We start from the raw sequence: 71095 nt of genomic DNA, 5'->3' as shown, positions 1-71095 counted from the left end.
GATTCTGATTCTGATTCTGATTCCTGATTCTGATTCCTGATTCTGATTCTGATTCTGATTCTGATTCTGATTCTGATTCTGATTCTGATTCCTGATTCTGATTCCTGATTCCTGATTCTGATTCTGATTCTGATTCCTGAATCGGATTCCTGATTCTGATTCTGATTCCTGATTGGAAGGCTTCACCTGTCCAGCGTTGACAGCTGAGTGCTGGGCAGAGCAGGTGAAGATCACCATGGTGACAAACTTGACCGTCTCAGCCACAGTGGTGAATTTCTGTGGGATTCCTGATGATCAGAAAGAATAAACTGAATTATGTCAACACAGAGAATAAATTTAAGTTGCTTTATGGTAATATACAATGTGCACATTATCATCACCTGTGCTTTCTATTGAATTGAATCCATGTTCAAAGATCTCTTTAATCCAGTTCTGGAGTTCAGTGTCGTGCTGGACATCAGCATCATCCTTGTAGTAGAAAGTGAGTATTGAACTAACAAACCTGACAAATGGACACACAATCAAACACATTCCTGATCAGTGATGGCATAGTTACCTTGACAAAGTAACCTGTTTACTCCTTTAAAAAATAACTTAGTTACTTTACTGATTACTTAAATTTAGAAGTAACTAAGTTAGATGCACTCAGTTCTTGGCAAAGTGACTTTTCATTGACATTAAAAATGTCTTTTTAAACAGAAATCTGGCTCAGAAGGCTGCAGAAATCACAGCAAATATAACATCACAGATCTATAAAGATATTTGAAGTGGCCAAAAAGCACTGGAGTGATTATAATATGGGTACAATAACACAGACTCCTAAAGATTGTTGAAAAACAGGTGATTTCTTCATTTTATATATAAGCCCTTCATAAATCATGCTGACTGCACGCTATTTACCAACATAAGCAAAGACATTACACATAAATACACAGAAATTCCAGCTAGAAAACGCGCATCTCTCTCCTCCCTCCATTGTTTACTTTTGTGTCGCTGTGCTGTTATTGTCCTCATGCTGAAAACGGGACTTAATTGTCGCATCTGCCAGACGTCACTCCCCAAGACACAAGAAGAAAGCAAAAATATATCTTTGTACTGAGGAAAATGACAAAAATAGTAATGCGGTGACTTGGACAAGTTACTGTAATTTGATTAATGGACTGCAAATAGTAACACGTTAGATTACTCCTTACCGAAAAAAGAAGTCAGATTAGAGTAACGTGTTACTGACATCACTCGTCCTGATTACATTATAAGTTTATATGTTGAGCCTATCCCAGCAGTCATGGAGTGAAGGGCAGGCTACACCCTATAAGGGTTGCCAGCCTGTTGGAGGGCTAACTCAGAGAGACAGACATCCTTCATACTGACATCCACACCTAAGAACAATCTAGAATCAACCAAACACAGGGAGAACATGTAAACTGGGCCAAGGTGGATTTAAACCCAGCTCTTCTAGCTGTGAGGTAACAGTGCTAACCACCACGCCACCGTGCTGCCCACAAACTATAATGTGTATAATGTGTGCAGGCCCATTATTAAGCATTTCACCGGTTTATTGAAACTGAGAAAAGCACTGGCACAAGCACCGGGACCTCGGCAGTGAAAACGTGGTATCAGTGAACAGCTTGGGTTCTGGAACCACTCTCCTGGGGAGGGGCTGGACTGTGTTTCATTCTTGTCCCTTCTTTAAGAAGGGACACCAGAGACTGCATTCAATGCCTTGGTGATGGATGGATGGATGGATGTTGGATGGATGGATGGATGGATGATGGATGGATGGATGGATGTTGGATGGATGGATGGATGGATTCTCTAATTATACAAATGTGTGGTCAGACAAAGTGGTGAGAGAACCTGTGGATGATCTCCCAGAGCCGGAGTCCATCATCCCTGTAGTAGAAGTTTGGAACATGGGTCAGCCCACGCTCTGCGATATCATCTGGGATACAAAGGGAGCTGTAGGTCACTGAGGGCAGGGATCTCTTCAGGATTGTGAGGGCACCTTCTGCACCAGAAGATGTGAACTAGAAAACAGTCAAAACCCAGTAAAAGACAGATACATGAAACTCAGAACTAAAAGTTGTTGGCTTTGCTGGTCTTTACCTTATCAAAGGATCCTCCCTTAGATATTAAACGTTTCCGAGCTAAGAAGTTGATGTTCAGAGTGAAACGGGTGTGAGGTATGAGGAGCTGATGGAAACAGAGAAATTCATTAGTAAGAAAATGAACTTTTCCTTTCTAGTCTGATGTTTTATGGTCACATGTTTAACCCTAATATCAAAGTCACAAGTCTGTGTGTCGTATCTAAGAAGCATAGCGGTTCCTCAGCCTTTGGTACCTTGTACAGGGGATGCACCATGGGGATGTTGCGCAGCAGTGACACAGCAAAGATCTCAGCCAGCAGGTGAGTGCGCAGCAGGTGAGCATCGAGTTCATACAAGTTGAAGTTTGCACTTCTCACAAAAGTCTTGGCCATCAACCAGTCGTACTCAGAATCAGAAGGATAAAAGATCGGATTGTCCTCACCTGGGTTCTGCTTCAGCTGCAGGAGAAGGAAAAATGTGTTTCTGGTCTTTCATTTGCTTTATTATCAACTCTGACCAACAGGCAACACACACACACACACACACACACACACACACACACACACACACACACACACACACACACACACACACACACACACACACACACACACACACACACTCAGTATTGTTGTGCAATCTCAGTTTTTGTTTAAAAACATTAGCAGTGTGGTTACATAATACTTTCAAGTTCAGATACATTAGTCAGCAGTAACCACTGAGTGCAAACCTTCAGTGTGCGCTACTTTATTTTATTTATTTATTTTGCATTTTTGGCCACAGCGGCTTTTATGGGCAGTGGAGAGAGACAGGAAATAGGGGGAAAGATACGCGGGCAAATTGGCGACAGGCCGGGACTCAAACCCGCACCGCCCGCACCGCAACGCAGCAAATGTATATGGTCGCCGGCTTTACCACTGAGCCAACCAGGCACCCACCACTACTTAATTTGCTGCAAACAAATGTCTATATGACTGTTTTACAGAACGGTTCACCTTTATGGCTCTGTTATAATCATGTAAATAACCTGCAATACATTTGAAGTGCTTCAATAAACAGTTAAGAAAGATGGAAATGAATGTGCTTCCACTATCACTGCTCCCCCTGTTGGATACAGGAGACATTATTTCAAGACAGTTTTCCTAAATTCTGAAGGATCTCGTCAAGCCGAGGATTGGTCACAAGTCCCATCCTTGGCTGCATTACAGAGCCAGCCGTTTTCAGTGGTTGTATCTGTAGGTGAAGATCAGGCCCAAGCATCAGGACCCATTTCCTGATACAGAGGTGTAAGAAAACAACCCTTCTCATCTGCTGGTTAAAACTCCGATTGACAGTCACAAAGATGAAGCACACCCACCCCGTTCACTGTCTCTCACCGAGGACAGCTTTAGAATTAAAGGCTGGTTCCAGAGCCCAAGCTCTGCAGAGAGGCTAGCCAAAGCTGAAGGTGTTGTCGGGGACACGGTTTGCTTCTAAAGTCTGTTGGGCTTCTGTCAGCAATTACCATAATAATGTAAGTTGGCTGTGAAGCACAGTTTCTCAGCTTTCAGAAACCATTAGAATGTTTCCAATAGGACAAACGGTCACGTAATGACAGTAATTTGAAGTACGTTTGACCTGACATTTCAGCGCTGAGCACTCAGTGTTAAGCAGCTGAAGGGCAGGTAGCAGGTGAATCAGCGGCGATCGCCCAGTGTTAACCTCACACACTACCTTGGATTCCTCTCTCACCGGGGGGGTGATGTTTCATGTCTCAACAACCAGTTTCAGGGGACTGGATGTCTGAAGAAAGACATTTGCCTTTGACTGCTGCCTGATCCCCATGACACCCATGGCCCTCCCTGACCCCTGAGCAAACAACATGAACACTACAGTTCAGTTAAGTGTAGCTGATATTATTAACAGCAATTCAAAGTTTACCTGAATAGCAACTGGCACCAGCTCATCTTCATCATTTTTCCAGAGCAGGACGAGGGGGGCTGTCAAATACTGCTGCTTCCCACTGATGATGTTTGGCTCCACTCCATCCAAAAGCTTGTAGTCACACAGGAAGATGTGACCCTTCTGTTGGAAATTTCAGACACAATGATAAATGGTTTGACCCCAACTACGTAGTCTGGACAATACACGTGTAAAGTAAACGTGTCAATGCAAATACTTCACCAAGTGCAGGCATGAACCAGATGTGATGGATATTACAGTCAACCTTATTTCATGGGAATGAAAAAAATTACCTCTATTTCATCCTCCAAATGATGCTGACCGTTAGAGAACACCATTTTATCAGAGACAGGGAAGTTCTCTGGCAGTGCTTTACAGCGTTCGATCAACATGGGGTTGGTACCATTTAGGAACTGGTAGCCAAAGAAGGTGTCTTTCTTCCAATTTTTATAGACATATTCTGGAAATAAAAGATAATTTTATTGAAAATGCTGGACTAAACCATCCTGGTCAGCTGCTGGTGAGACCAACATTTTTGACTGCAGGAAAACTGAGAAAATAAAACTGATCTCAAAAACATAACTGCCAGTTAGAGCCTGAATTATATGAAGCACACTGCAGTCTTTTGATTGCTGCAAACTACACACAGAAATATTTTCTGCACATTTACAAGTAGCTGTAGAATGAATGTCCTAATATAAAATGGCCTCTGAGTTCTTCATATTTTATAAAGCTCAAATACTTTTTCAGAAAATCTTGGAAAATGTTTAAAAAGAGGATTTTACTCCATACTTGGCTGAGATTCAGATGTCCATGACTGGATCATTATTTCTAAGTAGCATTTTAATACATGCTATCATGTATACATTATAACTCATTACCTGATACTTGAGTCTTGTGGACGTTTAGCAGATTATAAATATCCTCAAGGCAAGTAAACTTGTTACACTGAAGTAATCCCATCAGCCCCAGCTTTCCCAGTCTAGAAAACAAAGACCATTTTAATATGTAGACAGATAGATGGATAGATAGATAGATAGATAGATAGATAGATAGATAGATAGATAGATAGATAGATAGATAGATAGATAGATAGATAGATAGATAGATAGATAGATAGATAGATAGATAGATAGATAGATAGATAGATAGATAGATAGATGAGCTCACCCTGTGGCTCCGGTGTAGATCATCTCTGCAGTCTTGGTCAAAGAGAAGCGGATGTCGTAGGGCAGCAATAAAAGACTGTCTGCTTTAAAGTGGGCGATTCCCTGTTTGTCCCAGCTGGTTAAAAAAACAAGATAAATAAACAAACAAACAAAAACAACAGTAGAATTATATACATTTGAAAGTATAAATGGGTCCTGTTTACTAACTGTATGTTTGTATGTGATTTATCAATATCAACTACTATTACTGCTCTCAGTAATAATGATAACAAAATTATTAATCTTATTGTTTTTTGGTCATTTTGTATCTAAGAGAAGAGATGAAAATAAGAAGTTAAGGAACATGTAAAGGCATATTAATTTTAATATTATATGTATATTAAGGTTTAGGTTTAACTTCAACTTTGTTAAACAAAAAGATGAACAGCACATCATAGATTTTAATAAATCATGGCAGATGTCATGTGGTGTTAACATCTGCTCCTGGAGGATCTCTCTCTGGGTTACCATGCTGCTCTGGTCTCTTACCTATAAACCTTCTGTCGCTGCACGAGCTCCTTCTCCCGACTGTACTGACCAAGAAGTCTGTGCTTGTCTTCAATTAGTGTGCGAGCTAGAAAACACACACACACACAGTCTGGTATAAATTCTTAATAAACACAGAATTGCTCAAATTTGGTCACCAGTCTCCGGTTTTCAGGCTTAACACGTGAACACCAGATTTTTCTAGTGGATGAGAAATTACATGATGAATCATTTCCATGAGGTCCACGATGTTTGCACCACAGCTTCACTTCATTCTCAACGCCAAGTGCACTAAAACTAACATATTAGCACGTTAGCACATTTCCTTTGCTTTCCAGCTGCAGCTGGAAGTTCCAAGTTAGGATTTTCAACTGGAAAACCATGACCTGGTTAATCCGAGATGGGAGCAGTGAATGTAAACATTTTTAATCAGTACTACCAGCGTTATTTATTTGTGACTTGTTAAATATGCCGTGTGCATCCATGAACCCGCTGCTGTGCTGTATTGCTAGTAATGCATGAATGGTTCTACTTGATAATCTTTCGACATGTGTTATTTTAGGCACCTGTCTGTACTAAACTATGACCATCAGCAGCTAACACAGGCACGTTTCCTAAATGATCAGCATTATAACAAAGTGCAGTACTGCTGCCTGTAGGAATATTGACACAGACATATATTTACTCTGAATTGTTTATTTTAATCGTCAGTCTTTAATCGTGTCAGAGTTCAGGCACGCTGGCAGACGCTGCAGTTCCTGTTTTACTCACTGATAAACTCCAAGTGCTCTAAACTTACACGTGAGACAGATCACATCCTGATTCAGTCTGTTTCCTGATAAGCAACACGAACTCCTGTTGAGTCATTTTTATGCAGCTCAGGAGAGTCAGTGAGATCAGCTCAGCTTTTTTTTCCTCTGGATTAGGGACTGTAACTTCTCTGCACGTGTACACATAAATTAGTCTACAGTGTTTCCATAAAGCAGCAGCCAGAATCTCTCTAAAACCAAACAAAGACTTAATTAAATTAAATTAACAAATTAATTAGAAAAAGAAAATGTTATTGATCACTTTTAAGGGTCACTTGGGGCCAAAGTAAATTTTAGATCCTCTGAATAATATTATAATATTTAGCATTTCTTCTTGATGAATATTTTAATTATTTACTGGTTTTAGTTTATTTCTTTCTAACATTTTCACAAACCTGCCCCCTCTCTGAAGTAGTGAGTGTTGCTGTCAGAGATCCACTGGTAGACAGGAAAAAGGTAGCTTTCTCCTTCAGGGGACGTCACGTGCACCTTGGCAGGAAACCAAGCCTTGTTTGGGGAGAGTGTGTGACGCTCTTTATCCAGCTCTATGAGCACCAGCTGTCCAAGGGATTTTTGGCAGGACACAATGAAGTGTGATACCTGGAGGAAACACAGAATGAGACGGGCATCATGTGCATTTAACTGAGCTGTAACCTTTGAGTAATCACAATACAGTCATGGAGAAGGTACAATTCAAACTCAGATTAAATACTTGTTAAAGTTCAAAGTATTTAGATGTTAGATTCAACTCATTGTCATTGTGCACACAATGAAAAGATCAGTCCAGCTCACTCATCCAGAGATGAGCATCTGTGATCATGCAGCCAGAGACCAGCGCTACCGTTAGGCAATGTGGTTTAAGTGTCTTGCCCAAGGATACAACGCGGAGCAGGGACAGGGGCTCGAACGGGCAACCCTCCGGCTGCAAGGCGAACACCTACCCACTGCACCACTGCCACTGTTTAATGTGAGGAATCTGTATTTAATCTCACATGACCGGTTCCACCGAGCCTGAACCATCCCTGCTGCAGCCTCGGGCTGCTGGGGGAACCTCCTAAGCATCAGACACTTCTCCACTCACCTTTTTTCACCACTCGTGTTTATACACCACTAATCCACGTCAGGTCTTAACTCCCATAGTTTGCATCTTGTTGTCTCCCTGCACTCTCCAACCAGTTGGGGCAGGTGGCTGCTTTCTCTTTAAAGGGACTTTTGATTTCGCTCTCTCGCTCACAGGGGATTACCTGCTGTTGAGGTTTTCTCTAATGTTGTAGGGTATTTACCTTATAATAAGAAACACTTTGAGATGACTGTTATTGTGAAATGCTGCTGTATAAATAAAAATGGAATTGAATATCATATTTACTGCTCCTCTGTAGAAAGATGGCACACAGCTCCACAGGTGTGTGCGCTCGCTCGCTCCGTCAGTGCCGACCAGCTTAATGTAGACCTTATTAAAAGTGGAGGCAGAGTAACAGTCGCCAGTGAAAACGATCACTTCATAATCGCCCATTTTCACTCTTGAGAGAAGAAAAAATCCTGGCAGGGAGAGAATCACAGTGACCCAAATATAAATGTTTCCATTATGTATGAACAGTCGCAGTCAGACACTGATGAAGCTTTCAGTTTTACCTCTGCTGATGATGATGATCTGAAGAACGACCTTGTTGATTTAATTCAACAGTGATATCTCCTTATATGCACACCTTGTGGGCGTGTCCTGTAAGGTGCAGCAGTCAGCTGCACCTTACTGTCAAATGTTCAGTTTTATGTTGCAAAATGTCTGCATTCTTGTGCCAGAGCACAGGATAAGGGCCAATCCAGTGAAGTTTTGTAGGGGAGATCAATTATCAGATATCAGATTGATTGTGCTGGTTTTTGAAGTGTTTTATGGTGTTTGCTGATACAGATTTGTGGGTGAAGCTTCATCTTCCAGTACAGCTGTGACTGAGCATCACCAATGGCGAATTTGAGCTCAGCAAATGATCAATAAAGGTTCATTTTGATTTCTTAGCAGAAATCAAAATTTCTTAGCAGAAATCAAAATCAGTGCAGCTGCATGTTAATGTTTATTTAAAAGAAATAGCAAGCTCTTCGGCAGCTGTTAACAGTGTAGTTCCTCCTTTCAAAACATGAGACCTGTTTCCTGCTCAACTAGTTGATATCAACAAAATACCTTTCAAGGTTTGTGGTCTTGGAGTCCTCCCAGACTTTTTAACTGTTACTCATGATTCACTTCCTTAAACTGGCTGAACTCAAGTCAATGAACCCACATGTTAGGCCCAAACAAGTGACTACGATCACACAAAAAAAACTTCTCTGCTTTGACATATAACTGGATTTCTAAAAGTCTCTGAAGCACCTGACGAACGTGAACTTAATGGTCTCTTAGGTGGTTTGAAAAGATAAAGACATCATTTAAATATCCGAACGCAAAGAGATTCAGGAAGTCCCGCAGTAGGTCGTTTACCAGAGCTTGAAATACCGTGGGGGCGTTAGTGAGCCTAAAAGGCATAACAAGGTATTTGAAATACCCCAGAGGCATTTTAAATGCCATCTTCCACTCATCCCCCTCACAGATTCTTCATGAACACTTTGGCTCTTTGGAGGAGTTCGAAAACTGAGCTGAGAAGAGTGGAAACCAGCTTAACCCTCCTGGCCCAGAGTGACAGTGAGACCGGCTAGTTGCAGACCATGACATAAGCAGCTTGCCTACCTACACTCGACTGGAATCACCAGACTAATGTGACCTCCAAATTTATTGATGATGGATTTTTTTTTCTGAATTGATTGATCAAATGACATTTTAATTTTTTTAATCTTATAGTATAAATTGTGTGAAAATTGGCTGGTGTTCAAGGTCAGGTTTTTTGTAGAAATACAGATAATCTCAAAGCATTAACAAACTCTTCCTGCAATTCTGCAACTACCATTCAGAGCAACAGTCTGAGAAACAAGGAAGAGGAAGCTGATGAAACAACGGAAATCATACAGGAGGAACAAGGAAGAGATACGTTAGAGGATAACAAGGAGAGATGTGAAAGTTAGTTATGAAAAAACTATCCTTCATCTAATGTTTGTAAAATTCTCCCTCAGTAAGCTCAATGTTCAAGCTACAAATAAAACAAGGTGGTTCACATTCATTTCATTGTTTGTTGTTTCTTTTTTCAGCGAGCTGCTCATTCTGTTACTTCCTACAACCACACTGCAGTCCCCCAATCACTACCTGAGCCCACTGAATTATGAGTCTAGATGCTGGTGGTGGTTAAGATAAAGATGGAAGCTTGGTTGGAGCATTGGGTGAGTTGGGTGACATGGAAATGGGGAGGAGGTGGGTTGCATAAATGGGTCTGCAAGGTAGAATGACAGGTAAGGGGTGAGTATGCAGAGTGGAGACTGATTGGCTTGAAGAAGGTGTACCCACACAGGTGTACTAGTATCCAGACTGGTGAGTAATTATAGAGCATAATTATTGAAGTTACTCTTATGGAATACGTAGCACAGTACTTTGGACTCATATCAGTATATCCAGCACCTTTACGATGACATGACTTCACACAGTCAACCACTTAAGAATTAAAATGCCAACAGCTTTGAAAATAAGCACTTTTTTAGACCAAAGTTGTACATAATAACATGCGCATGTTCACCTTGACACTTAAAGCCCATTCCTCTAAAAAGAACAACTTCAGGTCTTCTTGTTTCAGCTGTAACAACGTTTCTACTGACAGCTCATTACGTTGACTTGGTGGTTCCTCAGCACCGTCCTTCTTCTTTGTTGTTCTTTGGTAGAATTTACTTGTTTGCTGAGGGTTGTTGTCTTTATGTGATTCTGTTTATATACAATATAAATTAGATTAGGATGTCTTTCAAAATGGCCACTGTCAGTCCAACAACCCGTGATTGCCAATTTATTAATTAACTGTTTATTGTTTTTGTTTTAGGCTGGAGAAAATGTCCGTCTGAGCGATGCAATCCACAGTTGTGCTGATGATTGCTGTCTTGTTGTGTGTTCTATTTTATCTTTAGAATACATTCTTCTAATATAGAGATAATGCAGTGGGTTATATTTTCGCAGAAATACAAATAATTTCAAGGGTTACTAAACTTTTCCTGCAATAATAATCAGCACACCTCATCACACTGGTATGAAGTCATGATAACCATGGACACTTAAACAGGTGAAACCCCATAAAATGACAAAGGAGAAATGAGGAAAAGATAAACAGTAAAACAAAAAGAAACGAGGAAACATTATGTACCAAACTAGGAACTGATAAGTAATCAGTCATTTGAAAAATTGGTTTAAACCAGAGGAGTTATGAGGAAACTGTCATTTATCTAGTGCTATTGTTATGATCCTGGGCTGTTTGCCCAGCAGTTTTATTTTTTGTTTCGTTTTTGTTTTTTTCAATGTTTTTTCTTATGATTTGCTGCATTATTTTTTCGCTTCTTTTTGGCTCCTAGTTTTGATTCCTGGTTTATTCTTTGGTTGTGGATTTTTGTGTGTCTCAGGTTGAGAAGGTGTGATGTGTTTGTTTATCCCATGCAACAGATCGTTTTAGTCCTATAAGTTGTGAGGTGGAGTCTCCATGGATTGGATTTGTTTGTCCAGCACATCCCACAGATTCTCCACGGGATCGAGATCTGAAGAATTTAGAGGCACCTCAACACCTCAAATCATTCCTGAGCAATTTTTGCTTTGTGGCACGGTGCTGAAAGAGGCCCCAGCCATCAGGGAATGCCATACAGCGCTCCGTCGTCTTTTTGTGGGTTTATTGGTGGCTTGCAAACCAACATAGAACTGCATTACCGCCACCTACTGGACTGGAGTGTGAATCACTCACGTACACACATGCACACGTTCTAAAAAGCTCTCCGTCGCTGTGATGGATTTCCTTTAACACAGAGTGGATCATCTAGAGTTGCCACCTGTCTCGTAAAATACAGAACCCCGTATGTTACGGGACTCCGTGGAATACGGCTCCGTAACATGCCGTGTTCCGTACTTTACGGGATGGGTGGCCACTATCGCTGACATGCATTTCCACACCTCCACTGCTCTCTGTGTGTCTGTGTGTGTTGTGCTCGCTGAGAATTTCAGCTGCTATTTTTGTCTTTACTTCAGCTGTAGCTACCAGAACTGGTTTGCTAGCGAGCGCGGGCCATTAGCACTAGTGATGGTTCGGTACCCCCAGGACCGAGGGGCTCCGTCAAAATATTTTTATACATTAATCCCTCATTAGTGACTAAATATAGACCTGCAGTAGAAACGTATTTTCGAGAATGCTTGTGAATACAAAGCATTACACCATTACTCACACATGCGCCATGGCTCCCACAGCCACTAGTTTTTCAAAACACTCATAGCAGGCAGCGGTTTGAACTGCGCAGCACAAAGAGGCGAAGCTGTGACGGTGAGCTCAAGTAGTGAAAAAGGAAACGTTTTTCCAGCATCCAAAAACAGCAGCTTTTTCTTTTAGTAACCACCATTAAATCTGTGAAACAGCTGGAGGTCCTTCATCAAGCACCTGATCAGCAAGTGTTAAGGTGCAGAAAAGAGAACTTTGTAGCTGCTCCATCCACCGCTGTTTGTTCACAGGCGAAAAACTGCAGTACGGAAGTTAAAATATGCAGATGAACTCTTATCCGATTCTTATCCGATTACTCAATTAATTGATGGAATAATCGATAGAATACTTGATTACTAAAATAATCAATTTATGCAGCCCTAATCAAAACAGTCAATAAACACACCAATTAATTGAAATATCAAACCTCTTTTGCTGTTTAATGATTTTTTAACAAATACTATTTATGAACTATGAACTTATTTATTTCAGCATACATTACATGAACAGATTTCAACAGGGTTACATAGATAGATAGATAGATAGACAGATAGATAGATAGACACATAGATAGATAGAATTTTTATATATTAAACTTTTCATAAGAACTGTCCTGTGAAAGCAAAGTAAAACCTGTGTTTCAGTAGCTTGTAGAACTGCCTTTGGCAGCATTAACTCAAAGTAATAGATTTCTATGTGAAGTTATGAGTCTGTCACATCACTGGAGACTAATATTGGTCCACTCCTCTTAACATCATTGCTTCAGTTCATTGAGGGTTACAGACTTTTGTTCATGCACAGCTTACTGAAGGTCCAGCCACAGCATTTCAGGTTTGAGGTTGAGGTCTGGACTTTGACTGGATCATCGTACCTTGATTCTTTTCTTTTTTCAGCTAGTTGCATGACCTAAATTAGGTCATTAAGACAAGCTTTAGCTGGTACACAGACGGTTTCAAATTTGACTGCAGAATATTTTCTAATACAGATGAATTCATGGTCAGTTCACTAAGTCCTACTGTAGGTGCCCAGATACTGCAAAATAAGCTACAATCAGCAAGTACAGAAGATTGATCTTGGAGTTTGTGGAGTGGTGTTCCGTAGGTGGAGACATCCCCCTCAATCAGTGAACATCCAGGTAACTCATATTGTACTCTTATAAATACATGGGTTTCACATAAATGATAAACTGGACTGATAATCTGTTCAGGAGACTGAGGTCATTTGGAGTACGAGGGAAACTCCTAAGGACTTTTTATGACTCTGTGGTGGCATCCACCTTTTTTTATCAAGTGGTCTGCTGGGGTACCCGCATTACGACAGGAGACAGGAAGAGGTGAAACAAAAGCAGAAAAAGGGCTGCAGGTAATCAGAAGCTCTAATCTTACCTGAATAGCAACTGGCTTCAGCTTATCATCGGTTTTCCAGAGCAGAACAAGAGTACTGCTTCTTTCCATTGGTGGTGTTTCCACTCCATCCAAAATATGGTAGTCACACAGGAAGATGTTGCCCTTCTGTTTGAAATGTCAGAAAGAATGAGGAATTATTTTGCCTTTTGCATGTAGTCAAAGTGAATGTATCACTTGACTATGATGACCTGCTCTACCTCCTGTGCCACAGCCACCCGAGATGGAAGTGAGCTCAGAGATACAGAGGAACAGCTGAGCTCGGTTATCTACCTTAGAACAGAACAAGAGATTAGTAGAGGGTGGATGTTGATGCCTGTCAGGTCCAGCCAACTGATTGGACCCACTCGGGTAAGAGTGGGATTACTTGTGGCCAAAACAATGAACAATTCCACCAAACCCAATAGTTCCTGCAAAAACCCACACAAAAAACAAATCTCATCTGGTTCAAGTGCTAATAGATTCAAGAGCAGAACAAAGTTTCATTGACTATTTTCTGGCCTGCATGGATATTTTCCTGTACACATTGTCTGAACCACTTCAAGTCACAGCTATAAATGGCAGCCAGCTTCCTGATATACAACCCACAAGACTCATCCTGTTTCACTCTCTCCAGAAACCATTCTGAACAAATCACATTTTTACTGTTTGAATCACCCAATAGTTCTTGGACATCCATGGCTAAATGTACATAACCCAAATATATAGATTGGATTCACAACCACATTTCTGGTTGGAGCCTCATGTGCCACCAAAGCTTTTTGAAGTCAGCCATCCCGCAACTAAAGTCACCCACACAGCTGCCACCACATGAAGCTCCTGATCTTTCATCTTTCACAACTGGTTATCATGACCTAGCCACAGTGTTTAGTAAAGATCTGCATCTCTTTCTGCCTCCTCATTGCCCATACCACTTTTCCGCACCACATTGAGTAACTAGTCATTCTCTTTGGATTAACCAAGGCTGTTTTTCAAGCCCTTGTTAATGATGTCCTTTGTGACTTCCTCAATCATGTTGTCTTTGTTTCCCTCAATGACATTCTTATCTTCTCCAAATCTCTACAGGAACATGAGATCAATGTTCAACCGCTCCTGCAACGTCTTCTAGAGAACCAGCTGTATTGTAAAGGCTGAAAGTGTGGGTTTCATGTGGAGTCAGTCTCATTCTTAGGCTTCATCCTGAAAAAGGGTCAGATAAAAGCTGATCTGGCAAAGTTCAGGCAGTGGTTTCTGAGGTTTGCAAACCTTTACTGTTGCTTCATCAGAGACTTGAGTAGGATTGCCTTGCCAGCCATCACCACATTTAGTTGTTTTATGGTCTATCTCCAGGCCGCCAAGCGCTTCAATGCTTGTCAGGCCAGGTGGGCTTTGTTTTTTGTTTGTTTTAATTTCACAACCTTCTACAGGCCCGGGTCTGGTAACATCAAGCCAGGTGTGCTCTCCCGACAGTACTCTACTTCTGAAAGAACCACCACCATGATACCATCTTGCTAGCCTCCTTTGTAATTGTATCATTAACCTGGGAGATCGAGTTCATAATTCATGCTGGCCAGTGCGATGAACTGGACACTCGAAATGGACCACCCAACCAGCTCTATGTACCCTCAAGGGTGAGAGCTAAAGGGCACAAACTGCCAAGTTTACCTGTCATTCCAGAATTGAATGCACAGTCACCTTCCTTCAATGCCTGTTTTGGTGTTCGTCTCATACTAAAGATGCCCAAGAATACTTGTAGTGTTTGTGCCCAGAACAAGTCTTCAAGATCACCTTCTTCAGGTCATCTGAGGCTCCTACTAACTCCAGGTCATCTCTGGTCCTATATTGCCCCGGACTTTGTGACAGGTCTTCCTCCATCCAATGGAAATATGGTAATCATCACCATAATTTATTTTTCAAGGCTGTTCATTTTGTTGCTTGACCCAAATTACCATTTGCTCTAGAAACTGCTCAGCTATTGGCCAACCATGTTTTCTGGTTACATGGAATCCCAGAGGACATAGTATTTGACCAAGGATCTCAGTTCATGGCTTGTATGTAGAGAGAGTTTTGTTCAGGAGTTGGCACCCAGCTTAGTCTCTAATCTAGCTCCCATCCACTGCGATATCCAACCAGGAACTGGAACCCACCATCCACTGCATGGAATCATCCAAACAATCCACCTGAAGTGCCCACCTGCCCTGAGTTGAATATGCACACAATTCCATGACCTCTACTGGTCATGGAATTGGCTACTGGACTTTCTCCCCTCCAAGATTTATTGGAATTTCAATCACCTTTATTCCCAGCAGTCGAAGGTGAGCTCTTATTTTACCATCTCTCTAGCATCAACTGCGGTGGTGGCAGCCGGTGTAGATAGCAACCTGGGTAGTGATGCTGAGCACCAAGGACCAGAATAAGTGCCTGGTATTGCCCTCTGCTCTCGTGTTTCTCTGTGACTCCTGTCTGGTGGTTTACAGGTGTGGGGGTGGTGGGGGGGGCTCTGATTCTACACTCACCTGGAAGACATCCCTGTACCTGATGCTGTCATCAAGGCCACGATTTAAGCTGGTGTGCTATATATGCACCTGTGCTATGTTTTGGTCATAGTTTTCCTTGTTTCACCCCTGGAGTTGGAGAGGAGATCTGAAGGAGACGCATTACGGATTCCTTTGCCTGGACCAGAGGAAGGATTCCAGTGCCACTGGAAGACACCTGCATATTCTGTTAAAGCTGAACTTAACATTGCCAATTTTACCCAGAGTCCTGCCTTTTGAATCCACCTGCCCACTGGCCATTACAATGATAGCCATAATTCTGGGATAACAGGGATTTCAGCTGGGTCACATATGATATTATCTAAATCCATCTTTTATATATTGTCTATAGCTATATGATAAAAGCTCAATAATCAACTGTTAAAGAAAGTCTTGAATTCATTCAAAAAACAGTGGTTTAAGCTTTGAGTTTAATGTTTAAACATGATCACAATGTGGTGATTACACAGTATTATACTTACTTACTTATACTTTATTGATCCCACAATGGGGAAATTACAGTTAACAGAACACCCATCCAAGAAAAGACAAACAGCCAGACAAACATGGAGATAAGTGTCTGCGGCCGTGCTGCCATCAGCGAGAGGCGCTGCTGTTACAAAAGAGGCAAAACAAAGCAAAAACAATAGAATTGTGTCATTTTCAAGATAATTGGCATGACTAAATGAAGCAACATCTTACTCATAGACTGCGATTTCAGTGTCTGTGTCTGTATCTTTGTTAAAACAGTAGTGAATGATTCATTTTCTCATTTGAAAGAATGAAATTATCAGGTTTTAGACTAGAAAAAATATCAGAATTTGCAGATTTACATTAACTACCCCCCCCCCCCCACCAACAAAAGTTACTAACACTAAACATGCAAAATACTGCAAAAAGAAAAAAAAAACTATAGTTCAATTAATTTATACTGAGACAAAAAAAAAATCCAAGGGAAGTGGAAAACAACAACATGAACATGAAACCTCACAGTGGCAGTTTCCCATCTATTATTATATTTCACAATGCCATCAGTATTGAGAGACTAGCTACATTTTGTGCTGACAGGAGCTGTGTACCCAGTGTTAAATCCTGAGGAGGTGGTTTGTTTATTTACATCAAGAACAGCTGGTCTAATAATGCTGAGTTTGTCTCAACCACTGCTCAGCAGACATTGAGCTCTTCCTCACTGTTGTCTTCATCTTGGCCTGGTTAAAACCAAGATGAAGACAGTTCCCCCACATTTCCACCAGCAGGTCGAGTGTGCAACCAGAGAAGTGAAAAGATTAGACTAGTCGACACCAACCTGAAGGGTTGGTGTAGAGAAGACCCCCACCTGCCCCTGCCCATCCTCCCTGTATTTTACAGCAGCACCACAGAGGGCATTTTGACTCACCATATGTGTGCTGTGGAGGCTGCAGTGCCTCCTACTGAAAGATCACTTTTATCACTGCCCTTTATAATTGCATTTTTGGCACAACTTTTTTTTCTAATCCTGTGTTGAGCCAGTTGCAGTGAAATTCTGTTCCTTGTACACTTTTTGTATACTAAATGATAATAAACACAAAACACACTGCTATAATAATCGAGAAAAAAATATTATTTCATGTCTCGAGGTGAAAAAAACCTGACCACTTCTTCTGGCAGCTTCATGGCTGTTTTTGCAGTTCTCCTGTCCTTGTGTTCATAAACTAAAGATTAACAATTATAAGAAAGTTAGAAAGTAAAAAATCAGTTATAAATCAGAGCACACACTTTCCTTCAGTTTTTTTTTTTTTTTTTAAAGGGACACACTGTTTTCAACCACATCTGGATCCATGTATGTGTATGGCAGTGGAACCTTCTCATTTCTGGCCTTGATCTCTGCACTCAGCTTTTGGAGCTCTTCTTGAAATGCTCTTATCTTCTGAAGAGGCTCCTCCTCACTGAAATGCTCCTCTGGGTATTGGCCAATAAGAACCTAATGAGTTTAACATGAGATTAATGACACATAGTTTTTTTTTTTTTCACAATCTTTTAGTGAAATTTTACTGTGCAACACAAAAGTTATTTTTCATGAAGTCTTTGCAGAGTACTTACATGGTCAGAGGACTGCTTGCTGAGTAACCACATGACGGCCATGCCATTAACTGTTATGTCAACACTGGGGAATGATTCCAACATGGTTTTCTCGTTTGCCGTCCCCTTCTTGGTTGGTGGAGGAAGCTGCATGGTGGTTGGACTGTTGGGCATCCAGGCACCAAAGTCATACTGCATTGAAGAAAGATGGATAAGTCATTAACAGTTTTTGTAGTCTGATACCATTCACCATTTCCAGGTCAGATGTCACGGTCCTGGGCTAGCTGTCCAGTGTTCTGAGTTATTTGGACTTGGAGTTGTGTTTTGTATGTGTGTTATGGGTTCTTGGTTTGATCTAGGGCAAAGGTGGACCTCGGTCCGGACCCAGACCGAAATAATGTCTCATGCAGACCCGAAACTAATACCGAAACAGAAATGCCCATTTAATATCATGAGCGCTTTCTGGTTCAGCTTTTACAGTCCTTACGGTAGGGGTGAAGTGTCCAAGGAAACCCACTGACCAATTGCATGCAAGTTTGGCCATACCATGTGATACCACCGAGCTCTTTCCTGCCGTGTCTGTTGGTAAACTTTGTAACAAACAGGGTTATTACAGTTAAAAACGAACCAAATAATGCAAACTGAAATTGAAAAAAACTAAAATAAATGAAAACTTTAATTAAAAGGAAAAAACAATAACTAACAAAACTGTATTGTAATTTTACAAAATTAAGTAAAACTTACTGAAATTATAGATTAAATTACTTTTGTTTTCATCGTTTTATTTAAAACTGTTGTGGATTGATATGAACCCTTTTTTTCCGCTCGGGCAGTTGAAGCTGGGAGCGCCATCAGGCAGCTGTGTGCATGCTCACCGTGCTGGTCCGCAAAGTAATGGCAGAGTTCATGTCTTTCTTTATGCTTCTCCCTGCTGATGTTCATGTGTGGCCTTTATATTACACACATTTAGCACGTAATGCTGCTATTTTGTGAACAGTTGGTTGTTGAATGCAATTTTTTTAAACAATATCTTTTGTCAAGTTTTTATTACACAATAGTCACTCTTTCACCTGACAAAGTATGAAAAACGAAAACTAAGCATGAAACCAAAAATGATAAGTAATAAAAACAAGCTAAACCACTCTGAAAACTAAAACTAAACTGAAATGTGAAATCCCAAACTATTATTACTAATATATATTTATATAAAAGAGCATTTTCATGATATTCTGCATATCTATCAGCTTGACTTAGCCGGACCTTAGCCTCATGAAATTTTCTCTGACTGGACCTCTTTGAATTTTATTGAATACACCTGGGATAGGGCGACAAAGCGGATGATCCTCTTTGGGAACCCCTAAAGTGAGCAGCTGTATGAAGAAGATGCATGACAGAGGAAAAACTACAAAATCTGATAATCTGTAAATTCAAAGGCTTCACCTGTCCAGAGTTGACAGCTGAGTGTTGAGCAGAGGAAATAAAGATCACCACAGTGACAAACTTGACCATCTCATCCACAGTGCTGAATTTCTGAGGAATTCCTGATGATCGATAAGAATAAATGGACTCAAATCTACAACGAGTAACTTTAAGATGCGTTATGGTAATATTCAACATACAGATTATAATCATAAAATCAGAAACTTTATTCAGAGCTCACCTGTACTTTCTTTTGAAAGGAATCCATATTTAAAGATGTCCTGAATCCAGCTCTGCAGTTCAGAGTCTCGCTGGACCTCAGCATCAGTCTTGTAGTAGAAGCTGAGTATTCCCCTCACAAATCTTTGACAAACAGAGACACATTCAGTAAAACACATTAGAGACTCTATACCTACAATTTATAATTGATTTATATGAAAAATAATAGAATATGCAAATACTGGATCACTTTCTTTGTTTTTAAAAAAAAATCTGCACGTTCTTCATTTCAAAATCATAGTGAGGAGATAATAGAAAATGAGGCAGATTCGGCAGAGAAACATTGAGGGTTTTGTCTAAGTCACCAAAAACTGGGACTAAACACAGAAGCTTACAACAGGTGTGTCAGGAATCAAGATTTTTTTCAGCTTTTTTCTTTCATTCCAGCACTTTTGGACATTTATAAATATATTTAATTTTCTGCATACGTTACCTCCCACCCCTGACGTTGGAAGAGTGCCCCATGGAGAACAAAAGTAATCACAGGAAGCCATGGGGGAAAATGATCAGGCTATGGTGTATTTCCAGCAACTGCAGTCAGCACAGAGTCATTTGCAGAATAAGCACTCAAAATCTGCAACAGCAATACAGCTGGCAGTAACTTTGAAAGTTTCCTCAAGTACAGTCGCAAAGACCATCAAATGTTATGATAAAACGGACTCTCATCAGGACCGCCACATCTCAACATCAGCTGTTCAAAGATGACCATATAACTGTTCAATCTGGACCATATAGTCAAACTCCTGCCAAGAAGTCACTTCTGAGGAAGAACAACAAGATGCAGGGAATGGCTTGGGCCAAGGAACAGAAGGAATGGACATCAGACCAGGGGAAATCTGTCCTTTGAGTCCAAATTTGACATGTCTTTGTCTCGCCATGTCTTTGTGAGACGCAGGGAAGATGAGTTGACAGTTCCTGAATGTGTAGCTCGCATTGTGAGTTATGGAGGAGGACGTGTATGTATGAAGGTGCTTTGCTGGTGACACTGTTTACTCAAATCCAAGGCACACTTAACCAGCATGGCTACCACAGTATTCTGCAACAACATGCCATCCCATCTGCTTTGAGCTTAGTGGGACCATCATTTGTTTTCAACAGGACAATGACCCTAAACACACCTCCAGGCTGTATCAGAATATGTGGATATTTGTTCTTTGGTCTTGGTTTTAAATTCATAACCCCCTATGAGAATAAATCTTCAGTCTACATAAAAAGTCTAACTGGAAACAAAAGTTCAAGGCCTCATTTTTTAGGCTGTGGAACATAATCTTGGATGAAATTTTAATAAGTGTATAAAGGTCATGCTCTAATTCTACATATGTGTTTTTGGAAAAAGTGGTAATAGAACCTGTGGATGATCTCCCAGAGCTTCAGTCCATCATCTCTGTAATAGAAGTTTGGTACATCTTTCAGCCCACGCTCTGTGATGTCCTCTGGGATACAGAGGGAGCTGTAGGTCAGTGAGGACAGGGACTTCTTCAGGATTGTGAAAACACCCTCTCCACCAGAAGCTGTGAACTAAAACAGGCAAATCTCAGTGACAGACAAATACTTTAGATTATAGTGAAAAGGTTTTTTTTAGGTTTGTGGGTCTTTTCATACCTTAGTGAAAACTCCAGTCCTTGATATTAGACGTGTCCGAGCTAAGAAGTTGATGTTCAGAGTGTAGTGAGTGTGAGGTATGAGAAGCTGATGGAACAAAGCACACTGATCAGTAAAGCCATGACTTTTTGCTTTCTTATTTGATGCTTTATAATCATATGATCTTTAATCCAGTCTTTCATTGTTGTACTGATAATAAACTTAGAAACTTTTGTTTTCTATAACAATTGTGTGTGTAATACCTAATATATGCCTCAGTTACCTTGTACAGAGGATGCACCATGGGCAGGTTACGCAGCACTGACATTGCAAAAACCTCAGCCAGCAGGTGAGTGCGCAGCAGGTGAGTATTGAGTTCAAACAGGTTGAAATCTGCACTTCTCACATAGATCTTGGCCATCAACCAGTCGTACTCAGAATCAGTAGGAAGAAAAACCGGGTTGTCTTTTGCTGGTTTCTGCTTCAGCTGAAGGAAAAACAACAAACATATTTTTGATTCACCAAATTTGATCTTTTATCAATACTGACCAATAACCATCAAGGACTCCAAGTAAATGCTGTCTGTTTACAGTTTGTTCATGCCCTGATTCCCTGTGTGATTGTACTTTGATGTTTTGGGAGTGACAGTGAACATCTGAGTATATGTTCTCCATAGACACAAAAGTCCTCCACTCATACCCCTCTACATTTTATTGTTGTTGCCCACTTGAACCTTGAGGTCCACCAGGAGGATAATGAAGCCCCCAGATGGGCGGTCCTTGAATGCCCCATCAAGGGACTTCAAGAAGTCCAGGCAGACACAAGCTCCCTTTCCTTTTCTGGAGATGAAAACAACTTTCACAGTTCACAGCTATCTACTCAAAGAGACAATCAGCAAGGTGGAAACTTTTATAAAGTTCAAATAAAAGTACTCAACAGTCAAATTTATTCTTGGTGTTATCTGTCTGAGCTCTAATCTTACCTGAATAGCAACTGGCTTCATCTTATCACCAGTTTTCCAGAGCAGAACAAGAGGAGCCGTCAGGTACTGCTTCTTCCCATTGATGGTGTTTGCCTGCACTCCATCCAAAAGCTTGTAGTCACAGAGGAAGATGTTTCCCTTCTATTTGAAATGTCAGAAAGAATGAGGAATTATTTGACCCCTTGCATGTAGTCAAAGTCAATGTGTCAGTGCAGTCATATCGCTAAACATGCAGGTAAGATCAGCCAGGTACAAGGAATGTACCTTCATTTGATGAAAATTAAACAATTACCTTCATTTCATCTGCCAGTCTGTGTTTGCCATCAGGGAAAACCATTTTATTGGTGACAGGAAACTTGTCCGGCAGTGCTTCACAGCGTCGGATCAGGATGGGGTTGGTACCATTTAGATACTGGTAGCCAAAGAAATCATCTTCCTTCCAGTGTTGTCTGACGTACTCTGGAAAAAGAATTATCTTTCAGCTTCAAACTTCAAAATCTACAAATTTAGATTTTTTTTTCAATTAGTTGAAATAGCTGAACTTCCAAGGAGGTGTCCCCCAAAGGGGACTCCCATCTTGCCTGGGAACCAAGTGTCTCTGCCACATTAACCTGTTCTCAGGTAGTAGGTTAAGGTGTCCCAGTATGCGTACACTGTAAAGTGTGGCACTCATTACCTGATGTTTTAGACTGATGGACGCATAGCAGGCGATCAATATTCTCCACACACGTAAAATTTTCCGTACATTCAGAAATTCCTATCAGTTCCAGTTCTATCAATCTGGAAAAGGAAGGCACAGTTACTTTTTAATATCCATTAAAGATTTTTATTAGGTATGGATAAGTGTATATGACTGGAAATAAAGACTTCACCCTGTGGCTGCAGTGTAGGCCAACTCTGCAGTTTTACTCAGAGAGAAGCGGATGTCATCGGGCAGAGACTGCAAACTGTCTGCCTTGATGCAGTGAGGAATTCCCTCTTCATACACACCCCAGCTGAAAAAGAAAAGAGAGAGAAAGACGTGGATAAATTTCCCAAAATTTCCCCTCTGTGGGACAATAAAGGCTGTTTCTTCTTCTTCTTAAATGGAGGGGTGAGGGGTTATCAAAACAGTTTGTCTGCAAAAGTCTGTGATTCATCAGTAAGTTTGTTTATTCTCTGAGAAAAATTAGAACTGCCTGAGAGCATGCATACAAATAAATGACGCAGACTTCAATACACATGACAATAGTCTGTCTGAAGAAACAGTATTCAGCATACTTCACACCAAAGCTTTTTTCCACACAGCCACAGGAAGAACATGCAAACTCCACCCAGAAAGGCTTGGAGGAAGGTGCAATCGAACCCAGACCGTCTAGCTGTGAGGCAACAGTGCTTACACCACACTACCACAGTGTATCAGCATTTTGAGTGAAAACGGCATTCAACAGCTGTTAGATTTAGAGTAAAACATCATGTTTGCATCACATGGAAAGTCGATTATTTTTAGAGTCTAACACAAACTCTGATCACTTACCAGTAAACTTCCTGTTGCTGCTTAATCTCCTGCTCCCGACTGTAACCATCAACAGAGCATTTGTCTTCAAAGACCAGGAGAGCTTCAAATAGAATAAATTTGAGATTCATCAGTCCAATTGTCAACTTTTTTGGCATTGTTTGAGATCTTCTGTTGTCAGTGAAATGCACACATGACGTGCGACAAGCACATTTCCACACACCTGCCCCCTCTCTGAAGTAGTGCAGCTCGCTGTCAGTGATCCAGTGGTAGATGGGGAAGTGGTAGGTGTCTCCTTCAGGGGATTTCACGTCCACCTTAGCAGGATACCAAGAGTCATTAAAGAACGTCGTCTCTTTCTGTAACTCAATCAGCACCAGCTTTCCAAGGGATTTTGGGCAGGATATGGTACACTTTGACACCTGCAGTAACAACAGAAAAGCTCATCAGAAGAACTCATCAGTAACCTCCTAGTAATCACAGTTACTTAAAAGATGGGAACAAATTTGCTAATTCAAGATGTAATCTCATCTACACAAAGTTGAGGATGCATGTCACAAATGTAAACGTGAAGGATTTCAGACTCACTCCTCCTTTAAACAAAGATGGTATCCAGCTCCGGGGGAGAAGTGTTCGCTGGCTCTCGCCTGAGCCGACCAGCTTAATGTAGATATCATCAAACGTAGAGGCAAAGGCCAGATCGCCAGTGAACAGGGTCACCTCATAATCAACCATCTTCACTCTTCAATGCAGAAAAACTTTAACAACTTTAAAATCACACATACATTAAATATATCTTAAATATAAAGATGAAACCGATTTAAATTGTGTGTTTTTTCTATGATCAGTTCCCCTTTCATAAAGCATCTGTCTTACCTTTGCAATGAGACCAAGAAGTTCCTCTGATGAACTGTGCCGCTGGTATAACGAGTCAGCACTGATGTCTGTTCTTTATGCAAAGTTTCTGGGAGTGTCCTGTGAGGTGGAACCGTCAGCTCGAGTAACAAATGTTCCAATTTTGGGACCTGAAAAACAATGTTGTTGCCAAAAACTAAGAAAAAAATTGAAACAAAGCCAGAGGAGTTATGAGGAAACTGTCATTCATCCATTCTTGCCAAATACTCTCATCTAACAAGAACTAACTGAATATTTGGCTCACAGTAATTAAAATGTCTCTCATGTATTTCTGAGTTGTTTTGTTGTTGTTGGTTTGTTTTTTTCCATTTTGCTTTTCGGTGCACTGCTCGTTTCTCTGCTACAACTTCTGAACTAAAGCTCAGTGAACGACTGTGTTCAGATTGATTTAAAATGCAAAGAGAAAGTGTCATAATACAGTATGTGCTAATGCTTAAAGAATGTGTGCTATAGCAAAATAAAGAACAACAGTAAAATGTCTAACAGCAGGCCTTAAGCTTCTCAACACTCAGTGATGGATTTCCACCAGGACGTACTTGCAAACAGCTCTGCCTCAGCTGTGCATGTGGAATAATGGTGAATAACTAATTTGTCACTTTAAGTCACCATCTAACCCATCTGAGCTTTTATTTCTGCTCCAGGTCAACACACTTGGCTAAATTCTTTGGCAGAGTGACTGTGCAGCAGAGCGTCTCAGTCTCACACACCAAAGCCAGTGCAGTTGGACACAGTTCAGCTTTACTAACAGTACGTTTTAAGTTTTCAAGTCAGGACATGAAAGCTGTTTCCTGCTCAGCCAGTTGGATAAACAAAGGTCCTTCAAAAATATCTCAGCACAGTTTGTGCCGTACATTTGTGACCTAAAATTCCACCTTAACTTTCTTATAAATCCATACAAAAGCATACATTTGCTTTCTTAGTTAAATATGTACTTTTCACCTGCCAGTATGCTTGTCTGTCTGCAAGGGACAACTTCAGCTGTGGGGTGTTGGTTGAGATTCTCTCATGAAGTGCTAGCTTCAACTTCTGACCTGAAAGGTCAGATGTTGTGGAGGTTGGTTTGAATAGAACATTAACTTTCTTCTTCTGCTAACATTCTGGTGTGTGACCCACTTGACCTTCAGATTCAGTCCAAAGATGTGTGGACTGTGTAGCAACATCAGCTGATGAGAGACTCCTTCAGCAGCTTTCAAGTTCTTCTGCATTTCTTAGAGTCCTTCCAAACTAATCTTTTCATTTCACTTGTTTGACTGTCTCAAATAAAGATGCTGTGATGGTCTTGACTGTATTTTTACAGTATTGCAGATAAACGCGTTCACCAAATTTTCCTGCAGCTACAGACAGCACACCTTATTGTGCTGCAGTAAATCTTGATGACAACTTGGAAGGGACCAGAATAAAACACTGAAATAACAAACAAGTAAACAAATAAAAAAAAAAAGAGCAAGGAACTAAAAAGAAATAGGCCTGATAAATACTTTAGAAAAATGTGGTATTATGACAAGCAGATAACCCTTCACACTGACAGCTTTGTTCTTTTTTCTTTTTGTCTTATCTGGCAGGTTTTGCAAAAAGAAGTGTGATCCGAATGCACTTTTTTCCAAACATACTATAGACGAGCTCTATAGATTCTCTATAGGTTCCTCGTCTTAGCATTGTTTGTTTATTTTTATTTATTTGTGTTAGTTTTCACATAAATGTGTGTGTTTTGTAGCAATGCCAGAGTTGATATGTGGGGAAAAAAGTAAAAAAGGGGCAGAAAATAGGAAGAAAAAGGTGAGAGGGCGACTAAAAACCCACAATGATTCACCAACCGCTGCACCAGCAAAAAAAACAAAACAATGACAACTGCATGCCTATGCACTTCATCCGAAAACGGCGTGATGGACCCCCACCAAGCCAAGGGGCAAGAACCACAACACACCCCCCACTAATGCTGAAGGCAGGGCCCAGCTCTTAAGAATCGCCTGACACAATTTTTCATCCATGACATGACTTCAAGAAAAGACTGCTAAACTGATGGATATTCGATAATAATAATAATAATAATGCATTAGACTTGTACAGTGCTTTTTAAGATACTTAAAGATGCTTTACCATTCCATGCACTATTCATTCACACTTCAATTATACCTGGTGGTGGTAAGGTACTAATGTAGCTACAGCTGCCCTGGGGCAGTCTGACAGAACCATGGCTGCCAATTCACGCCTGCAGCCCCTCCGACCACCACCAAACACCAACCACACAACCACATTCACACTTAGGCACACCACTTAAACCACTCCCAACAAACAGAGTTCTCAAACATGAGTATGCTGGGTTTGATGCCAACGGAGGAGAAGTATGGAGGGAAGGGAAAATGGGAGGACCCACCGCCCCGCCTCCTCCATGTCTCTATCCATGCAGACTTTCTGCAACAACCAGCTGGCACTAGAAACAAATTAACGACTCTAAAACAGGTCGATGCAAGTGATTCCATAAACAGGAAACAACTAGGCCTGTTTATCTTATAGCCACTGACTGTCGGTAGGTTTGACTCTTTGTGCTCTAAAATCTTTTAACTCAAGCATCAACAACCGTTATAGAGGCTGCAGCCAGCAGATTATTTCAGATAGCATGACGCTCATGTCCCTCACAGGTACACAATGACTCACATGAAAGGGCTCAAGCTGCACCGAGGCCCTTCAACCGTTATGCAGATTTTCCTTTATTTATCTCCCTGACAAATTAATGTGTCACGTGCATGAGAAGGTTCTTCACTGAGAGCATGTTACACAACCTTTATCAGATCCATCTTTGCACCCTGTGCACAAACCTCGATGACTCATATCGCCACTGTCTGAGCACAAACTCAGGTCTGTTTATGTGAGTCACGGTTATTTCATCACATTTTCCTCTTTAGATGATCATTAATGATAAACAGCACACTGTGTGTGCGTTTTTGCGTAGGTGTTTGTGTGTTTGCAGGAACTGTGCAGGTGAAAACCATGCAGACAATATATGAACATCAGAGGATGGGCAAATGGAAAACAGCTGGGAGGGAAACAAAGGAAGCAAAACTAAACACTAAGCACATAGGACAAGGGACTGTCAAAATAAAACAGGAAGAGACCAAACATGATAATGCAGACTTGACCTGTAGAAGGGCTGGGACACAAAGGGAATCTAAACAAGACTGAACAGAGACCTAAACACACAGGGAACAATAGGAAGTCAAATTAAACACAAGACACAGACCAAGAAAGACACAGGAAGACAACAACAAAGGGAACCAGGAAGCCAATAACAATGATGATAACTAATAACCGAACAAGAAACTATAATGAACAAAAAATCAAAATCAAATATGAACAAGGAACATAACAGGAGGACACAGCCCAGGACGATGATAGGTGACTTCCATCCATCCATCCATTCTTTTCCGCTTATCCGGGGCCAGGTCGCGGAGGCAGGAGCCTAAGCAGAGAAGCCCAGGCTTCCCTCTCCCCAGCCATATCCTCCAGCTCATCCACCCTTTTCCGGCTGAGGACCATGGCCTCAGAATTAGAGATGCTGATTCTCATGCCGGCCGCTTGACACTCGGCTGCGAACCTTTCCACTGTGAGCTGGAGGCCACCCCCTGATGAAGCCAACAAGACCGCATCATCTGCAAAGAGCAGAGATGAGATTCTGAGGCCACCAAGGAAGAAGCCTTCCGCCACCTGGCTACGCCTAGAAATTCTGTCCATAAAAGTTCTGAACAGAATCGGTGACAAAGGGCAGCCCTGACGGAGTCCAACACCCACAGGAAAAGAATCCGACTTATTACCGGCTATATGGACCAAGCTCTCACTGCGGTTGTACAGAGACTGAATGGCCCGCAACAACGGGCCAGACACCCCACACTCCCGCAGGACCTCCCAAAGGATACCCCAAGGGACACGGTCGAATGCCTTCTCCAAGTCCACCAAGCACATGTAGACTGGTTGGGCAAACTCCCACGCAGACTCGAATATCCTTGAGAGGACAAAGAGCTGGTCCAGCGTTCCGCGACCAGGACGAAAACCGCATTGTTCCTCCTGGATCTGAGGTTTGACTAACGGACGTACCCTCCTTTCCAGCACCCTGGCATAGACCTTACCGGGGAGGCTGAGGAGTGTGATCCCCCAAAGGTTGGAGCACACCCTCCGGTCTCCCTTCTTAAAGATGGGGACCACCACCCCGGTCTGCCAATCCAATGGCACTGCCCCATTGGTTAGCCTGTGGAGTCCCACAGGCTAACCAAGCATGATAGGACTCTTTCTTCAGCTTGATTGCTCCCTTCACCTCCGGTGACCACCATCTGGTTCGGGGGTTACCACCACGACAGGCACCAACCACCTTGCAGCCACAGCTCTGAGCAGCAGCCTCAACAATGGAGGTGCGGAACATGGTCCATTCGGACTCAATGTCCTCAACCTCCCTCGGAATGCTGTCGAAGTTCTGCCGGAGATGGGAGTTGAAGATCTCCCAGACTTGGGCTTCTCACAATACGTTTAGGTTAGGGTTTAATATTTTTCCCGAAAATGACATGAATCAAATCCCGGGAAAAGACGAGCCATTTCCTGGGAATCCCGGGAAAAAGTTTTTTTTTTAAATTTTAATTAGGCCTTCTGTATCCTGTGTCGGGCTTAACCTATTTTGATATTGTAGAGGTAGCTTTCCAGCTATGTCCTGTTATGCCCAGTAGGGGGCAACGTTGGCTTGATTAAGAAAACCTACATCTCGGCATTCGAGTGCTCGAGCTATACGGTGTTGTATCGTTCCTCAACACTCCCTTAACAAATATAATTCGAATATTCCTGCATTGTACCTGGAATTATACCAAGCTATTTTACAATTGCTGGTGCAAAACAATACGGTTCATCTCCACACAGCATTGATAAAGGCTCTGCCACTTGCGCTGTCGTGCACACCGTTCCACCAGTGGAACGCTGTAATAGTCATTGAAAAGTTAACTACCGTACTACACTATAATATGACATAACACAGGGCCTTGAGTAATGCACTACGACTTGGTCATTGCCATTCTGGCAACAGCAAATTTATAACGCCGTGTCTAAGGGTTAAAGTAGGTTCGCTGTGAATCGTCTTTGGAAAACTGGCCAATCCTTATAGCCTAAAAAAAATATACATTTTACTCAACTCCATTTTAAAAGCGAAATACTCCAAAAAGGGGGGTACTTTGAACTGTCATTCAGCGCATAAGCGCAAACAACAATCAGGACTCGTTCCCTAGCCCGAAGACGCAGGGAAACAACCCTCTCGTCCACCGGTGAAAACTCCGACATGCAGGCAGCAAGCCGGGGGGATACAAGAATACCCGCCCCAACTTGCCGCCTCTCACCGAGGGCAACTCCAGACTGGAACAGAGTCCAGCCCCTCTCCAGGAGACTGGTTCCAGAGCCCAGGCCATGCGTTGAGGTGAGCCCAACTATATCTAGCCCAACCTCACGCACTAGCTCAGGCTCCTTCCCCACCAGAGAGGTGACATTCCAAGTCCCAATAGCCTGTCTCAATAGCCGGGGATTGGTCCGCCAGGGCCTCCGCCAGGGCCTCCGCCCTCGGCCACCGCTCAACACACACTGCACCCGACCCCTACGACGCCTCCTGTGGGTGGTGGGCCTACAGGCGGCAGGTGACTTTTATTATGAAATTTGATTTCAGAAACAGCTGGGATAGGCTCCAGCTGTCTCTGAAAACTGAAATCATCTGGATGGATGGATGGATGAATTTATTTCAGAGAACCCCATGGGATCTTTAAGACTGGCTAAAAGCTCTGTGCCTCTCTGAAATTAAGAAACTTATTATACAACTATAGGTTTATTATTAAAAAGGGTTATATGTATTCTCTGGGGTGGCACAGTGGTGTTGTATGTAGTGCTCTTGTCTCACAGCAAGAAAGTTGTGGGATTGAACCCAGGCTGGAGCCTTTGTGTCACCACAATCAGCCATACCCTGAACTACAAACACATGAAATATCAACAGTGATTGAAATAACTCTGAAATAGTTATGATAAAATATCATCATGCCTGTAAATTACAGAAATTCTTTCCTCAAGTGTGAAAATTTGAAAAACAGTTTTACACTTGTTAGTGAAAGGTTTTTAACAATTACAGGCTCAGAAATAAACACACTATAAAATAAAATCATGGACAGTTCTGACAGCTACTTTTGTGCAGTGGAAACTGAACATTGTGCTAAATTAATATAATAAAAATAATTTTTTATACAGCGGGAAAAAACTTTATTTCAACTTTAATTATATTTCTAATGAACAGACCAAACTTAAACATCAGTTATTTAGAACAAAGGGAATGTAAATGTTGCTCTATTTGCTGATGCCTATAATAATTAGATTTATATGAATATCCAGCACCCCTGATGAAACCAGAGTCTATGAATACCCAGAGATGGAAGCAACAAAATGCAAAATCTTTGTTACTGTGATTATGTACAAATTTCTCTGTACTTGAGTATTTGTTTTTCTGACAGAGTCATTACTTTAGGTTTAAGGGGGAAGCTTTTATTTTCCATCACTGAAACATCAAACCATTCTGAGACTGAGTGCTGCAGATAAGACTGAGATAATGTTTGTGTTCCCATGTAATAATATTTTATTAAAATAGTACAAAGTTCAGTTAACTTAAATAAGAATGAAATGTCCTCAAAGACCTTTTATTTTCTTGTAGTAGACTATATTTCAGAGCCTTCTTCACTTTTACTTGAGTAAAGAAGTGAATTCAGTACTTTTACTGAAGTGTTTTTTTAAACAAATATATGTACTTCTACTGAAGTACAAAATGTCTGTGCTTTTGCCACCTCTGAACACCACAGCTCCACTGCACAGGTCCAGCATAGTCTGTAATCTCTGTAAATGTCAGCCTTGGAAGACATAAAGTGAAAAATAATTATGTGTTCAAAAGTCTCTAAAATTTACCCAGTGCCAGTGAGCAGTCCTTTCCTTTGGAAATAATCCGTCTTCTTCCCGCCTCTGCTGGTTTCCACAGCAGGTTTGATGTTTTCAGTTTGGTCCTTTGCTAAACTGATCTGACTCAGTTTTATTCACTGTATTAACCTGTCTTCACACTCATGATGATGATGATGATGATCTGTTATGTTCACACAGAGGTTTAAAGATTAACTGAAGCCTGAACTGAAACGTAAGTGTGAAAATGTTGCACTGTCCAGCTGTAGTGAGCAGACTTAGATTAGCATTTGGAAAAGGAGCATGGAAATCTGCTCTGAGTTTCTGCTTCTGTCTTCGGCCACAGACTGATTCTGTAAATCGGTGGAGGTTTAGTGTTTCAGCAGTGCAGACTTCATGGGTGACTTCATGGGTTTCTTCACATATTTGGCCCACAAGTCCAGGCATGTTATTTTTATCCCGCCAGCCCAAGCAATAAATACAACTCAGCATTCAGTTCCTCTTTTTAACTCATGGAGGCAGTGTTGTGTAAAAGATGCCTGGCAACTGCTTCAAAACCTAAAAAAGATGAAGATTGAACAATTAACCAGTCACAGTCCATGTGATGCTGTGTGATCCCGTGTGCCTTTGGAGAGGGTCATAGTTGACACCAGGGGTGTGGTAGCCATTGGAAGGTTCGGGATGTTTCCTAAAACAGCCGAGCATTTCCAGGCAGAACCAGCTGGTGATCAGATTTTTTTTTTTTTAACCCAATTAATTGCATCTGAATCACTCCAACAGCTCACTAATTGCCTCCTTAGGTTTATGACTGAGTCACACCTGGAAGGCTGAGCTCTGTAGTCTTGCCAGCCACTGGGAGAGACTTAAGTTGCCCCATTTGGAGTCATATACAGTTGTGACTGCAGAAGAGAGAGAAAAGGTGGAAGACAAACACCAGCTGCATCTCCTGTTAAAAAAAAAAAAGTTTGTGTTTATCACATATGCTCCAAATACAACCTACTGTCTGATGCCTGTCATGTCACTCGACCAGCCTATAAGTTCCTGCTAACGCTTTGTTTTTGTCAAGTGGCCTGGGAGACGACTTTGTCTACACTCAAGTCTGTGAAAAACAGACTGAGGACCACCCTGACACAGGATCATCTCGAGGCATTTATGCTAATGTTGAGACCCTCATGACTTTAGACAACAATGCAGTCATAGACAGAGTTTCAGGGACCAGTGTACTGCTCAAGGGCTTGTTAATGAAGTAAGTCATGACAGTTTCCATTTGTTGGGGGGGTTTCCTAACACCATAGGTCTGTAACTGTGGAGGTTTTTGGTTCCCAAATATCTGCTTTGTATTTTATAAGCTGCTTGTTTGATAAAGTTTTGTTGACTGATTTTTACTTTTTCCTTGTCATTACATGCACACACACACACACACACACACACACACACACACACACACACACACACACACACACACACACACACACACACACACACACACACACACACACAGTTGTTTTAATGCTGCTGAAAAAACAGTGTTTCTATACTGCAAATAAAGCTCTCCTGTTTTAAATTATGGTTTGTCCGTTGTAAGATCAGATAAAAGGCCTCTCCAAACCAAGCTCCCGGGCTGAACTTCAACCCCAGCCTGCCCTTGGTTGACACACTGTTTCCAACTTAACTTTTTTAACCTAAAGTGACCAGGGAGAAGGGTATTCTTTGTTTATCAGGGTAAAAACTCAGTTTTCTAGACAGATCTGCCCAAGAGAACAGCAGAAGTTGCAACAAATATAACATCACAGCTCTATAGAGATGGTTGATGTGGCCTAAAAACACTGGATTAATTATAATGTTGATACAATAACACAGTCATAAAGATACTTGCAAAACAGGTCATTTTATTTATAAGGCCTTCATAAAGTCACTTTGTTTTTCTGAAATCTCTTTTTTGGCACATCACTGGATAAAAAGTTTCCAGAGATTAACATTTGCAACAAAAATGTTTGACTTGTTTGGTTCTACGTGTTTCTGTGTGCAGTTTCTCTGTTCTGAACTTAAACCAGAACTGCTTGATGAAGACCAAGTGACTCTCACTCACATGACAAAGCTGAAGGCTCTGCCTCCCATTCTACTCTTAAGGAACCACAAGTAAGCCAGCAGTCTGAGAGTGAAGTGCTCTGTTGGGGTGATACGGTACTATGAGGTCTTATTACTATGAGGCACATTTTTGCATGTGTAGAAGAAAACAGGTTTCTGGTATGGTTCAGATAAGGCAGCAAAAGCAGCTCTGTTTATTAGTCTTGTTTTGCTTGTCCTGCTGTATGACACATTGTTTAAGTATTGCAGTGCACTAAATATTAATTCGTTTTTCTCTTTGCAAAGTGTTCTCTTTGAAAGCAATCCTTCTGTGAATCTATCAATAAGTCAGTGGGTGTATGTGGTGACTGGGGACAGCGTTGTGGTAGAAGGAATGAAAAGATTGAGCTCGCTGAAAAAAGAAAAGTCAAACTATGAAATGAATGTGAAGCAGCTCATTTTAATTACTGTGGCTTAAACAACGGGTTCATTGATAACTTTACAAACACTGGATAAGTGACAGTTTCCTCATTACTTCATGTGACATCTTCCCTCGTTATGGTTTGGTATATTTTTTTCTTGGTCCTCCTTTTATGATTTCTGTGGTTTCATCAGCCGGTACTTTCTTGTGTCATAGCCTAATGTTCTGAATGTTACGCCAGCAGTTTGTCAACCCTTTAAGGTTATTTCTATGAAAATATGACCTAAACACCAACCGATTTCACCCAAACTCTACAATAATATATGAAAAACAATGCCTCCAGTAACACTGTGAGAAATCTTGGAGTCATTTTTGACCAGGATATGTCCTTCAATGCACATATTAAACAAATATGTAGGACCACTTTTTTACATTTGTGCAATATTTCTAAAATTAGAAACATCCTTTCTCAGAGTGATGCTGAAAAGCTAATTCATGCATTTATTACTTCTAGGCTGGATTATTGTAATTCATTATTATCAGGCTGTCCTAAAAGCTCCCTGAAAAGCCTTCAGCTGATCCAAAATGCTGCAGCTAGAGTACTGACAGGGACTAGAAAGAGAGAGCAGATTTCTCCCATATTGGCTTCTCTTCATTGGCTCCCTGTTAAATCTAGAATAGAATCTAAAATCCTTCTCCTCACATACAAGGTCTTGAATAATCAGGCACCATCTTATCTCAAAGACCTCATAGTACCATATCACCCCAACAGAGCACTTCGCTCTCAGACTGCTGGCTTACTTGTGGTTCCTCGGATACTTAAGAGTAGAATGGGAGGCAGAGCCTTCAGCTTTCAGGCCCCTCTTCTGTGGAACCAGCTCCCAGCTTGGATTCAGGAGACAGACACCCTCTCTATTTTTAAGATTAGGCTTAAAACGTCCCTTTTTGATCAAGCTTATAGTTAGGGCTGGATCAGGTGACCCTGAACCCTCCCTTAGTTATGCTGCTATAGGCCTAGGCTGCTGGGAAGTTCCCATTTCATTTCATTCTCCTTATTTTCTTTCTTTATACTCCACTCTTCATTTAATCATTAGTTGGAGTTGGAATCATTGTGTTTCAATCCACCCTGGCCCGGGCCTTTCTGTGTGGAGTTTTCATGTTCTCACTCTGTTTGTGTGGGTTTCTTCACACAGTCCAAAGACATGCAGACAGTGGGGTTAGGTTAATGGGTGAATCTAAATTGCCAAAGGTGTGAATGTGAGTGTGAATGGTTGTTTGTCTCTCTGTTTTAGCCCTACAATGGACTGGTGACCTGCCTGGGGTGTGCCCCAAGTCTCACCCTATGGTAGCCACAACCCTGAAATGGATAAGTGAAAGATTGGATGGATGGATGGATGCATGGATGGATGGATTGTCCACAGAATATAAGAACTCTGTAGCTTGTTGAGAATATTTAGGGTGGATCTATATGTGATCCTGTTTGATAAGAACCACCAACATTGAAGGTTTACAGCCTGTCACAGCATCAGAAGGCTGTCAGAGGAGCACAGTAATTCTCTCATATTAAATCTTAGAACTGTCATAAACACTGTGTTTTCTTCAGCATCAGTAGTCACTCCTCCTCAGGCCCCTCCTCTCATAGTTTCTTCAGCAACAGTATGTCTGTGTAGATTCTCAGTTATCCAGGTCATAGTAGTCTCTGGAGCTTGAAAAAGGAGACTGGACTTCTTTTTGTTTCTTGAAGACGTTTCACCTCTCATCCGAAAGGCTTCTTCAGTTCTCAACCAAATGGTGGAGAGACCCAGGTATTTAAACCCCTGTGGGCGTAGTCCCCTGGAGGTGGTTATGACCCTCTATTGATCATGTGCTTGAACACATGTGCCCAGGTGTGAAGGGGGCGTGGGTCATATTTAATCAGTGGTTTCAGTTGAAACCAACTTAGGACTCCGCTCCATTGTTTCTTGTGGCCTATTGAGGTCACTGGAACAAAGGTGTGAATGGGGGTTGAGACGTCTGGGAAGGGAGCTCAGGACAGCACTGTAAGCGGGGGAAAGTTGGTGACGTAATCCACCTCCTCTGTTCAATGATGGTTGTTCACAGTGGACATAGATGGCTTCTTTCACTCCTCTTTCAAACCATCTGTTTTCCCTGTCCAAAATGTGGACATTGGCATCCTCAAAAGAGTGCCCTTTTTCCTTCAGATGCAGATGTACTGCTGAATCTTGTCCTGTCGAGGTGGCTCTTCTATGTTGTGCCATTCGTTTGTGAAGAGGCTGTTTGGTTTCACCAATGTAGAGGTCCGAGCACTCTTCACTGCACTGAACAGCAGACACTACATCGCTGATCTTGTGTTTGGCGGGTTTGTCCTTGGGATGAACCAGTTTTTGTCTTAGGGTGTGACTTGGTTTGAAGTATACTGAGATGTCATGCTTGGAGAAAATTCTTCTGAGTTTCTCTGACAAGCCTGACACATATGGGATGACAATGTTGTTCCTCTTGTCCTTCCTATTCTCTGTAGTTTGTGTTTGGCCTTCATTCCTGTGCATCTTAGCTGATTTGATGAAGGCCCAGTTGGGGTAACCGCATGTTTTGAGGGCTTTCTTAATGTGTGTGTGTTCCTTATGCTTCCCTTCTGCCTTAGAGGGAACACTTTCCGCACGGTGTTGTAGGGTCCTGATCACCCCAAGTTTGTGTTCCAGAGGGTGGTGGGAGTCAAAGAGGAGATACTGGTCTGTGTGTGTGGGCTTCCGGTAAACTTCAATGTTGAGGCTTCCATCTTCCTCGATAAGCACCGCACAGTCCAGGAATGGTAACTTGTTATCTCTGGTGTCCTCCCTGGTAAAACGTATGTATTTATCCACTGAGTTGATGTGACGAGTGAAGGCTTCTACTTCTTGGGTTTTGATTTTGACCCAGGTGTCATCTACATATCTGTACCAGTGGCTAGGTGCCTTCCCTTTGAAAGAACCAAGAGCTTTACTTTCCACTTCCTCCATGTAAAGGTTGGCTACAATGGGAGACACTGGGGAGCCCATGGCACATCCATGCTTCTGTCTGTAGAATCCATCATTGTATTTATAATATGTTGTGGTAAGGCAGAGATCTAAAAGCAACAGGTGAGCCTGTGATTTTTCTGTGTTGTGTTTTTAAAACTTATCTTTATGTGTAGATGAGAATTTTGTATAACAGTGGGATATTTTCCATCCACCCATCTTTTTTCTATGCTGACACAGAAAAAAACCCAAACAAAAGTCCTTTAGGTCTGTTTTTAATAGTTTTCCTGATCACTCATAAAAAGCAGATTTAAGATTATGATGTAAAAAGTAAAGCTGTATGTATAAAATCAGTTATAAATCAGAGACCCTCTCTCCTCTGTTCTCTGAATATGAAACACATTGCAATAGTAGCAAAGAAAAAAGGAATATAGATTCATTTCCATGATGAGACCAAAGAAAAAAGTCCAGATGAAAGAAAACCTCATTCATCAAACTTCTTACAGCTGTAGCTTCACATCTGTTTTCCTGTTCATGGTGTTCACTGATAAGCTCAGAAACAGATTGTGGATTATAATAATAAACAAAGGCTAAATCAATACAATTAGTTATAAATTAGGGCAAACATTTTTCCCTTTGCACTTTTTTTTTTGTTATTATGAGGCTGAAGGATGAATATCAATATTCAAATTGACACACTGTTTTCAATCACCTCAGGATCAAAGTATGTATATGGCAAGTCCAGTTTCTTGTTTCTGTCTTTGATGTCTGCACTCAGCTTTTTGAGGTTTTCTTGAAACTTGAGTATTTCCTGCAGAGGAACCTCCTCAGTGAAATGCATCTCTGGGTACTGGCCAAGAAGGACCTGATGAGATCAATATAACAGTATGAGTTGAGATGGATCATTTTGACTTTCTGATCCACACTGTACAATCTGAACATGTACCTTCCATTAACTCTATGCAGTTCACTTACACGATCAGAGGACTGCGTGCTGAGTAACCACGTGATGGCCATGGCATGAACTGTTGTGTTAACATCAGGGAATGTGTCCAACATTGTTTTCTCATTTGCTGCCCCCTTTTCTGTTGGTGGGGGAAGCTGCAGGGAAGTGGGATTGTTGGGCATCCAGGCACCAAAATCATACTGCATTAAAGACATTAACAGGTAAAAAAAACTGTCATGTTCTGAGTTTGTGACCCTTTGTTTCTTTGTTAAAGGACTTTTGTAGTTATTTGGCCTTCATGATCACTGTGTCATTTTGTTACATCCTCTTATTTATTCTCAGTTAAGTTCCCAGATGCTTTAAACTTTAGGTCTCCCAGTGTTTCCCCCCTCAGTGTCCCTCCCTTTTGTGTGAAGTGCTGTGTGTTTCTTCTCTTATTGTGCCTCCTTTCCGATGTTGTGTCTACTTTGTTGTCTGTGTGGTTTGTTGCATTTGTCTTCTCACATCCTGTTTTATTTTGCCATGTGCCTTTATTTTGATTTACTTCCTTGAGTCTTATTAATGTCATTTTGTTGACCTGTTCTGCCACAGCTGTTTGCACTCTCCCCTCGTTCCCTTTGTGTATTTATTGTCTCAGTCTCTCCCTTGTCAGTTGTCATCCCTGCTGTTGTTGTAGTGTTTTTGCTCCTGTGTTCCTCGTGTTCCTTAGTTTTCCCCCAGGTTAGTTTTTTTAGTTTTGTTACTCTCCTTTTGGCTGATTTTAGTCATCAGCCAAAATAAAGGCTCTTTGTTGTACGTCGACTGCCTGCCTCTGAGTCCTGCATTTGGGTCCTCTCCTTCCACACACACCCCACACGGTCAGCTTCATGCATCATGATAAAAACACTCATTTAGTTCACAAAATCAACCCAAGTTAATAACATTCCAGTTATTTCAGCTCCAGTAACATGATCTGTGTGGCCAGGTGTGACAAAAAAATCAGCATCCAGGCATCCATGTAAAGAGGATACTGAAGGCATCCTCAATTTGAGAGACTCATAAGCAATACCACAGCTAGCTACTAAAGACAGGTTCAATAATTTCATATTCAAGGAGCACTCAGATGAGGACATTTGGAGGCTTGTTACTGAGACCTGATTCCCGCCTGTTAGAACTCCAGACATGGTATTATGTTGGACATCATATTACACAGACTCTCAGAGGGCGTGTAGTCAAATGCAAAGGATGCTCTGCTTCTTGTTAGCCGTCATCTGCTTTAGAGACTGTGCAGGAACTCTGGGAAATGACGGGAAGTGGCTGCACTGCCAAAGTTTAACAGCTCACAGAACAGGTTAGTTCCACGGTGGGAACATACCAATTTGCTGGGATCTTAGTAATTTAAATAAAGGCATATTACACCATTGATACATTTATCTGGATCAAAGTGTGGGCTGGGAACATTTAAGTGGATAATTTATGGGATGCTAGAGAGCCCAGCTGGAGCCACAGCCATTATGGTTGATATTCTGATTGATTAATGCAGAAACATTAACATTCTGCACACGTCATCAAAACCTGAATGTACCACAGATTCTTCAGAATAAGCCTTTTATCATGTTACTGTTGACAAGGTATGTTGACAATATTGTCAAAAATCATATTAAGAGAACATATAACAGCATTGTGTTGGCTGTTAATGGGGTTGTATACACTCCCTGACAAAGCTGAGTAAATTAGAAGGCTTCACCTGTCCAGCGTTGACAGCTGTGTGCTGAGCAGAGCAGGTGAAGATGACCATGGTGACAAATTTGACCATCTCATCCACAGTGCTGAATTTCTGTGGAATTCCTGATGATCATGAAGCAGGAATCAACACAGTCAGAGAGTGAATTAATGCTGCTTTGTGGTAACATACTTCCATACTATCATCATGAAGTTTGAAACTTTATTCAAAGCTCACCTGTGCTTTCTTGTGAAAGGAATCCATGCTCAAAAATTTCCTGAATCCAGTTCTGGAGTTCAGTGTCCTGCTGCACCTCATCATCAGTCTTGTAGTAGTGGCGCAGCACATTGGAGACAAAGCTGTGATAAATGGAGACACATTCAGCCAAGCACATCCCTGGCTGCATTGCAGGTTGTTAAATGCATTATTAAAAACATGTGCTATGTATAATGTGTTGTTATGAAATATGTTAAATGGTTAAAACTTCTTTCCACAATTTCCACAAAATTTGAATATTTGTTTTTGTTCTTGTTTGTTTAGGGTTTGTTACGGAACCCCTCAAGAGACATGGGGGGAAAAAAAGCTGAGAGGAGAGGGGGCGGGGGAGTGCTGTGTGTGTTTGTGTTGAATGAGTGAAGCGGTGACGGCGTGAGAGCGAGACAGTCAGCCGGGTTCATTCATTCATGCCTGTACAGTTTTGCTGTATCAAGATTAATGCAGAAGCACATGTCCTAATATCAAAAACTTTTGCGAGAGCTTCTTTTTTTTCTCCCATGTTTTTTTCCCGTGTCCCTTGCAGGGTTCTGTATGTTTTTTTTGTTTCTCAAAACCCATGTTTTATTCACAATTAAACATGGAAAACTTATCAACTGTGAGAAAATACACCATTGTAAGAAAAATATTAGCTCATACTAAAACTTATGGCAGGCCCATGTTTATCACTGTGAATCATCCTTGCTTCTTTTAACAATACTTGTTAAACATCTGAGGAGACCAGCTGCTTGACTTCTGGGAAAGGAATGTTGTCCAGTTCTTGTCTGATGGAGGATTAAACTTTCACTCCTAGATCTTTGTTATATTTTTTTTTGTGTGTTACGATATGTAAAATGTTTTCAGTTGGTGAAAGGTCTGGAGTGTAGGCAGAGCAGTTCAGCGCCTGGATTCTTCTACAATGAAGCCATGCTGTTGTTGATAGATAGAGCATACGGTTTAGCATTGTCTTACTGAAATGTGGAAGCCCTTTCCTGAAAAGTTGCTCTAAAATCTGCATATACCTTTCAGAACTGATAGTACCATTCCAGCTGTGCAAACTGCCACACTTATGCTCCTCCATGAATCGACACCTTATCATGGTGGAGGGGTTTGTGTGTCCCAGTGATCCCATGAGCTATGCTGTCCCATGTCAATTTGGTCCTGGGTGAGGGGCCAGACAAACAGTGGTCTGTGGAACTTGGTCCGTATAGCTGGCATAATTTGGACTCCTTTCCTCTGGGTGTTGGACTCTGTCAGGGCTGCCCTTTGTCACTGATCCTGTTCATAATTTTTATGGACAGAATTCTAGGCGTAGCCAGGTGGCGGAAGGCTTCTTCCTTGATGCCCTCAGAGACTTTTCTTTGCTCTTTACGGATGATACGGTCCCTTTGGTTTTATCAGGTGGTGGCCTCCAGCTCGCAGTGAAACATTTTTCAGCTCACTGTGAGGTGGCTTGCATGAGAATCAGCACCTCTAAGTCTGAGACCATGGTCCTCAGCCAGAAAAGGGTGGAGTGCCCTCTCCAGCTCAGGGATGGGTTCCTGCCTCAGGTGGAGGAGTTCAAGTATCTCGGGGTCTTGTTGACGAGTGAAGGAGAGAAGGAAGGGGGAGATCAACAGATGAATCGGGGCTGCGTCTACAGTGATGCAGACATTGCACCAGTCTTTCCTGTTGAAGAGGGAGCTTAGTGTAAAAGCGAAGCTGTCGATTTACCGGTTGAGCTATGTTTCTACCCTCACCTACGGTCATGAGCTTTGGGTTGTGACCGAAAGAATAAGATTGCGAATACAAGTGGCAGAAATTAGTTTCCTCCAAAGGGTGGCTGGCCTCTCCCTTAGAGATAGGGTGAGGAGTGCGTCCATTCGGGAGGGGCTCAGAGTAGAGCCGCTGCTCCTCCACATCAAAAGGAGCCAGTTCAGGTGGCTTAGACATCTGACTAGGATACCTCCTGGGCACCTCTTGGGTGAGGTGTTCCAGACATGTCTTACCAGGAGGAGGCCCCGGGGTAGACCCAGGACACGCTGGAGAGATTATATCTTTCGGCTGGCCTGGGAAGGCCTTGGGGTCCCTCCAGATGAGCTGTTGGAGGTGGCTGTGGAGAGGGAAGTCTGAGCTTCTCTGTTTAGGCTGCTGCCCCCGCGACCTGGCCCCGGATAAACAAAAGAAAATGGATGGATGGATGGATGGATGGATGGATGGATGGATTGATGGATTGATGGATGGATTGATGGATGGATTGATGGATGGATTGATGGATGGATTGATGGATGGATGGGAGGCCATTGGCTATTGGCAGGTTATTTGAAAGTAAGCTGGATATTAATCTCATTCATTGGAGATGAAAGATGGTGTGAGATCATGCTGTACTACTTTATGCTACCTTTTGAGCAAAAAAAGTTTTTCTTGAATGTCCATATGTCAGTGTCTTTTGCGTGTCATTCTTTTAAATGTTCATGATAAACTAAAGTAAAAGTCTAATTATAAACATTATTCTGATTTTTTTTCTTCAAGATTTGCAGATTTGGTGGTTTTGAGAAACACTGAGATAATCCACAATGATGTTGCTGACCAGCTGCCAGTTAACCTAATTAGCTATAAATTGCTCATCTACCTGTGTCTTTTTAGTAGTGTTTATTTCCGTCGTTTGTTGCCCCATCCCACCTTTTTTGAAATGTGCTGTTGCCATCAAATCATGTTTTCTATGTTCTATTGGTAAATGAAATATTCCTCGCCTGAGAGTCAGCTACTGTCCATCGGGAGCGCCACAGGGTCAATATACACGGCCGGGCTGCTATAGCCAAACCTTTGGTCACTCGTGCCAATGCCAAACGTTGGTTTCAATGGTGCAAGGAGCGCAAATCTTGGGCTGTGGACAATGTGAAACATGTATTGTTCTCTGATGAGTCCACCTTTACTGTTTTCCCCACATCCGGGAGAGTTACGGTGTGGAGAAGCCCCAAAGAAGCGTACCACCCAGACTGTTGCATGCCCAGAGTGAAGCATGGGGGTGGATCAGTGATGGTTTGGGCTGCCATATCATGGCATTCCCTTGGCTCAATACTTGTGCTAGATGGACGCGTCACTACCAAGGACTACCGAACCATTCTGGAGGAGCATGTGCATCCAATGGTTCAAACGTTGTATCCTGAAGGCGGTGCCGTGTATCAGGATGACAATGCACCAATACACACAGCAGGACTGGTGAAAGATTGGTTTGATGAACATGAAAGTGAAGTTGAACATCTCCCATGGCCTGCACAGTCACCAGATCTAAATATTATTGAGCCAGTTTGGGGTGTTTTGGCGGGGCGAGTCAGGAAACGTTTTCCTCCACCTGCATCACGTCGTGACCTGGAAACTATCCTGCAAGAAGAATGGCTTAAAATACCTCTGACCACTGTGCAGGACTTGTATATGTCATTCCCAAGACGAATTGATGCTGTATTGGCTGCAAAAGAAGGCCCTACATCATACTAATAAATTATTGTGGTCTAAAACCAGGTGTTTCAGTTTCATTGTCCAACCCCTGTATATGTTAGAACCTGTGGATGATATTCCAAATCTTGAGTCCATCATCTCTGTAGTAGAACCCTGGCACATCTGTCAGCCCACGCTGTGCAATATCGTCTGGGATGCAGAGGGAGCTGTAGGTCAGTGAGGACAATGATTTCTGCAGGATTGTGGTCACACCCTCTCCACCAGAAGCTGTGAACTAGAAAATAATCATCTCACTGAGAGGCAAATACCTGATACTGAAAAATAAACTTTTTTTGTTTCAGTAGTCTTTTTTTACCTTAGCCAGATCTCCATCCTTAGATAATAGAAGGTCCCGAGCTAAGTAATTGATCTGAAGAGTGTAGCGAGTGTGAGGTTTGAGAAGCTGGAGGGAAAATGATTAGTAAAACAATGACTTTTTGATTTGTTGTCTGATGTTTTACAGTCATATATGTAATCCCATGTATAATTATAGTACAATAAAGGGGAAACTAAATAACTCATATCAAAGTTACAAGTCTTGGTGCTTTCTAAAGGGTTTAGCTGTGAGTAATAGTTTAGAAACATAACAGCTCCTCAGCCTCAGTTACCTTGTACAGAGGATGCACCATGGGCAAGTTGTGCAGCAGTGACATTGTAAAGACTTCAGCCAACAGGTGAATGCGCAGCAGGTGAGCACTGAGTTCATACAGGTTGAAATCTGCACTTTTGACAAAGATCTTGGCCAACAACCAGTCGTACTCAGAATCAGTAGGAACAAAGATTGGGTTTTCGTCTCCTGGTTTCTGCTTCAGCTGCAGGAAAAACAACAGTAACAGAGTGAGGTGGAGACAAAGGGTTTACACATTCACATAACAAGCAAAATACCCCTGGTTGAAGTCAGGGAGGAGACGCTTAAAATATATACATGCAAATATATGCATGCATTGTTCTGGGTGGCATTCCTGGTGCAGCCCTGATGTTTAACGATTTAGAAGCTAAGTGTTATTTATATGTGAATTCAGGGTTTACTTGAATGGCAAGTGGCATCAGCTTATCATCAGGGGTTTTCTGGAGAAGAACAAGGGGGGCCATCAAGTACTGCTTCTTTCCATTGATGGTGTTTGCCTGCACTCCATCCAAAAGCTTGTAGTCACACAGGAAGATGTTGCCATTCTGTTTGAATTTCCAAAAAGAATTATAAATGATCTGACTCAGTGCATGCAGTTTTTATGTTATTACTGCAAAGTGAATTTCATGCAATAAATAGGTGGAATTTTTCAGTCAGTGTCATGCAGTTACCTCCATTTCATCTGCTAAACTATGCTGACCGTGGAGAAAGACCATGTCATCATTGACAGGAAAGTTCTCCAGCAGTGAAGTACAGCGTTGGATCAACATAGGATTGACACCATTAAGAAACTGGTAGCCAAAAAATGCATCCTCCTTCCAGTGCTGACAGACATAGTCTGGAAATATAACATCATTTTTAGTTCACTGTGTTTAAAATTTTGAAGTCCACGGTTTCTGAGCCACCTATTGGGCTATATTTGTGTTGGGTTTTTTTTGTTTTGTTATTTTGTTTTTTAGAAATGTATCTCTGCAAATAACACAAAGTCATTCATTCCATCCATTTTACCTACATGAGGGATGTAAAGAAACTTGTAGTAAAGTACTCTACTCCTCTGAGATCCCTCTCCTTTCTCCCTGACATTTTGCTCATTGCGCAGGTTTTGCCACTTATATATATAAAAATAACTACATGATGGGATAACATATCTTTTGACCAGTATGTTTTCAGGCTGTTGAATAATTTAGTTGTACTGTGGTGCAGACACACAGCACTTTCACATGATTTCCTCTTGGTTAACATCACTTGCCCTAAATGGTGACGATTCCCCTTTGATGGTGACCCCTTGAAGAGATCAGCTCTTTGCCTTCAGGTGTGCCAGACATTTAACATAGGAATCACTTGATTTGTGTTTCTGTTGCATTTTAATTGGCAGGGCATACATTTTAAATATTGCTTAATTGTGGGAAACCATGTCACGGTAGGCAGTCTCAGTAGTCGGGCCTCCCAACATACATGCAGTGTCTGGCCTGTTGTTGCAGCCCATTCAGTCCCTGTATAACTGTAGCAATAGCTTGGTCTGTATAGCAGTAATTCATACTCCTTTCCTGTGGGTGTTGGGCTGCCCTTTGTCACCGATTCTGTTCAGAACTTTTATGGACTGAATTTCTAGGTATAGCCAGGTGGTGGAAGGCTTCTGCATTAGTGGCCTCAGAATCTCGTCTCTGCTCTTTGCAGATGATGTGGTCCTGTTGGTTTCATCAGTTACTGGCCTCCAGCTCGCAGTGAAATAGTTTGCAGCAGTGTGTGAAGTGGCTGGCATGTGAATCAGCACCTCCAAGTCTGAGGCCATGGTCCTCAGCCGGAAAAGGGTGGAGTGTCCTCTCCGGCTCAGGGACGAGTTCCTGCCTCAGGTGAAGGAGTTCAAGTATCTTGGGGTCTTGTTCATGAGCAGCAGGAAAAGGGAGATCAACAGACGGATCGGGGTTGCTTCTGCAGTAATGCGGACGCTGCACCGGTCTGTCATGGTGAAGAGGGAGCTGAGTGTAAAAGTGAAGCTGTCGATTTACCGGTCAATCTATGTCCCTACCCTCACCCATGGTCACGAGCTTTGGGTAGTGACCAAAAGAATAAGATTGCAAATACAAGCGACAGAAACGAGCTTCCTCTGAAGGGTGGCTGGCCTCTCCCTTAGAGATAGGGGGAAAAATGCGGCCATTTGGGAGGGGCTCAGAGTAGAGCCGCTGCTCCTCCACATCAAGAAGAGCCAGTTGAGGTGGCTCAGGCATCTGACTAGGATGCCTCTTGGGCATGTCCCACTGAGAGGAGGACCCGGGGTAGACCCAGAACATGCTGGAGAGATTATATCTCTCGGCTGGCCTGGAAACACTTTGGGGTCCCTCTGGATGAGCTGGTAGAGGTGGCTGTGGAGAGGGAAGTCTGGACTTCTCTGCTTAGGCTGCTGCTCCCGTGACCCAGTCCCGGATAAGTGGAAGAGAATTGATGGATGGACGGACAGATGGATGGATGGATGGATGGATGGATGGATGGATGGACGGATGTGGGAAGCCAAACTCATATCTGAGATTAAAATGTGATTTAATGTGCAGCCCTGTGTTGTGATTTGTGTGTTGTCATTTTCTTCTTTTGTCTTTTTTGAAGCTTTTCTTTATTTTTCACATCGACTAAGAAGTCAAGAGAGTATAAGGATCATGCTAAAGAGAATTCCACCTCAGCTAGGAACTAAATGTGCCTCATAGTGTTGTTTTTTTTTGGCAGTAGTTCAATATGTGTTATTGGGAATACACTATAAAGTATACCATATACTTATGATGATTCATTACCTGATGTTTCTGTCCGATGAGCACTTAACAGGTGGCTAATATCCTCGATACAAGTAAAATTTTCCTTACACTCTGCTATTTCTCTCAGTTCCAGCTCTGCCAGCCTGGAAAATAAAGGCACAGCAGCTTTTTCCAGAGACGGCTTAAATTGCTTTAATAGGTACGTGTGTAGATAAATATGTATATGACATGATATGAAAACTTCACCCTTTTGCTGCAGTGTAGGCCATTTCTGTTATCTTAGTCAAAGAGAAGCGGATGTCACAGGGCAGAGACAGAAAACTGTCTGCTTTCATGCAGTGGGGAATTCCTGCTTCATACACATCCCAGCTGGAAAACAAAGAAAGAAACGGAAGGCCAAGGAATCTGTGATTGATCAATAAATTCTTCATGAATTTGTTTGTCTATGAACAAATGTTGAAAGGCCTCAGAGCACACAAATAAATAAATTACCAGTAGACTTTCTGTTGCTGCTGAAGCTCCTGCTGCCGACTGTACTTGTCAAGACTGTCGTTGTCTTCAAAGATTCTGAGAGCTTAAAATAAAATGAGAATAAATAGGATAACATCGCACTGTTTATCTATTTTAATAGTATTTTACAATATGGTTTATGGTATTGGAATAAAGATAATATTTTCTCTTTTTTTTTGGTCAAGTTATCTTTGTGTCATATCTTCTGTTGTTGGTGAAATGCGTGCATGATCTCAGGCGAACACACTTCCACAAACCTGTCCCTTCTCTGAAGCGGTGGACATCGCTGTCAGTGATCCAGTGATAGATGGGAAAGTGGTACGTGTGTCCTTCCGGGGAAGTGACTTCCACCTTGGCAAGATACCAAGAGTCTTGGAAAAACTTTGTCTGTTTGTCTAACTCTATCAGCGTCAGCTTTCCAAGAAAGGCTGGGCAGGATATGGTGAAGTGTGACACCTGGAGCAATGACAGAAACCAGAAAGGCTTTGAAATATTTACAAGAGATCAGCATCACATCTGATAGACAAGAACTGTAATCTTAGTAAACACAACACAGATGCTACATTTAACCTCATCTACACAAAGATGAGGGTGCATGACATAAATGTAGCATGCAGGTGGCTTTCAGACTTACTTTTCCTTTGAAGAAAGGTGACATCCAGCTCCTTGGGAGAAGTGTGCGTTTGCTCTCATCTTTACCAACCAGCTTAATGTAGACGTTGTCAAATGTAGAGGCAAAGGCCAGATCACCAGTGAACACGGTCACTTCATAATCAACCATTTTCACTTTCAAGTATGAAAGAATCCTGATGAGGAGAGAACTGGAATAATCATTCACCTTTACTGGTGTTTCACAATGAAAAGATGGAGAAGTCAGTTCAACTTTGTCTATCATCTATCAGTTTCAAACCAGTTATTGCTGATGAAAATCCATTCAAAAACCATCAGTCTTACCTCTGCTAATGAGACAGTAAAAGAAAGAAGTGCTCCTGAAGGACTCCTCTCCTGATATAACAAATCAGCACTGGCATCTCTTTTTTTGTGCACATTGTGGGCGTGTTCTGAGATGTCAAACCATCAGTGCTGGTGACAAAATTTACACCCGTTTGACCTGAAAGACACTGCATTTAATATTTTGTGCCAGTTTATGTGGTTACCAAGAGCTACTAAGAAAAAAAGTTCTGTTATTTATTACTTGACAGGATAGATCCAGGAAATCTCTAGAAGCTGTGCTGAAATTGCTACACCAGATTTGCTACCAATATCAGTTTGCATTGCTTTTGAAGTAATTCATGCTGCAAAGGTAAAGGTACTGTGCAGTAAACACTGGTAGAGACTTTCTAGGACAGGTGTGATTCCACAGCAGAGTGCAGCAACATGTTCCTATAAATGTTCCTATAAATGAGCAAGTCAGTCACCAGATTTTAGTCTAAATAAGGGTTAAAAAATACCTGTGCAGTACATTTATGATAACATTCTTACAGACTGTTTAACAAATAGCAAGTTATGTTTAACAAAAACAAATTAACATTTATATTTTTTTTAATGTTTTCCACATAGATTTTCACCTCGCACTTTGCCCATTTGTCTGCAAAGGGACAGCTTCAGCTCTGAGATGGTTGGTTGGTTGTTTCCTCTCGTGAAGCGCTAGCTTCAGCTTCAGTTTGTTTCCAAAGGATTTTTGTCTCGTGGCATCTTTGTTTTCTTCAGAGATTCAGTTTGTTTTCAGATGAGAGTTGGTGGATTTTCCAAAGGGACACCGTCAGTCCCACGGAAAATATCAGTCTGAGACCTACTTAATCAACTTGTGTGGTACTGATTGCTGCATGACCCACTTGATCTTTAGAGTCAGTCCAGAGACATTATATACTATGTAGCAGGTTTGCTGCAGACAGAGACTATCCCATAAGCATTGATTGTGTGTACACACACAATCAAAGAAAAAGAAACAAAGTACACTTGATAGGCCTCGAGCTGATGATCCTCACCCAACCAGAGATGCTATGAGGAAACTGTCATTTATCTGTTGTTTGTAAATTCTTTTCACTCACCAAGAACTAGCTTAACTTTGAGGTCACATTAACTGACATCATTTACGTTTGTTTAATTTCATTTTCTTTTTCATTCATTTCTCTTTCTGTAACCACCCTGTCTCAGGCACTCCCCAAACTCAATTAATGACTGTATTCAGATTGTTTTCAAAGGCAAACAGTGTGAATATACAGTATGGGTTAATACAGAATACTATGATAAAGTGAGACAACGCAAAAATAGGTACAAAGTATAATTGAGCTTTACAGCAACTTTGCAGCTTTGTGTGAACAATTTCTTCTAATCAATAAGATCTCACAGATTTCCACCAAGACTGAGTAAACCCAATATCTCTATGTTCTGCAGTGGTTACAAAAGTCCCTGGCACCTCTACCTCCCCTCTATGCCTCTTGTGTAATAAGCAAATTTATTTGCTGTGCGACTGTTGGAAAACTTCAGTTATGAAATAATCAGGTTCATTCAACCAGCTCTTCTTGCAAGAGCAGCAGTTGCTCTCCGCTCAGGCATCAGCGTGTGCACACCGGGCCGGCCCAGCAAGTCACTCTATACACACAAATGCAAACTGCCAAGCCTGAGAGTCAGATAGAAAAAGAAAACAGGCTCTGTGGCTGTGGAAATTCCCATCTCTGGTAAGGCTATGGAAACAGGAACAAATTAAAGGTGGTTTACAGCTCACTAGACCCTCCAACAGGTTCAGTAGTTCACACTCCTGCTAACATTGAGATTAGAACAAAACACCTTCTGAAAGGTCATACAAAGGTTTCCTCTTTACATAGACACATCTCTGTTCATATAACAACATATACAACAATTCATATAAACATGATAATTATAATTAGCACAGCAACTATTTTTCCAACATTTCTCTCTTGTTTATAATATCATGCATATATTGTTTGTTGACAGTCATGGTTCTCCTCTCAGCTTTCCCCACCATGGAGCAGCTCATCTCTTCATTCATAGCTCAGCACATAAAAATCACACAGCTATGCTGATCCAACGTCTTCTAATGCAAAAATGCAACAACACTCATACACTGTCATGAGAGCCATGGACACTGCAATAGAAACCAGAAAAGAAGTTATCAACCCACTCCATTTCCGCTGCCATTACTCCCTCAGTCTAGAAATACCAGAACTCTCTCCTATACAGAGGAGCACCACAGGCCCTCTAAAGCCTTTGTCACAAGATGCTACATAAAAGTACAACAAGCCTTCCCAAACATGGCACACACTCCTCCTTGGCTAGCAGCATAATTTAATCTAATCAAATCTATTCTATTCTATTCTATTCTATTCTATTCTATTCTATTCTATTCTATTCTATTCTATTCTATTCTATTCTATTTTATTTAGCAACATAACTAAGGGGTGGTTCAGGGTCACCTGATCCAGCCCTAACTATAAGCTTGATCATAAAGGAAAGTTTTAAGCCTAATCTTTAAAATAGAGAGGGTGTCTGTCTCCTGAATCCAAGCTGGGAGCTGGTTCCACAGAAGAGGGGCCTGAAAGCTGAAGGCTCTGCCTCCCATTCTACTCTTAAGTATCCGAGGAACCACAAGTAAGCCAGCAGTCTGAGAGAGAAGTGCTCTGTTGGGGTGATATGGTACTATGAGGTCTTTGAGATAAGATGGGGCCTGATTATTCAAGACCTTGTAGGTGAGGAGAAGGATTTTAAATTCTATTCTAGATTTAACAGGGAGCCAATGAAGAGAAGCCAATATGGGAGAAATCTGCTCTCTCTTTCTAGTCCCTGTCAGTACTCTAGCTGCAGCATTTTGGATCAGCTGAAGGCTTTTCAGGGAGCTTTTAGGACAGCCTGATAATAATGAATTACAATAGTCCAGCCTAGAAGTAATAAATGCATGAATGAGCTTTTCAGCATCACTCTGAGAAAGGATGTTTCTAATTTTAGAAATATTGCGCAAATGCAAAAAAGCAGTCCTACATATTTGTTTAATATGTGCATTGAAGGACATATCCTGGTCAAAAATGACTCCAAGATTTCTCACAGTGTTACTGGAGGCCAAAGTTATGCCATCCAGAGTAAGTATCTGGTTCAACACCATGTTTCTAAGATTTGCGGGAATTTCAGTTTTATCTGCATTTAGAAGCAGGAAATTAGAGGTCATCCAGGCCTTAATGTCTTTAAGACATTCCTGCAGTTTAACTAATTGATGTGTGTCATCTGGCTTCATTGATAGGTAAAGCTGAGTATCATCTGCATAACAATGAAAATTGATGCAATGCTTTCTAATAATACTGCCTAAGTGAAGCATGTATAATGTAAACAGAAGTGGTCCTAGCACAGAACCCTGTGGAACTCCATAATTAACCTTAGTGTGTGAAGAAGACTCCACATTTACATGAACAAATTGGAGTCTATTAGATAAATATGATTCAAACCACTGCAGTGCAGTACCTTTAATACCTATAGTATGCTCTAATCTCTGTAATAAACATATCCAATCTACATATTTATTAATTGTATCCCACTATGTGAAAAGAGATTCAATCCCTACAGCTACCTGATTCCAAGCCTTAAATTAATCAGGGACTCCCCAGGGAACTCCTTTGGTGTGAATACAGACTCGTGGGTCAAAAGAGCTCTGTGGTTGAGACCTTTTAGCCAGATGGAGACTTAATCAGTATCTTGGAGTAATTTGTGGACCACCCTGCTAGAATGCATGATTAGCTGCACCAGAGCACAAGTTCCCTCCAATCCAGTTGGGTGACAGGGATATCCTCCAGAGTATCAGCAAACATTGACCCTCAGAGTCTTTTCCTTATCAAACCACAGTGTTTGGAGTCCTCCCACCACTCTGTCAGCTCCTGTCACATTGAGTGCTCCTACATCTATGAGACAGGTGTTCTAAGCTAATGGTTGAGGGATCTTTGCAGAACAGGTCTAATTCTACTACATTTAACAGTAGCATCACTACTAATAAGACTAAGTGACCCCCCCCCCCCCCCCCCCCCCCCCCAAAAAAAAAAAAGAAAACAAATTAAATGATTGATAACAAACATCTGTCTAACAGAGAGAAAAAGGGATATCTAGAAAAAGCAGCTCGATCCTGTTAAAGCCTTTTAACACTTTGCACAAATAATGACTTAAACCTAAAGTCATACAGAGCAGCATAGCCTTGAAATATAAGGCCAAATTTCCCCTCTGTGGGACAATAAAGGCTGTTTCTTCTTTCTTCTTCTTCTTAAATGATGAACACAAAAGATATAGTTAAAAACTGCTGTATGTGGAGCTGTGCATCAGGCTGACCACAGGTCTTGATGCTGTTTAAGAGGTGCCACTGCATCAGTAATAATGGACGAAAACAAGACCTATGTGTCTCAAAGAGTTAGATCCAGGCCTTTCATATGTGTGGCATTTAGAGCATTTCCAGTAATGCCTGTGAAACAGGAAATAGAATTTAAAAAAGAATTTAAAATCCTTCTCCTCACATACAAAGTCTTGAATAATCAGGCCCCATCTTATCTCAAAGACCTCATAGTCCCATATCACCCCAACAGAGCACTTCGCTCTCAGACTGCTGGCTTACTTGTGGTTCCTAGGATACTTAAGAGTAGAATGGGAGGCAGAGCCTTCAGCTTTCAGGCCCCTCTTCTGTGGAACCAGCTTCCAGCTTGGATTCAGGAGACAGACACCCTCTCTATTTTTAAGATTAGGCTTAAAACTTTCCTTTTTGATCAAGCTTATAGTTAGGGCTGGATCAGGTGACCCTGAACCATCCCTTAGTTATGCTGCTATAGGCCTAGGGTGCTGGGGGGGTTCCCATGATTCACTCAGTGTTTCTTTTCATTCACCTTATTTACTTTGTTTATACTCCACTCTGCATTTAATCATTAGTCATTATTAATCTCTGGCTCTCTTCCACAGCATGTCTTTTCCTCTCCTCTCAGCCCAACCAGTCTCAGCAGATGACTGCCCCTCCCTGAGACTGGTTCTGATGGAGGTTTCTTCCTGTTAAAGGGAGTTTTTTCTTCCCACTGTCACCAAGTGCTGCTCATAGGGGGTCGTTTATACTGTTGGGTTTTCTCTGTATTATTGTAGGGTCTTTACCCACAATACAAAGAGCCTTGAGGTGACTGTTTGTTGTGGTTTGGCGCTATATAAATAAAATTGAATTGAATTGATTTTAAACAGTACTCTACATATTGTAATTGTAATGTAACTGGAGGTTTGGTAATTTTGCAACATTTGTTTAACTTTTATTTTCTAGCCATTTTTTAACCATGACAACATCAATAAATGAGTTCTCAGCTGATCGTCATTCAATGCTGAAGCATTTGCTGGCCTCAGGGGGCAGTTCTTCATCTTCCAATGACCCCCACAATAAGAAATAACCTATTTGTAGCTCCTATCACGCTTTAAGTTATTTACTCCGACATGTTTGACTCAATGAGATTAAAATAATCTCAACACATCAGCTACTTTTACTGCTTATGACTTGCTTCATTTGGAACTTTGTTTTTTATTTATCTCATTGCAACTGACAGCTCCACTGCTTTGCATTTTTTCTGTTAGTAGGTTTGACTCTGTCCTTTGTGTTAACTCTATCTTACATCAGTAGCGGTTATAGAGGCTGCAGGCAGCAGATTACTTCAGATAGCATGATCCTCCTAAGTACAGTATGACTCACAATGAAACTGCACTAAGGGACTTCTTATCACTAAGCTGCACTTTTGCACACAGTCGTTGAACTGTCGTGCAGATTTTATATGAAGACATTTCCTTCATTTTTCTGCCCTGACAAATACCAGGCAGCTGCTTTACTGAGGACATGTTTTACAACCTTCATCAGATCCATCTTTACACCCTGTGCAAAGACCTCAATTACTCATCTCTCCACTGCAGGTCTGCCTGTGTGAGGCACAGTTGTGATTTCATCATGTCTCACTCTTTAAATAATCATTTAACACAAGACTTCTTTTTATTTTCAATGGGTCAGAAATCACAATGTTTACAGTATATAAATTATGAAGATATAAAAATTTCACAATTTATATCACACAGGCTTAATAATCAATGACAGAATGATAACACTGTGCTTCAAGCTTTGAGTTTAATTTTTAAATCATGTGATTACAATTAGATAATTATTAATATGATTATATGAAATACGATACTCAAGTAATGTATTGAATTTTCATTAAAACAGAACACAGCCAAGGACTCCTCTTCTAATGTAAATACATGCTATATATTTTTAACATAATTTTTAATATAATTTGCATCAGAGGAACTCAGAGATCAGTGAACAAACTAAACATGCAACACTGAAAAAATACATCAATTAATTCATGTGCTGAGACGAAAAAGAAAAGCTAAATAAGTTGATTTTAAAAGATCAATAAAAAAACTGGCAATCAGGTTTAAGATGATGATATGAAAACTAAAGCACACACTCTTCCCTCTGTTCCTTTTAAAAATATCCAGCACACACATATCCTGCAATGATAATCAAGGGAAAGAAAAGATTAATAATTTTATATGTTGTGATGAGAAGAAAAAAGTCCCCATGAAAGAAATCCTCATTCATAAAACCTTGTTACTGCATCGGCACATCTATGCTTATAGTTTCCTCGCTCAGAAGCTGTTTTTATTTTATGATGTAAAACAAATGCTAAATCTATCGAATTTGCAATAAATCAGAGCCCACACGTTTCCCTCCGATCCTTTTTCTTACCATGAAGCTGAAGGAGGAGAAGCTGCCTACCAATATTCAAATGGACACACTGTTTTCAACCTCAGCTGGATCCAGGTATGTGTACGGCAGCTTCAAACTCTTGTTCCTGGCTTTGATATCAGCGCTCAGCTTTTTGAGGTCTTCTTGAAATTCCCTTATCTTCTGGTGGGGAACGTCTTCAGTGAAATGCTGATCTGGGTACTGGCCGAGAAAGAGCTGATAAGATTGATATGTGATCAGTGACATATTCAGTTTTCCTTCTTTCATATAGCAGTATGAGTTCAGCAGGATCATTTTGACATTTTAATCAGCACAGTACAACTTAAAAATGTAATTTCATAAAATCTTGGTAAAGTACTTACAGAGTCAGAGGACTGCTTACTGAGTAGCCACAAGATGGCCATGCCATGAACTGTTGTGTTAACATCAGGGAATGAGTCCAGCATTGATTGTTCACTTGCTGTCCCCTTTTTGGTTGGTGGAGGAAGCTGCAAAGAAGTAGGACTGTTGGGCATCCAGGCACCAAAGTCATACTGTGTCGAATAAATAATGATTAACTCATTAAACGTCTGCAATGTATCACTTTTAACAGTTTTCAAACCTTTTTTTCTAACAGCATTAACTAGTAAATGCTCCTTCAGTTCTCCAAAACAAAAATACTGAGGCACCATATAAAGTTAAAACCAGTCCAAATCCTTTCACCTCCAATAAGATGATGAGTGTGGCTGTTCTCCCAGATGTTACAATAACCTTCAACAGCCTGGCTTTTATTTAAAAAAAAAAAAGAGAGAAGCTACAAAATTTAGCAGATTTAGACAGAAAATTAGCTCGCCTGTCAGGATCCTGCGCCTGTTTTTGATATTCTGTTATTTGTATTATGTTGTTTTTATCATGGTCCTGGGCCCGTGGCCCAGTGATTTGAATGACTTTTTGTGTAGTTCTCTTTTGTTGTATTTTCTGGTTGTGTTTAGTACTGGCCTTCCAGTAAGGCCAGTAAGGCCTGGGTTCCGGAAGGCCTGGGTTTGATTCCACCTTGGCCCAGGCCTCTCCCTCTCTCTGTGTGGAGTTTGTGTGTTCTCCCCGTGCTTGTGTGGGTTTCCTCCCACATTCCAAAGAAATGCACTTACTGGGGTTAGGTTAATTGGTCACTCTAAATTGTAGTTTTTTCTTGAAGGCCTTTCACAGCTCCACTGGTGCTGAAAACTAATGTTTGACTATGGCTTTTTGAATACAAGTAGGGCTGCAACTATTGATTATTTTAGTAATCGAGTATTCTATCGATTACTCCATCAATTAATCAGATAAGAAATCATTTTTCGTATTAACAATTTATCTGAATATTTTAACTTCTGTACTGCAGTTTTTCTCTGTGTGAAACAAACAGGGTGGATGGAGCAGCTACAAAGTTCTCTGTTCTTCATGTTGCTGATCAAGTGGTTGATGAAGGACCTCCAGCTGTTTCCTGGTTGCTCCACCTGACCTCACCATCTCAGTAATGGCCCGCCTCTTTGGCTTGCTTGTGCAGAGAAGTGTTAATTTTGACAGCAAATTTTGTTTTAGATTTAGTTATAGTCTTTTGATGAAAATGTAATTTAGCTTTAGTCATAATTTATTATCTGAATAGTTTTAGTTTTAGTCTAGTTTTAGTCTATGAATTATCGTAAGAATATAGTCGACTAAATCTACAGTCAATTTAGTCGACTAAAATATAAAGACTAATATAAAATTTAAATGCTTTTTCTTCAGCTACTTAATCAGAATATTTTAATCCAAAAACATAATTATTCATTATAATTAGTCATTATATATAAAATTTTAATCTCTCATCTGGAGCAGTGGGTGGGAATCAGGGGCACAGCCCTGAGTTGGTTTCAGTCGTACTTGTCAAGTCGGAGTTTCTGTGTTGGACTTGGCGAATTTGTGTCCTCCACGGCTCCACTTGTGTGTGGGGTACCACAGGGCTCGGTTCTAGGCCCACTCCTTTTCTCTCTTTATCTATTACCGCTGGGCCACATACTTAGAAAATATGGTATCTCTTTCCACTGCTATGCGAAGACAGCCAGATATATGTGCCTCTTAAAAGGAAAGACTCCTACTCAGTGGCACAATTCCTTAAATTCTTAGGTGACATTAAGGTACGGCCGGCTCTAAATTTCCTAAGTTTCAATGAGAAAAAACTGAGGTGATGGTTTTTGGTAACAACTCAGTGACCCCTCTGGTAGATCTCGGTCCTCTGGCACAGTTTCTCAAACCAACAATCATAAACTTAGGAGTCAAAATAGATCCAGACATGAAGCTTGACAGCCACATGAATGCTGTGGTCAAGCCAAGCTTTTTTCACCTGAGGCCAAAATAAAGCCAATTCTCCAAAGGCGAGACTTTGAAACAGTAATCCACGCCTTTGTCACCACTCGGCTGGATTACTGTAATGCACTTTATATAGGGCTTAGAGGGTCCGCTATTGCTCGCCTTCAACTGGTGCAGAATGCTGGTGGGCGGCTTTTAACTGGTGTCTGCAAGCACGAACACATTTCACCTGTTTTAGCTTCACTTCACTGGCTACCCATTTGTTTTAGGATCCATTTTAAAATTATTTTATTTGCTTTTAAATCTTTAAATGGTCTTGCCCCACCCTATCTCACTGAGCTTCTACACACTTACATTCCCACCTGGTCACTCAGGTCGGCAGACCAGCTGCTTCTGACTGTGCCTAAAACCAGGTTTAAGCTCAGAGGGGACCGGGCCTTTGCAGTGGCAGCACCGAATCTCTGGAATGATCTGCCACTGGATATTAGAGGCCTCATCACTCGCACACTAGTAGGTGCAGGAGGGCCAGTCTGAACTACACTAGACTGATAATTGTTAATAACGTCCATTTAATGGACTGATAACATTCGAATCGGGTGCACACTTTATATTGCTTTTAAAAACTCACCTTTTTGTTTGGCTTTTAACACTAATTAAACACATTTTTTTGTATTTTTTATGTAATTCTCAGGTATTTTAATGCATTTTATTGAGTTGTTTTATGTATATTATTGTTATATTGTACAGTACTTTGGACCCTGTGGGTGATTTTAAAGTGCTTTATAAATAAAATTGGATTGGATTATCCACAAATGTTTCCTGTTATATTTCCTGTTGTTATCACAGAGTTCCTGTTATAAAAAATAGAAAAATTATTTGGATTGAGATGCCTTATGACCGTTACTGTCATGGCCGGGGAGGAAACGGGCGAGGAAGGGCAAAAACGCAGGACTCCAGAGGTAACTTAAAAGGGCGTTTATTCAGGTAAGGGGGAACACAAATACCAAAAAACCTCGGAAGGGAGACGGAGGGCAGGCACAGGGAACACAGGAACACACGGGCACAAAAACGTCAACGACGCGACAGAGAACAAATGAAAACTGAGGGCTTAAATACACACTGGGTAATCAGGGCAAGAGGAAACAGCAGGGGACAACAGGTGAGGCAAATGAAACTAATTACACAGGGGAAGCAAAGCTGAACACAAAGCACAGGAACACCAGACTGTCAAAATAAACAGGAAGTGACAAACCAAGGAACATACTGACTAAACACGGGGAACAGGCACAGACTCAGGACAGAGACGCAGACATATCACAACACTAGGAAACACAAGACAACAACCTACTGGGAGGACACACTCAGGAAATAAACTAACACAAAACGCTGGGCCAACGGCCCAGGACATGACAGTTACTGTCATGTTCCCCATGACTGATACAGCTGTTTGGATTGGAGAACATGCTGAAATATTTTCTGAAATACTTTCAGTCCAACAAACAACCTTAGTATCCTCCAAAGGCTGTTTTCCTCAGTAATCCAAAGTTTAGTCCTGCTGGAGTTTGGTCAAAGGAACCAGCGTAAAGGTATCTTAGAAAATTCACCTACAAAAAAAGAATCAGATGGGCTGCTGCTCCCATGTAAGCACAGTAATGTCAGACTAGCATCACAGAAAACATTAAATCATAATAATATGTTAGCTGCTGATGGGCTTGTATACGCTCCCTTACAACCCTCCAAAGCTTTGTAGAAATCATTTATCCATAAGGGGTTCATTCATGCAGGACAGAAAAAACTACAAAATCTGATCAAACTTCAAGATTAGTAATCAGGGTAAATTAGAGGACTTCACCTGTCCAGAGTTGACAGCTGAGTGTTGGGCTGAGCAAGTGAAGATCACCATGGTGACAAATTTGACCATCTCATCAACACTGGTGAATTTCTGTGGAATTCCTGATGATCATAAAGAATAAACACACTCAGAAAGTGAATTTAAGTGGCACTGTGAAAATATACAGGCCTTTATTGTCTTTATAAAGTTGGATACTCACCTGAGCTTTCTTGTGAAAGAAATCCATGTTCAAAAATTTCCCGAATCCAGTTCTGCAGTTCAGAGTCTTGTTGCACCTCATCATCAGTCTTGTAGTAGTGGCACAGCACACTCTTCACAAACCTTTGTCAAACGGAGACAAATTCAGCCAAACACATTCTTGGTTGCATTAAAGGCTGCTAAACACATAAACATATATAATGAATAATGAATGAAAACAGGAAGATTCACAAAGGTCCTTGTCTGGACTCATGAAAGACTTTAGGGATCATGATTTGTACCTAAACACTGGAAACACCCCAAGTCTACCAGACAGCATAAATATAAACTGTAATATTGATCTTGGCTTCAGATTTCCCAGTCAGTCAAACACAGACCTCCATTCCACATAAACCATCTGACTGGAAACAAAGACCAAGGCCTCACTGATCATGGCATGGAGCCTGAAAAAACTGGTGAAAGTTATTCTCTAAAATGTGTGTCCAGATGAAGTGGTGATATAACAGTAGAACCTGTGGATGATTTCCCAGAGCTTCAGTCCATCATCTCTGTAGCAGAAGTTTGGCACATCATCCAGCCCACGCTCTGCAATATCATCTGGGATGCAGAGGGAGCTGTAGGTCAGTGAGGACATTGACCTTTTTAGGATCGTCATGGCACCCTCTCCACCAGAAGATGTGAACTAGAAAACAGTAAGATCCCAGTGAGAGACAAATAATAATAAATATTATGATAATGAAAAAAAAAAAGATTTGCTTAGGATTGTGTCTTTTTATACCTTAGCCAAATCTCCGTCCTTAGATAGCAGCAATTTCCGAGCTAAGAAGTTAATCTCAAGAGTGTATCGAGTGTGAGGTATGAGAAGCTGATTGAAAGAGCAAAGATAGTAAGAAAATGAATTCTTCCATAAATTATTATTTGGTATTTTATATTTATACAGTACAAGTCAAAAGTTCCCAAACTTTGCTTCTTCTATTTATTTTCATTGTATACAATCAACAAGGAATTAAACTAGATAGTTTCACATCTTGATGCTTTCCCACATGTTGCTCTGTATAAAATCTTAGAAACATAACAGCTCCTCAGCCTCAGTTACCTTGTACAGAGGATGCACCATGGGCAAGTTTTGCAGCAGTGACAGGGTGTAAACCTCAACCAGCATGTGAGTGCGCAGCAGGTGAACACTGAGTTCAAAAAAGTTAAAATCAGCACTTTTCACAAAGATCTTTGCAATCAACCAGTCGTACTCAGAATCAGTAGGAAGAAAGATCGGGTTGTCCTCTGCTGGTTTCTGCTTCAGCTGCCAGAGAAGGAAAGGACATGTTTTTCATTCAGTGTATTTGAAAAGAGGATACTACTGACTTGATCAGATGGTGGGAGCAGCTGAAAAAAGAAAAAGAATCATTTGATATATTTACTAATATTGATCAATATATCCACTTGGTAAATACTTACAGTATTTTAATGCTCTAATGTCATGTATGATTGTACTATCATGTTTGTAGAGTGTGAGAGTGGATACATGCACATATTGTGCTCTTGCTAGAGAGGCTAGATTTAAACTGATAGCTAAGTGTTAACTGGATGAATACTTTTATACCGCTTTGCTACTCTACTTGAGTGTGCTTTATACTCATACACTAAAGTGATGAAGACTTCATGTTTAGTTGGAAATCCTTTCCCTCCGATGCATGAAGCCTGGGACTCACTGACATCCCTTTGTTCTTTTCTGAAGCTTTTCCAGGTTTTCACTGCAGCCTCTTTCAGTTATTGCTTGTTTTGGAGGGGTTGGTCCCTTTGGTCTCCTCTTTAGCAGGTAAAATGCTCGATAGGGTTTAAGTCTGGAGATCGACTAGGTCAGTCTAAAACCTTCCTCTTCCTGCCCTTGATGAACTCCTTTTTTAATGCTGCCATCATCATTGAAGATTAATGAGCTCATCCCAGGAGAAGCCGTGTGAGCCCAAGCCATGACATCACCTCCACTGTGTTTTATAGATGAGCTTGAATGTTTGGGATCATCAGCAGATCTTTCTTTCTCCAAACTTCAGCCTTTCTATCATCTTGGTAAAGGTTCATCTTTGTATCATCAGTCCATAAAACTTTGTCCCGGTATGGAGGTTTTTCTCTGCACTTCTTGGCAAATTCCAGCCTGCCCTTCATGTTCTTCTTGCAAACAAGGAGTTTGTATCTTCTGGTGAAGCGTCTGTACTTTTGTTCATGAAGACTTCTGCAAACAGTAGGCTGTGATACCTTCACTCCTGCCCTCTGAAGGTTGTTGCTGATGTCACTAACAGTTGTTTTAAGGTCTTTCTTTACAGCACTTGCAATGTTTCTGTCATCAACTGCTATTGCTTTCCTTGGTCTACCTGTTCAGCATCTGTTACTCAGTACACCAGTGATTATTTTCTTCTTCAGGACCTTCCACGTGTGTACTGGCTAAGCCCAAGGTTTGTGCAATGATTCATTCTCCATCTACTCTCTGTTTCATGTTTGATTGTTTTTCACCCAACGATGGCTCCCTGGTTTTCAGTGGTCACTCCTCTAACTAAAACTGCACAGTCTGCATAGGACAAAGCCCCAATTTGAGACTATGTGTAGACATTCAAAGCTATCTATTGTTTGAATATTTAGTGTAACAGGACACACCACGGGAACAAAACACACCTTTCATGTTCCAATACTATTGCTCATAAGAAAAATGGGCATCATATCCAGATGTAAACACCTGGGGAAAAAAGCTGATATGTTGGTATTTTGTCTCACATTCATTTGTTTATGTCAAAGCCAAATGTTTTCAGTCTACAGCAAAAATAAAGGGATTGGCCTCACTGTTCCAATAAATTTGGAGGGGAGTGTATAGTCACAACTTTTGGGTAGTGACACAGTGAGATTGCAGATACAAGCAACGGAAATGAGCCTCCTCTCCCTTAGAAATAGGGTGACAAATGCATCTGACCAAGATGGGTCCTGAGCAACTGTTTTCTGCGAGTTAGATTTATGCAACTCTTATAGAAGACACAGCAAGGGAAAACTTAACCCTGCCCAAGATAGGTATACCCAGGCCCCACCCTTGAGCCAGGCCTGGGAAGGGAGCTTGAAGAGCGTCTGGTAGCCAGGCTTAATCTGTAGGGTCTGGCCAGATGACAGACAAAGTAGATCCCTGTGGTCACTACGCTTTGCAAGCAGCAAAATGGAGACTACAGAATTGCTACTAGAAATAAATGTCCATCCATCCATCCATTCGCTTCCGCACATCCTGTTAAGGGTCACAGGGGGGCTGGAGCCTATCCCAGCTGTCATAGGGCGAGAGGCAGGGTACACCCTGAACAAGTCGCCAGCCTGTTGCAGGGCCAACACAGAGGGACAGACGACCTTTCACACTCACATTCATGCTCTCATTCACACCTATGGGCAATTTAGATTAGCCAAGTAACCTAACCCCAGTAAGTGCATGTCTTTGGAATGTGGGAGGAAACCGGAGTACCCGGAGGAAACCCACGCAAGCACGGGGAGAACATGCAAACTCCACACAGAGAGAGGGAGAGGCCTGGGCCAAGGTGGAATCGAACCCAGGCCTTCCAGATGGTATTCTAACTGTGGGGCAGCAGTGCTAACCACTACGCCACCGTGCTGCCCTAGAAATAAATGTTTTTAATAAAAATAGTTAGACTATTATACTTTATGGCAAGTTAGTGATTTTGGCGGTCAGCACACTTAGCTTTCGATCAATCCAATGTGTATTGCGATGGAAAGACTTTTTTTTTTCTTTTTTGAGACTCAAGCAACAGCATAGCATGTGTGTTAAATCTGAATTCAGAGCTTACCTGAATAGCAACTGGTATCATGTTGCCATCACAGGTTTTTTGGAGAAGAATGAGGGGGGCCATCAAGTACTGCTTCTTCCCATTGATGGTGTTTCCCTCGATTCCATCCAAAAGTTTGTAGTCACACAGAAAGATGTTGCCCTTCTATTTGAAAATTTAAAAAGAATCAGAAATGATTTGACCTGTTGGCTCCAGCATTGATTATACATTTGCAAAGTGAATGTGTCAATGCAATCACATTGTAAAACATGCAGGAATTTTTTTAATTACCTCTATTTCATCTGCCAAACTATGCTGACCATGGGGGAAGACCATGTTATCAGTGACAGGAAAGTTCTTGGGCAGTGTGGTACAGCGTTGGATCAACATAGGGTTGATGCCATTTAGGAATTGGTAGCCAAAGAAAATATCGTCCTTCCAATGTTTGCGAACATATTCTGTGAATAAAACATAATTTTTCTTAACTGTGTTTACAAAACTGAATTTAATGTCAGAAACATAACTGCCACCAGAGACTTGAGACACTCCAATGTATGTCATGAAAATATGATAATTTATTACCTGATTTTTCTGTACGGTGAACACATAACAGGTGACTAATATCCTCAATACTAGTAAAATTTCTCTTACACTCAGCTATTTTTATCAGTTCCAGTTCTGCCAATCTACAAAATGTAAGCACAGAAACCTTTTTTTTAAAAAAATATTCTTTAAATAATTTGAATAAGTATGTCTATAGATAAATACTGTTCATATGGTGTAAGTAGTTCACCCTGTAACTGCAGTAAAAGCCATCTCTGCAGTCTTAGTCAATGAGAAGCAGCTGTCACAAGGCAGGGATTGAAAGCTGTCTGCCTTTATGCAGTGGGGAATTCCCTCTTCATACACATCCCAGCTAAAGGAAAAAGCACAATAGTGGAGGGTAAGGGATTTGGATACTTTACAGTTTATATGCGCAATTCTCAATATAAACCCCTATAAGTATAATAATAATTTCACAGACAAATCAATGATTCATCAAGAAATTCTTACCTGAATTTCAGCATACTCTGTAATTAAATTTAGAACAGCCTCAGACTCCAAACTGGAAGTCGGCTCCACAGGGCATGAAAGCAGAAGGCTCTGCCTTCCAGTGTACTTGGGAAACACAAGTAACCCTACAGTCTAAGAGTAAGGTGCTCTATTGGGGTGATATGGTATGATGAGGTCTTTAAGATACCATTCAGCCTGATTAGACCTTGTATGTGAGAAGAAGGATTTTAAATTCAGTTACTGATTTAACAGGAAGCCTGTGAAGAGAAGCCAATGTGGGAGAAATATGCTCTCACTTTCTAGTCTCAGTACTGTAGTTGCAGAATTTTGAAGGACATATCCTGGTCAAAAATGATGGCAAGGTTCGTCATAGTGTTACATGTACTTAGGCAAAATAATGCCATCCAGATTAAGTATCTGGTTACACACCATGTCTCTAAGATGTTTTGACCAAGTATTATAACCTCAGTTTTATCTGAATTTAGAAGCAGGAAATTAAAGGTCACACAGGTCTTTATGTCTATAAGATATTCCTAGAGGTTAACTCACTGATGTGTGTCATCTGGCTTCATTGATAGATCAAGAGTGAAAGTCAATCTACATCCCTACCCTCACCTATGATAATGAGCTTTGGGTAGTGAACGAAAGCATGAGATTGTGTATAGAAGTGCAAATGAGCTTTGTCCAAAGGGTGGCTGTCCTCTCCCTTAGAGATTGAGTGAGGAGTGCAGCAATTAGAGAGGGGCTTAAAGCACAGCCAGTGCTCCTCCACATCAAAAGAAGCCAGTTGAGGTGGTTTGGACATCTGACTAGGATGCTTCCCGGGCTCCTCTTGGGTGAAGTGTTTCGGCATGTCCTACCGAGAGGAGACCCTGGGGCAGACCTAGGGCACGCTGGCCTTGGGGCCTGGTGGAGGCGTCTGGAGAGAGGGAGGTCTGGGTTTCTCTGCGTAGGCTGCTGCCCCTGTGACCTAGCCCCAAATAAGTGGGCAAACTTGTATGGATGGATGGATGGATGGATAGAGGGATGGAGGGAGGGAGGGATGGAGGGAGGGAGGGAGGGAGGGATGGATGGATGGATCAGTAAAAATGTATGGTATGCCTTATAGTGCCTTAAGGAATCATACAGAATACAAATAGAATTGGTCCTAGCACAGAACCCTGTGGAACTCCATAATTAACCTTAGTGTGTGAAGATGACTCCCCATTTACATGAACAAACTGGAGTCTAGTAGATAAATAAGAAGATAAATAAGAAGATCATTTGTAACCTTCACAAAATGTTTCTGTATCTGAATCCTGACTGAAACTCTTCAAACAAATCATTCCTCTGGAGATGATCAGTTAGCTACTGACAGACAGAAACTACTCTGTCCATAATTTTTGAGAGGAAAGGAAGCTTGGAAATTGCCCTATTAGCTATTGCTGGGGAGAGTTTGGTGGGTATCCTTGTATCCCCTCGGCTTGTTGCTTGTATGATGGAGTTTCCACCAGTGGACAAGAAGGTCACTTCCCTGTGCCTTCAGGCCAGGGAATGGGTCAGCACTCATGTGTCAAATGACCCAACCTTTTTGGACAAGATGCTGGAGAGACCTGGAGAGAGAGAGAGACCACCTAAAGCTATTGTGAGGGTGCACGGGGAATGAGGCCCCAGTTCATGAGATCTTCAACTCCCTCCTCTCATAGAACTTTGATAGTATTCTTAGGGAGGCTGAGGACATAGAATCAAAATGGACAGTGTTCTGCACCTCCATTGTTGAGGCTGCTAATCAGAGCTGTGGCTGCAAGGTGGTTGGTGCCTGAGGTAATCCCTGAACCAGATGGTGGACACCAAAGTCCTATCAGGCTTGGTTAGCCTGTGGGTTCGGGGTGGGGTGAACCAAAAACTCAGGTGTGGGAGGAGTTTGGTGAGACTATGGTAAAAGACTTTCCTATGGCTTTAAACCATCAGGTGACTCTGGAGATGAAACCAGTGCTTGACTCACACAATATATAGTGCAGGCGAGGTGCTTCTGACTTCAACTGAGGCTATAGTTGCGCAGTGGAAAAAATACTTTGAGGATGTCCAGAACTCCACTGACACATCTTCTGTAGCAGAAGCAGAGTCTGGGGATGAGGGGGATGACTCATCAATGACTGGGGGTGAGGTCACTGAGGTAGTTAAATAACTCCTATGTTGCAGAGCCCCTGGGGTGGAAGAGATTCACCCTGAGTTCCTGAAGACTCCTGATGCTGTGGGCTATCTTCGCAATCTGGGGTGGTGCCACTGGTCGTGAAACTGGACCAGCTTGTTATCCTCACAAGGATATTCAAGTGTGCATGGGAGTTTGCCCATCCAGTCTACATGCATTTTGTGGACTTGGAGAAAGCATTCAACTGCATCCCTTAGGGTACTGTGTGCGGTTGCTGTAGCAATTTGGGGTCTCTGGACCATTATTGTGTACCATTCAGTGCTGATGCTGACAGCTTGTTCTGTATTGCTGGCAACAAGTCAGACTCGTTTCATATGGAACTCTTCCAGGGTGAAAGAAGAGTTTAAGTATCTCATGGATGAGAGAAGGTAGCGTGAGCTGGACAGATGGATTGACACAGTCCATCATGGCAAATTAAGAGCTGAGTGTGAAAATAATTTTGGTGGCCTCCAATTGATACAACCAGGTATCATCACTGCCAACATGAATTATAATTTTACCAAATCTGCCTTAGCCAGCAGTTTCAGATTTCCTTCAGTATCACCTGCCCTGCTCCCTGGAAGGCAAGAAACTATTGTTACTAGTATCCCTTCACATTTCTGAGATGAGAGTCACCGATCTCAGAGTGTTTCCTCAGCAGGTATGCTACTGAACATGAGTAAGACAAAAGACAGCCCATGATCAGATTTTATCCCCAAACTCAAAATACACCTCCATAAATTGAATGTCTCTCTTGACTGTAGTTTCTTGTGCAGTTGCCATTCGGCAGTTACACAAGAATTTAATGCTCATCTTCAATGGAGATCCATCAAACTAGAGGTGAGGCAGGTGGGACAAGATTTAATCTCTTAGTTGTGTGAGCCAAATGTCAAAACAGAAGCCCTGACTTCTTACCGATAAATTTCCCGTTGCTGGTCCAGCTCCTGTTGTCTGCTGTATTTGCCAAAAAGACTGTTGCTGTCTTCAAAGATTCTAAGAGCTTAAAATAAATGAATAAATACTGGTTTGAATTTGATAGATCTACTTGTATATTTTGTTGCCTGTGTTTTATATCATATAATGCTTGCATGCTCTCTGGCAAACACATTTCCACAAACCTGCACCCTCTCTGAAGCAATGCACTACACCGTCAGTGATCCAGTGGTAGATTGGGAAGTGGTAGGTGTCTCCTTCAGGGGAAGTCACTTTCACCCTGGCAGCATACCAAGAGTCTGCAAGAAACTTTGTCTCTTTGTCCAGCTCTATCAGCACCAGCTTTCCAAGGGAGGTTGAACAGGATAAGTCAAAGTGTGACTCCTGGAGTAATGACAGAAAAGCTTTGGAAAAACTACAAGATAACCAAGAACTGATCTATGACCTTATAGCAATTACAATACAGGTAGGTACTACAAAGGGGGGCAAAATTCAGACATGGAGTTGGACTTACTGCTCCTCTGTAGAAAGAAGGTTTCCACTTCGTCAGACGTGTGTGCTTGCTCTCTCCATCTGTGCCAACCAGCTTAATGTAGACATTGTTAAAAGTGGTGGCAAAGGCCAGATTGCCAGTGAACACGGTCACTTCATAATTCATCATTTTCACTCTTGAATGTAGAAAAAATTCTAATGGGAGAGAAATATAGTGACTAAAAGATGTTATGATAAATTATTTCATGTTTCTGTTTTCACTATGATCAACTATGTAGTTCTTTCATGAATGATCTTCCTTACCTCTGCTAAAGAGACTGAGAAGATGCTTTGAAGAACTGCTCAACACAACACCGATGTCACCTGTTTTGCACAATCTTGTTTGAGTGTTAGGTGAAACCGTTAACTCTGGTGACAAAATGTTCAAACTGTAGGTACTGAAAACCACTGTACAATACACTTTAAATGATTACCACGAAATAACTATCAAGAAATAAAATATTTCATGACATATGACAAGATTCTAAATTAATTATAATGAATATCAGCTAGTGTTTTAAGTCTCATTTTTGTTGTTGTTGTGCAATTGGAAAACAATTAACACTAAGAATGAAAACAAATAACAACATCTAAAGACAAATTAAAAACCTGGCATAAGTATAAATAAGGTGATTTCACAAGCACAGGTATTCATTCCTTGTGAGTAAATTCAACAACTCACACAGGCATAACTCAGCAGCCACACACAAAAAGAAGCATGACACATGCGAGTGTCTGCTGTGCATGAAAATATAGCTCATTTGTCTGACCTGAAATAGTGCTTGACAAAACTGTGCAGGTTGTCATTTTGTGTGAATCTAAGTGTTCTTCTAACTACATTGCACACCATCCTTGTTGCTGCTGTGTGCTCAGTATGCCAAGTTTTTATGGATTGTGGTGATCTCTGTGCAGATTATTTTTAGTTATGTCTGCTGTAGATCCATCGCTTCAGTCTCTGCCCTGGACCTGCGACCACAGGGAATCACTACACATCTGTCAGTTCTTATCACTGCTAAAACATTTCTTGTGCAATTTTCTTTAATTTTTCATTGTATTTTTGTTGAATACATTCATTAATTTATTTACAAATCTTTTGTTCATAAAAAGACTATCAGACCTGTTTCTGGTAATGTAGGTACTTTGATCTGTGGTTATTAGAAAAATGACTGTTTCCATGAACAGTGAACAAATGCTCTGATGAAATACTGATTATCAACTTTTTGCAGTTGTGGCAGAAGTATCCTATTGTAAACCCTATATTTATACTACATTATATGTACATTATATGTACATAATTAAATTGTACTTAAATTTTACTTCAAACTCTATATAATAGTCGAATCATTGAGATGTACACCACACCTGGAGTTAATTCACTGTAGCTAAAATTTTACAGAAGTAAAACACAGAAAGATTCCTCCCATCCAGCATTGTCTGTATAAATAACCATGACCTGTACATATCTGTAGCAATAGTCAAACCCTATACATACATTCATGTAGACACTATTACATAACCCATGTACATACTGTATTATATGCTGTTTTTTTATCACTATAGTTTATTTCATATTAATCTAATTCTGCTTAGTAAGATTAAAGTGTTAAATGGAGTTCAAAGTAAAATACTTGCCTTTGTATCTTTTTATAGAGAAATCAAAAATCACAGAAAGATTCCGAAAAAATCTTTAAAAAACTGAAGGATTCTGAGCTACTCTTTGAAGCTTCATCCAGTCATGGTGCCGTTACACGTGTTTGTCTGTTTTGGCCAAAATTATAATTGCTACATCCAGAGCCACACTTTCTTTCCTGACTCTCATTATGATTTTTTTTCTAAATCATAACTGTACAGCATATTAATGGGATGGAAGTGCAGAGGTTTCAGAATTTGTCTTTAAAGATTTATTCATCTTTAAATTAATGCAGTGAAAGTTTTCAGTATTTCTGCTTCTACTTATAGTTAATTCGGCAGGTTTTATTCTCCAGATTTCCACATTTTCATACAAAAGCATACATACTCAAAATTATTTCATGTTTTTAATCACATTAAAATGATGTTATCATGCCATATTTCATGTGACAGAAAACAATAACTACTGATATTTAATTTGGGAAATTTATTCCCAAACTGTGAGCAAATCTGGTTTAAAACAGCTCTGTATGTTGCTGCCATGGTGTACCTTGGTCTATCACAGTAACCTGAACTATCCAGCAAAGTAATCAACCACATTAGGCTCCATAGGCTCCACTAGGTGGTCAAAAGTCAGTATCTTCACGGGCGTAGAATTCAGATCCGTGCACACACAACAGAAACTCAGTGCTTTTTTGTGCTTTTAAATTTCCTCGCAAGGAATGAATGTCTGCACTCACGAATTGAAATTATTCATGTAAATATTTTTTTCTCCCGCACAGCTTTTGACCTAAATATAATACCATAAGTAACTCTCTTCTCCCTCTTTGTGTGTGTGTGTGTGTGTGTGTGTGTGTGTGCGCGTCATAGACAATACATGGAAAATTCAAGCTTTCCTTTACTAATTTGTTATGTTTAAGAAAAAAAAACATCAAAAACCTGCATTCTATCTGAAGAAAGATGGTGATAGTTGCAATAAGACTTTCAGTCCTATTGGCTCTTATTGTCCTTCTGGCTCCTGCCCTTTAGAAGTCTATGGTGATCTCTGTCAACAGCTTTCTCAACAGTTATATTCTCAGTTGTTCTTAGTCATTCTCAATAAGAGATTGAAATGGAGGATTATTCGTGCTATTTTCTCCTCATCCATTGACCATTTCTTCATTCACAGTCAGATCTGCCTCTCCTCATCACAATAAAAGCTCAAAATAATGTATTTTATATAGTCTGTGCTCAATAACAATATACAGTAACACAACCAAGGCTGAAATGACCATGACAAGTTAGAAAAGTAAATAATTGTAACTTACAGGAGAGGTCTGTATGAATTTTGGGTTTTCACAGTCTGCTCACGCTGCAGGCCACAGAAAAGACAGTGATTGCATGAAAAAGCTAATGCACAGGACCAAACACACAAGACAATCGGCCTTCACTTTTTAAAACTGAGGGTACAGAATGAGATCAAAGTTTCAAACCACTGTATATGCAATCATTAAAGTATCAAAACCTAACTTCTCACACATCCACAGTGTGAACAAAACATTAAAAAAATGTCAAGAAGGTTGTTTTAGACTGACCTGGTTCCTTACTGACACTTATTTTTCAGCTGAATTTGCTGACCTTTCTCCCAATGTCTTTTTTCCACCAGCAAGCT

The 71095-nt window shown here is 41.1% G+C and overlaps 4 protein-coding genes across 6 annotated transcripts in view; all 4 read right to left on the bottom strand.

Annotated features, from left to right (window-relative positions):
• LOC115799275 (hydroperoxide isomerase ALOXE3-like) overlaps window positions 1–8044 on the bottom strand; it is a 9632-nt gene extending 1588 nt beyond the window's left edge. Inside the window, exons 1-12 of the mRNA XM_030756350.1 lie at window positions 7898–8044; window positions 6927–7131; window positions 5726–5810; window positions 5199–5312; window positions 4910–5010; window positions 4322–4488; window positions 4008–4151; window positions 2342–2545; window positions 2107–2193; window positions 1858–2027; window positions 381–502; window positions 187–287 (exon numbers count right to left, since the gene is read on the bottom strand). Coding sequence (XP_030612210.1) covers window positions 187–287; window positions 381–502; window positions 1858–2027; window positions 2107–2193; window positions 2342–2545; window positions 4008–4151; window positions 4322–4488; window positions 4910–5010; window positions 5199–5312; window positions 5726–5810; window positions 6927–7131; window positions 7898–8044 — 1647 coding nt within the window. The remainder of the gene's footprint in view (window positions 1–186; window positions 288–380; window positions 503–1857; window positions 2028–2106; window positions 2194–2341; window positions 2546–4007; window positions 4152–4321; window positions 4489–4909; window positions 5011–5198; window positions 5313–5725; window positions 5811–6926; window positions 7132–7897) is intronic.
• Window positions 8045–17536: 9492 nt separating this feature from the next.
• Window positions 17537–24597, bottom strand: LOC115799252 (hydroperoxide isomerase ALOXE3-like). Of its 3 annotated transcripts, none has more exons than XM_030756308.1 (15): window positions 24489–24597; window positions 24201–24354; window positions 23836–24034; window positions 23634–23715; window positions 22990–23112; window positions 22794–22897; window positions 22410–22576; window positions 22118–22258; window positions 21419–21622; window positions 21157–21243; window positions 20903–21072; window positions 19517–19638; window positions 19297–19397; window positions 17878–18048; window positions 17537–17758 (listed from the first exon to the last, which is right to left on the bottom strand). In XM_030756308.1, exons 2-15 carry the CDS (start codon window positions 24345–24347, stop codon window positions 17579–17581), a joined length of 1998 nt encoding a protein of 665 aa, XP_030612168.1. In that variant the 5' UTR covers window positions 24348–24354; window positions 24489–24597; the 3' UTR covers window positions 17537–17578. The 3 variants fall into 3 exon arrangements, with proteins under 3 accessions (XP_030612168.1, XP_030612178.1, XP_030612186.1); XM_030756318.1 differs by having other exon boundaries at window positions 24201–24370; window positions 24489–24528; XM_030756326.1 differs by having other exon boundaries at window positions 24201–24379; window positions 24489–24513.
• Window positions 24598–37641: 13044 nt separating this feature from the next.
• On the bottom strand, window positions 37642–47996 carry LOC115799282 (hydroperoxide isomerase ALOXE3-like). The gene is made up of 14 exons (XM_030756364.1): window positions 47850–47996; window positions 47473–47671; window positions 47198–47279; window positions 46952–47074; window positions 46745–46848; window positions 44633–44799; window positions 44363–44506; window positions 43942–44145; window positions 43650–43736; window positions 43399–43568; window positions 39842–39963; window positions 39629–39729; window positions 37932–38102; window positions 37642–37821 (listed from the first exon to the last, which is right to left on the bottom strand). Exons 1-14 carry the CDS (start codon window positions 47994–47996, stop codon window positions 37642–37644), a joined length of 2001 nt encoding a protein of 666 aa, XP_030612224.1.
• Window positions 47997–55004: 7008 nt separating this feature from the next.
• LOC115799269 (hydroperoxide isomerase ALOXE3-like) lies at window positions 55005–68178 on the bottom strand. Its single transcript, XM_030756338.1, has 15 exons — window positions 68080–68178; window positions 67799–67971; window positions 67470–67668; window positions 67267–67351; window positions 63922–64044; window positions 63711–63814; window positions 63420–63586; window positions 63150–63293; window positions 60422–60625; window positions 60104–60190; window positions 59838–60007; window positions 59327–59448; window positions 59128–59228; window positions 55331–55501; window positions 55005–55184 (listed from the first exon to the last, which is right to left on the bottom strand). The coding sequence occupies exons 2-15, from the start codon at window positions 67943–67945 to the stop codon at window positions 55005–55007; spliced, it is 2004 nt and encodes a 667-aa protein (XP_030612198.1). The 5' UTR covers window positions 67946–67971; window positions 68080–68178.
• Window positions 68179–71095: the final 2917 nt, after the last annotated feature.

The sequence above is a fragment of the Archocentrus centrarchus genome, chromosome 2 (genome assembly GCF_007364275.1).
Source record: "Archocentrus centrarchus isolate MPI-CPG fArcCen1 chromosome 2, fArcCen1, whole genome shotgun sequence".
Classification (NCBI taxonomy): Eukaryota; Metazoa; Chordata; class Actinopteri; order Cichliformes; family Cichlidae; genus Archocentrus; species Archocentrus centrarchus.
The sequence above is the reverse complement of the archived record's forward strand: the minus strand, read 5'-3'. Positions and strand labels throughout refer to the sequence as shown.

Coding starts and splice junctions, on each gene's coding strand:
- LOC115799282 (XM_030756364.1), bottom strand. CDS start 47,996: ATGGTTGATTATGAAGTGACCGTGTTCACTGGTGATCTGGCCTTTGCC. Junction 44,507..44,632: donor GTTTAGCAGATGAAATGGAG/GTAACTGCATGA, acceptor AAATTCAAACAG/AATGGCAACATCTTCCTGTG. Junction 44,146..44,362: donor TGATGCCACTTGCCATTCAA/GTAAACCCTGAA, acceptor TTTTTCCTGCAG/CTGAAGCAGAAACCAGGAGA.
- LOC115799269 (XM_030756338.1), bottom strand. CDS start 67,945: ATGATGAATTATGAAGTGACCGTGTTCACTGGCAATCTGGCCTTTGCC. Junction 63,815..63,921: donor GCTTTTACTGCAGTTACAGG/GTGAACTACTTA, acceptor TACATTTTGTAG/ATTGGCAGAACTGGAACTGA. Junction 59,229..59,326: donor TCTTTCACAAGAAAGCTCAG/GTGAGTATCCAA, acceptor TATGATCATCAG/GAATTCCACAGAAATTCACC.
- LOC115799252 (XM_030756308.1), bottom strand. CDS start 24,347: ATGGTTGATTATGAGGTGACCCTGTTCACTGGCGATCTGGCCTTTGCC. Junction 24,035..24,200: donor CATCTTTGTTTAAAGGAGGA/GTGAGTCTGAAA, acceptor TTGTTACTGCAG/GTGTCAAAGTGTACCATATC. Junction 22,577..22,793: donor CCATCAGTCTAAAACATCAG/GTAATGAGTGCC, acceptor TTCTTTTTCCAG/AGTACGTCAGACAACACTGG.